Source organism: Leopardus geoffroyi, chromosome E1 (genome assembly GCF_018350155.1).
Source record: "Leopardus geoffroyi isolate Oge1 chromosome E1, O.geoffroyi_Oge1_pat1.0, whole genome shotgun sequence".
In the NCBI taxonomy this organism is placed as follows: Eukaryota; Metazoa; Chordata; class Mammalia; order Carnivora; family Felidae; genus Leopardus; species Leopardus geoffroyi.
This window is the reverse complement of record NC_059330.1, coordinates 38,840,728-38,901,247: the sequence shown is the minus strand read 5'-3', so window position 1 is coordinate 38,901,247 and position 60,520 is coordinate 38,840,728. Positions and strand designations below refer to the sequence as shown.

At 49.7% G+C, this 60,520-nt stretch overlaps 4 protein-coding genes and 1 long non-coding RNA gene across 11 annotated transcripts; 1 reads left to right on the top strand and 4 right to left on the bottom strand.

The window, feature by feature from the left end:
- Nucleotides 1-1,070: 1,070 nt before the first annotated feature.
- CSF3 (colony stimulating factor 3) lies at nt 1,071-5,334 on the bottom strand. Of its 2 annotated transcripts, XM_045488722.1 has the most exons (6): nt 4,747-5,334; nt 3,540-3,658; nt 3,263-3,417; nt 2,732-2,839; nt 2,446-2,592; nt 1,071-2,087 (listed from the first exon to the last, which is right to left on the bottom strand). In XM_045488722.1, the coding sequence occupies exons 2-6, from the start codon at nt 3,550-3,552 to the stop codon at nt 1,923-1,925; spliced, it is 588 nt and encodes a 195-aa protein (XP_045344678.1). In that variant the 5' UTR covers nt 3,553-3,658; nt 4,747-5,334; the 3' UTR covers nt 1,071-1,922. The 2 variants fall into 2 exon arrangements, with proteins under 2 accessions (XP_045344678.1, XP_045344677.1); XM_045488721.1 differs by lacking the exon at nt 4,747-5,334 and having other exon boundaries at nt 3,540-3,927.
- Nucleotides 5,335-10,575: 5,241 nt separating this feature from the next.
- PSMD3 (proteasome 26S subunit, non-ATPase 3) lies at nt 10,576-25,517 on the bottom strand. 3 transcript variants are annotated; one of them, XM_045488716.1, is made up of 12 exons: nt 25,108-25,517; nt 22,719-22,909; nt 21,039-21,176; nt 18,846-18,982; nt 17,910-18,100; nt 17,666-17,769; nt 13,407-13,521; nt 13,184-13,303; nt 12,936-13,039; nt 12,513-12,668; nt 11,240-11,290; nt 10,576-11,031 (listed from the first exon to the last, which is right to left on the bottom strand). In XM_045488716.1, exons 1-12 carry the CDS (start codon nt 25,319-25,321, stop codon nt 10,954-10,956), a joined length of 1,599 nt encoding a protein of 532 aa, XP_045344672.1. In that variant the 5' UTR covers nt 25,322-25,517; the 3' UTR covers nt 10,576-10,953. The 3 variants fall into 3 exon arrangements, with proteins under 3 accessions (XP_045344672.1, XP_045344670.1, XP_045344671.1); XM_045488714.1 differs by having other exon boundaries at nt 10,576-11,063; nt 25,108-25,465; XM_045488715.1 differs by having other exon boundaries at nt 10,576-11,060; nt 25,108-25,465.
- Nucleotides 25,518-25,640: 123 nt separating this feature from the next.
- On the top strand, nt 25,641-56,378 carry LOC123603607. 3 transcript variants are annotated; one of them, XR_006714956.1, is made up of 4 exons: nt 25,641-25,999; nt 27,814-27,950; nt 34,794-34,990; nt 55,097-56,378. It is a non-coding gene; the product is annotated as an uncharacterized LOC123603607 (long non-coding RNA). The 3 variants fall into 3 exon arrangements; XR_006714955.1 differs by lacking the exon at nt 55,097-56,378 and adding an exon at nt 48,483-48,900; XR_006714954.1 differs by lacking the exon at nt 55,097-56,378 and having other exon boundaries at nt 34,794-35,378.
- GSDMA (gasdermin A) lies at nt 28,879-40,982 on the bottom strand. 2 transcript variants are annotated; one of them, XM_045488717.1, is made up of 12 exons: nt 40,851-40,982; nt 39,144-39,362; nt 38,783-38,963; nt 35,385-35,550; nt 34,495-34,591; nt 33,922-33,969; nt 33,486-33,509; nt 32,943-32,975; nt 32,161-32,315; nt 31,619-31,733; nt 30,216-30,289; nt 28,879-29,488 (listed from the first exon to the last, which is right to left on the bottom strand). In XM_045488717.1, exons 2-12 carry the CDS (start codon nt 39,355-39,357, stop codon nt 29,246-29,248), a joined length of 1,350 nt encoding a protein of 449 aa, XP_045344673.1. In that variant the 5' UTR covers nt 39,358-39,362; nt 40,851-40,982; the 3' UTR covers nt 28,879-29,245. The 2 variants fall into 2 exon arrangements, with proteins under 2 accessions (XP_045344673.1, XP_045344674.1); XM_045488718.1 differs by having other exon boundaries at nt 32,955-32,975.
- On the bottom strand, nt 51,091-55,089 carry LRRC3C (leucine rich repeat containing 3C). Its single transcript, XM_045488719.1, has one exon. It carries the CDS (start codon nt 53,569-53,571, stop codon nt 52,750-52,752), a length of 822 nt encoding a protein of 273 aa, XP_045344675.1. The 5' UTR covers nt 53,572-55,089; the 3' UTR covers nt 51,091-52,749.
- Nucleotides 56,379-60,520: the final 4,142 nt, after the last annotated feature.

Below are 60,520 nucleotides of genomic sequence, written 5' to 3'. Positions count from 1 at the left end.
AGTGGGGAAGGGGCAGAGAGAGAGCGGGGACAGAGGATCTGAAGCGGGCTGTGCTGACAGCAGAGAGCCCAATGTAGGGCTCGAACTCACAAACTGTGTGAGATCTTGACCTGAGCTGAAGTCGGACGCTTAACCAACCAACTGAGCCCCCCAGGTGCCCCCATCCTTTCTAAGGAGCCAGATGAGGAAGGGAAGTGAAAGATGCTCGAGGAGCCAAGGGGAAGCCTTGAGATGGGGGACTGGGGACCGGTTGGCCATCTGAACTTTCCTGAGTCTGGTGGAGGCACCCTGGAACCACGTGCATCTTCAGCTGAGGACACAGGATTGCTTCCAACCTGCGGTGTGAAGCAGCTCCTCCAATCTCTGCATCTCTCTCTCTCTCTCTCTCTCTCTCTCTCTCTCACACACACACACACACATACACACACACACACACACACACCTGCCCACTCACCCTGTGAGCTCAACAGCCCCTGAGGCTGAGACCAGCAGAGAAGTGGCAGCTGACCTGAGTTGCTCCCTGTCAGATCAGAGGCAGAACTGGAGGGAGAGAAGTACAGGGCTGGGAATTTGAGTTCTGACCCAGGTTGTCACCCTGAATTCAGATCCTAATCTGTAAAAGGCACTTACTCTATCGTTGTGGGCAGCTGTGAGTGTGGATGGGCTGGAGTTTATGGAAGATGATAAACTGACCAGCTCTGTGCAGACATTAAATCCTCCCTTGCTTTGGGCCAGTGTCTATGTCTGGACTACTAAGACTCCCCAATCCCACGTTCTCTCCCGGTATGGTTGTCCATCTGCCTTCTGTCTTCCCACTAGGCTGTGGCTCCTTGAGGCCAGGGACCATACGTGCCTTGCCCACTGCTGTGTCCCTAGCACTTAGCTCAGTGCCTGCACAGAGCAGGTACAAGAGAAATCCATGCTAAAGGCGTGAATGCTGATGAGCTAGAGGACGGCCCTCTTCCTCCCTGCACCCCCTCTTTCCCTCCCTCTGGCCTCACCCCCCACTCAGCCCTCCCCCACCCAATCCCTGGCTGGGCACCAGCTGGACTCAAGAAAGAGGAAGAACGTTTACTGGAGACAAACAAAACACTTTATTATCACAGTTTGGCTACAGTGAGAAAGTGGGGGCAGAGGTGGAGGGTGAAGAGTTGAACGTTCCTCTCACTCCATCACACAGGCCCCGCACTCCCAGTCCCCCTCCAGCGAGGCCGGTAAGTGACTCTCTGCCCGGCCCTTGAGGAGTCAGAATCCTGACCTTGGTGAGGGTGGGGCAGGCATTAGGAGCCTGTCATTGTTGCTACGAGGCATCCAGAAAGATGAGAAATGTCAGCCATGCCTGGGCTCCCCATACTGGAAGTCAAAATATTCTCCAAAACATCTTGAAAACTAGATTCCCCAGCAAATTCGTGGGACCCCAGGGTCAAGCTTTCCGGCTCTGGCTGCCTCTGCGGGCTTTACTGTGTAGGGAAGGGGACGTGAGAAGCAAGGCCTAGCCCACCTGGCATGTGCCAGCCACTTTGGTGAGGCCAGAGCGAGGGAGGACCCGGTAGGGGAACACTGCTGTTTAAATATTAAACAGGGTTGTCTTGTCTCCCACTTGGGAGACTTCCTGATGCTTCCGAGGGCCTCAAGGTGGGTACCCTTGGGCTAAGGGGTTCACTGGGGTTCTTCCCCAGTGCCCACCACAGAGCCAGGCCAGGGAGCAGTCATAGAAATCAATACGTGGTATTTACCTATCCGCCTCCCAGTCCCGGGGACAGATTTTCTCCCTGCTACAAGCAGGAGAATGAAACTCAGAGGTGGCAGGAAGGACCCAAGAGTCCAGGGCTCCTTTCTGCTCTTTCTTGTCTTTAAATATTAGGTTTAAATAAGCATAAATATTAAATAAAGGTAAATACACTCGTGGGGGAGGGTTTTGCTCAGGGCTTGGTGAAGTGGCGCAGAGCACGGTATGCCACCTCCAGGAAGCTCTGCAGGTTGGAGGCAACCAGGGTGCCTCCTGCCCTGCGCTGGAAGGCCGAGGTGAAGGTTGGCATGGTGCCCTGGGTGGGCGGCACTGCAGGGGCCATCCCCACGTCTTCCATCTGTGGGGGGGAAAAGATGAGATCAGCAACCAGGCAGGCCCTGCTGCAAGCACATTATTAAATGAGGAAACACAAAAGGCTGATGGGCTGTGGAAGATCACACGGTTAATGGTGGGGCCAGGCCTTGAACCCAGGTCTGTTTCAAGGTCCGGTGATCTGTCTCCCGCGCTCATCTAGAGAGTGGGGAAGAGCCAGCAGCGAGGGGAGCCTGGGATGAAGTGGAAGCTCCTTACACATATGCCTGGGAGTGCTCCCATCCCGTTCCTAAAGAAGTGGGATACCCAAGCTTTCAGCCCAGTCTTTGGGGACCAGCTCAGTCCAGGCCCCGAACACTTGCCATTCCCAGCGAGGCTCTCACCTGCTGCCAGATGTTGATAGCAAAGTCGGTGATGTCCAGCTGCAGCATGTCCAGGGTGGGGGCTAACTCGGGGGATATCCCTGCCAGGGCCTGCAGGAGGCCCTGGTAGAGGAAGAGGCCACTGTGGAGTTGACGCAGGCAGCCCGTCTGCGGGACAGAGTAGGGCGTCAGAGGTTGCTGCCCGGGATGCTCCTTTCGGGGCCCCAGATTGGAGCCTGGAGATCCAGGGAGACTTCCAGACCATCCTTCCCTCCCCTCATCGCCCTCCTCCCGTCCAGAAACTCACCAGCTGCAGGGCCTGGCTGGAGCAGCTGCTCAGGGGAGCCTGGGGGATGCCCAGAGCGTGCCCAAGCAGCACCAGCTCCTCAGGGTGGCACAGCTTGTGGGCGGCGCACTGGGGACAGGAAGGATGCTGAGTGAGGGGGTCTTGATGGGGCTGGGCTGCTTCTGCTTCCCGAGTCCAAGTCCTCCCCGTTTCTCCAAGATCTTCCCCTCCCTCCTGGTCCTGCCAGGCTGCTCAGCCCCATTCTGCCCTCCACTGTGATCCCAGGCAGCCGCTCCGAGAGCACTGAGAGCACCGTCCCCGTGACGTTCTCTCCCCCCAGTTCCTGGCCAGCCTTCCGTGGCTCCACCTCTCCCTAATTTTCTCCCCGTTCCCCCTGGGTCTCTCCTCTCCCATGTCCCTCCCTGATGATGTCTTCCTAGTATTCCTGTCCCCTCCCTCAGGTCTTGCCCCTTCCTCCCTCCATGCAGCCCTCTGGGTCTTCTTTCCTCCACCACCCCTCTCCAGCATCTTTGTCTCCTCCTGGCCTCTCACCAGCCTCTCCTGCAGCGCTGTGCCATCAGCCTGGACCTTCCTCACTTGTTCTAAGCACTTGAGCAGGAAGCTCTGGGGCAGGGAGCTGGTAGGGCCCAAGGGGGTGGCTTCTTGCACCATCCAGAGTGCGCTGTGCCACAGCAGCAGCTGCAGGACTGAGGGCAGATAGGGGTTCAGGAGACATGCTGTCCACTCCCGCCGGGGTCCCTTTCCAGGGCCCAGGTTCCCCCAGCCCCTCTACTACTCCATCCTCCCTCCCTGGGGCTGGGACACTCACCGGTCAGCTTCATGGGGCTCTGGGCAGCAGGCTTAGCAGGAGGTCTGGGTGGGTCTGCAGGCTCTGGGCTCTGGCAGGGATCAGCTCCAGAGGGCCTTTATACATAAGCCCATGGAGGCCTGGAAGGAAATTACCTGGTGCTACGACTAAGGCTTAGTAATAACTTTATGCAAATTTGGCGTTCAGGACAATGCAGGGGGGCTGGGACAAAAAGCTGTTTGCGAAAGTTTTGTGAAATTGTGGAATCTCTGATCCTTCTATGACGTCCAGTCCCCTTCAAACTCCCTTCCTCCCCTTAGCCCCACCCAGGCCCGAATTGCCCCAGGGTGTTTGATCAGAACCTCTGAACAAAGGCCTAGCCACTGAATAAAGCCCTGGAGGATGGAGGCTGGTCAGACTGACTGGGGAAGAGGCCAGCCTCTGGGCAGCCCCTCCCTCCCTCCCTCCCCTGGATCTGCTGGAGCAGTCCCCTGGCACTCTCCCTTGGGATTCTCAAGCCACCTGCTCCCTAGGCCCCAAATTCTGGGAGGGAAGAAGCTAGTTTTACCCCCCAAACTCCCAGGAGGCTGCCTTCCTGAATCCCCTCCTGATGGGCCAGGGGCCTGAGATAGGGACATTGGGGTCTTGCCTCCCATCTCCACCCCACACTTTGATGGGCATCATCCCAGGCTCCTGTCGCAAACTGGTTAGCTGGGAACCCCCCAATCCCCCTCCATGACTCATTCCTTTAAGCCCCCGGAATCCTGGCAGAAACCAGAGGAAACCGGATGTCTGTCCCAAATGAAGCAAGACCCTTGAGGCTCTGAGTCTCTTGGTTCACCTGACCCTGCCCTTCCTCCTCCTCCCGCACTACGCCTCCTTCCAATGGTGTCCACCAGCGCTTTGGAATTGGGGGCGTCTGTGACACATGGCTTCCCAGGCCAGGTTCACTGCCAGTCAGAGTGTGTGTTGCCCTGAGCTGGAGAAAGGCTGGGAGAAAGAAGAAGCTGCCCCAGCCTCAAATCCTATAACCAGGCAAGTCTTGGAGTCTGTTCTGACCCCAGTGAACTGGCGCCAGAGAGGAAAGTGCCTTGCCCAAGGTCATGGATAGCAGAGTCAGACTCACAGTTAGTCTAGGCCTCTGCCTCAGGTTTGAGGGTTTCCCACAGGACTTGGGGCCTGACCGACCACACCTAAGGCTGTCACTTTCTGTCCCAATTTACCTCACCTCAGGCCAAGGAACAGATTTCTTTGGATGAGGAGTAGGTGTGTCTGCCTGGGTGAGGCCACCTCTGGGGCTGGGGTGCCCCCTGGTGGCCACCGCTGGCAGGGACTTCACGTGCCGATCTGTTCACATCTTGCCTCTGGTCTCCTGTCCACCTCAGGCTAGGCAGTTGGCAACCAAGCACTGACTGAGACCAGGTATATGCCCAGCTCTGTGGGAGCAGAGGGGTGGGTTTAGAACTGTGGAGGTCAGGAGACTCATTTGCAAAACGTGCCCCTTTACTGTCCCCCAAAGAATCTCCAGAGGGCTCAGCTGGCTTCAGATGTTGTGCCGCACACTCTCCATACATTATTGAGTGTATTCCTTTCAACAAGCCCAGGAGGAAGGTACTAGAACCATTTCCCCTTTTATAGAAGATGAATATGACCTTGAAGAGGTTAAGTAACCTACCCAAGTAGCAGAACCAAGGTCTGCCCTGTGCCACAGTCTTAAACTCTTAACCATGGAACCTTTTTTTTTTTTTAAAGCTTACTTATACTGAGAGAGAGTGAGAGCGAAAGTGAGAGCAAGAGAGCACGTGCAAGTGTAGGAGTAGAGCAGAGAGAGGGGGAGAGAAAGAGAATCCCAAGCAGTCTCCACACTGTCAGCCTGGAGCCTGATGTGGGTCTTGATCTCACAAACTGAGATCATGACCTGAGCTGAAGTCAAACACATAACCCACTGAGCCACCCAGTGCCTCAACCATCAAATCTCTTAATCAATGTTTGGACTTCCTCACCTGTGGCCAGGAAGTTCTAGACCCAGACTCCTGTCTTTATCGACAGTCCAAGTGTGTAGGGTGTTTGGTTGGGTGGCCAGAATGGTGAGAGGGCTCAAAGATCACAATTTGAAGAAAACAGGCTGTTTTGATTGGGGAATCAAAGGAGGGGGTTGTTGCCTGGTCTCAAAGGCTGGACGTGGGACAGGGAGTGAAAGCCACAGCCGGCTAGTTTCCAGATCAACAGAAGTGACTAGCGGTCACAAGTGTTAGAAGATGGAGCGGGCGGCTTCCAGGGGAAGTGAGTGGCCCATCCCAGGAAGTGTTCTGGCATCCATTCCACAGGGAGAAAATCCAAATGTTGGCTGGCAATCATTGGGTACCTCTTATCTGTCAGGTACCTTCCATTACACTTTTGTCCAATTCATCCTACAAACCAAGTGGAAGGATGTGGATTATTCTCATTATAGACAAGGGACAGCCTCAGACAAGTGAAGGGTCTTGCCCAAGATCACAGAACTGGTCAGGCGGTGGAGCCAGGCAGGATTTGCAGTCAGGCTTCCCTGTTGTTCCCATTACACTACCTTCCTGTTCAGATAAGCTGTACCTCTTGGAAAATGGCTCAGTCCAGACTTCAGCCTTACCCATGGGAGAATAAAGACCAGGTAGAGAGCCAGGGCTAGTTACTGGCCGTGACGCACAGGCTGAGCTGGACCAAAACGATCTTGGGGCAAAGGGCCTGGCTCTGGAGACCCTTAGCTGTCATTCAGCCTTCCAGCTTCCAAAGGCTTTCCCTGGTGTTTCTTAATGGCCAGAACTGGTCAGCAACTTCCCCTCATGCTTCCTGTTTTCATCTGGTGCTGGACTTGGAGCATCTTTCTAAGGGCTGTGGAGTGACTCATTTGTTGCAGACTCGGCCTTTGAGCCAATTTATGTACACCTCGTGTCAAGAAGGGGTTTTACGTTTTTAAACGGATGGGCAACAAAAGAATATTTCATAACATGTAAACATCATATGAAATTCAAACTCCAGTGTTCTTGAATAATTTCTTTTTTTTTTTTAATTAAAAAAAATTTTTTTTTTCAACGTTTATTTATTTTTGGGACAGAGAGAGACAGAGCATGAACGGGGGAGGGGCAGAGAGAGAGGGAGACACAGAATCGGAAACAGGCTCCAGGCTCTGAGCCATCAGCCCAGAGCCCGACGTGGGGCTCGAACCCACAGACCGCGAGATCGTGACCTGGCTGAAGTCAGACGCTCAACCGACTGCGCCACCCAGGCGCCCCTTGAATAATTTCTTTACATATTATTTATAGCTGCTCTGAAGGGCAGAAGTGAATAGTTGTGACAGACTGTATGGCTCACGAGCCTAAAAAATGTGCTATCTGGCCCTTTGAGAAAAGGTTGCAAACCATGTGCACAGTGCCTATGTGCTAGGAGACACACAGCGATGTCCTCTGCGGCACTGTTAATGCTAAACCAGTGCACACCAGTAGGGGAAGGGCTAAAGAAACCGTGGTCTATCCATACCACATAGGCTTCCTTCCCCCCAAGCCCCTCACGGAATGAAAACTCAGCGAGGAAAGGAATTTATTGCTCTTAATAAAGCTGAATTGCTTTATTTAGCTGTTTCCCAGTGCCTAGGACAGTGCTGTGCATGGTATCACCACTAGATCTCAAAACCAATGGCGAGTGAAAAGAGCAAGTTACATTCATGTGATACATCATTTAAAAGATTTAAAAACACACAAAAATGCTGCAGCAACTTCTTACTCAACACGTTTCTGGAGGCAAGGGAAACAAAAGTGAAAATGAACTACTGGGACCTCATCAAAATAAAAAGCTTCTTCACAGCAAAGGAAACAATCAGCAAAACTAAAAGGCGACCGACAGAATGGGAGAAGATATTTGCAAACGACATATCAGATAAAGGGTTAGTATCCAAAATCTACAAAGAACTTATCAAACTCAACACCAAAAAACAAATAATCCAGTGAAGAAATGGGCAAAAGACATGAATAGACACTTCTCCAAAGAAGACATCCAGATGGCCAACCGACACATGAAAAAATGCTCAACATCTCTCATCATCGGGGACATACAAATCGAAACCACAATGAGATACCAGCTCACACCTGTCAGAATGGCTAACACTAACAACTCAGGCAACAACAGGGGTTGGCGAGGATGCAGAGAAAGAGGATCTCTTTCGCATTGTTGGTGGGAATGCAAGCTGGTGCAGCCACTCTGGAAAACAGTATGGAGGTACCTCAGAAAACTAAAAATAGAACTACTCTACGACCCAGCAATTGCACTACTAGGTATTTATCCAAGGGATACAGATGTGCTGTTTCGAAGGGACACATGCACCCCAATGTTTATAGCAGCACTATCAACAATAGTCAAAGTATGGAAAGAGCCCAAATGTCCATCCATGGATGGATGGATAAAGAAGATGTGCTGTGTGTATGTATATATATATATATATATATATATATATATATACACACACATATATATATATATATACATACACATACACACACACACACAATGGAGTATTACTCAGCAATCAAAAAGAATGAAATCTTGCCACTTGCAACTACGTGGATGGAGCTGGAGGGTATTATGCTAAGTGAAATTAGTCAGAGAAAGACAAATATCCTATGACTTCACTCATATGAGGACTTTAAGATGCAAAACAGATGAACATAAGGGAAGCAAAAATAATATAAAAACAGGGAGGGGGACAAAACAGAAGAGACTCATAAATATGGAGAACTGAGGGTTACTGGAGGGGTTGTGGGAGGGGGCATGGGCTAAATGGGTAAGGGGCACTAAGGAATCTACTCCTGAAATCATTGTTGCACTATATGCTAACTAATTTGGATGTAAGTTAAAAAAAATAAAATAAAACCACAAAAAATACTGTATTTTGTAGAAGATAAAGTATAAAAACATAAAGCTGGAAGGCTACTTACGGAATTCATCAGAGCGGCTGCCTCTAGGGAAGTAAGGGAAGGGCCTGGGAAAGAAACAAGATGGGCTTCTGACTGATCTGTAATGGTTTTCCTTGGTTGAAAAAATGACATGATAACCAAATGTCACCATTTATTAAACTTGGGTGGAAAAGTCCATGGGTATTTGTTAGGTCATTCTTTCTGCTTCTCTGTAGTTTTGTAATTTAAAGCAAAACTCAAAAATCAAAAAACAAAAAAAACAAAAAAACCAAAAAAAAAACCCACCCAACCATAAAGTGGAGAACACAGTGAACTCTCCAAGCATAAAAAAGACACTAAGCTTCTCCAGGAAGAGAAAACCAAGCCAATGGGAACGAATTAAAAGAAACTTCCAGAAAGTGAGCAGAAAAATAGTCTATCATAGAGTCAAGGTGGGTGAGAACCAGGAAATCACGTCAAATGACCCCAACTCTCTGTAACAGGATGACATACTCTCCAATCTGTTACCAACCAGGAGAGGACCTGAGGCACTCTGGGCCAGGTGCTGACTCTAAAATTTGTTAGCATTGAGGGGCACCTGGCTGGCTCAGTCTTTGGGCATGTGACTCTTCCCCACATTGAGTATGGAGACTACCTTAAAAAAGAAAAACAAAAACAAAAACAAAAAAAACCTTGGGGCACCTGGCTGGCTCAGTTGAAAGATTGTGCAACTCTCGATCCTGGGGTTGTGGGTTGGAGCCCTACCTTGGGTGTAGGTTAGTCTTTTTTTTCTGAGAGAGAGTTTCATTACACTTGGGAGGTGGCAGAAGCTTCAGGGCAAGTGGGCAATGCCAGATTACTATGATCAAGGCTGGGACGGGACTAGGACCCAAAACAAGGCCAGTCGAAAACATGCCTTTAATGGAAATTAGGGATACTGCAAGATGAAAATCCTGTTGGTAATAAACACACAAACAAGACTTCATCAAACCCAGTGTGCCAGGTACTGGGCAAAGCCCCGGGAGGACACAAATGCCTCTTCATGCTCTCGAAGAACCTACAAGCTAGCTGGGAAGATAAGTCTTTCACACCACCTCCTGAGAGGATCTGATCTCGAGCGAGTGTTCCAGATGCCAGGGGGATAAATCACTGTGAGGCAGGAAGCCTGGGGGAGGTGTAGAAATCCTCGAGGTGGAGAGCCAGAGCGTGGCAGGAGAGGGAATGCAATTAAGCAGAGGCAGAAACCCACGAGGCCATGTTCAGATAACAGCGCTTGGCAGGAACAGAGAACATGTACAGCAACGTCCCAGGCGCCAACAGAGAACAGCAGTAATTCAATGACCTGAGATGGGGAGCAGCCCCGTCAGTGGCTGGGAGACGTCAAGACTGAGGCAGACACATTTCCCCACTATTTGCAGCTGGAGCCACAAGGAGGCCCCTCCGGGCTGACCCAACTCTCACTCTCAGGGAACAACCCGTCTCCCATTCGGTAAGGGCCAACTGGGCAAAACCTGCTCTCAACCTGCTGCTGCAGCCTCATCAGACCCTTCTCTCCTCTTGCAAACCTCCCGAGGGTCAGACCCCTGCCATTTCTTTGATCCTCTAGAGGTCTAGATTTTTTTTAATGTTTATTTCTGAGACAGAGAGAGAGAGAGCATGAGCGGGAGAGGGACATAGAGAGAGGGAGACACAGAATCAGAAGCAGGCTCCAGGCTCTGAGCTGTCAGCACAGAGCCTGATGCGGGGCTTGAACTCACAGACCGCGAGATCATGACCTGAGCCAAAGTCGGTACCTCAACCGACTGAGCCACCTAGGCGCCCCTAGAGGTCTAGATTTTTAACTTCAGAGCCAGGTCATGGAATCTAATCCTTTATTGGACAGATGTGGGAAAGGAGATGGAGAGGTTTAGTGACTTGCCCAATACTGGCCAGCCAGGTAGATGGGAGAGAGGCCCTCCTGATGCCAGATCAGCAGCTCTTCACCCTGCCCTTGGCCTCATTCTCATCCACAGTCACATCAGGTCCCCAGATTACACTGGGGCTGGCCCTCCCAAGACCAGGAAGGAAAAATCTGGGTCTGTCAATACTGTAGGTATGAAGAGTGCAGTCTAGTTATTAAATGATGCACAAAGAGCTTTGGAGAACTTTTTATTGTTTAAAAATCATAATTGAGGCTTCAAAAAACATACAACCCAACACATGTCCCGATTCCAGTCCCGGACTTCCGGGAGAGCACAGATTCCCTCCCATCTTGCTGCCCACACCACTAGCCAGGACCCTGCCCTGGGGAGGCTGCCTGCCCACCCTCCTGCCCACCACGTGATATGTCACTGGCTGGGGAGGGGTCCTGGGGTGAGGTGGGGGTGACTGGCTCCCTGCACCCCTCACCCCCTGCACATATGCTGTCTGTGAGACATGTATGGTAAAGGGGCCAGTTCCCTGGGCAGGGGGCCCCAAGGGGAAAAGATAAAGAGCCATTCCCGACTCACCCCACTCCTCCCCAGCCCCCCAGTTCAAGGGAAGCTGTCATCATCATCTTCGGCCATCTCCTTGGCAAACTCCAAGTCCTGCTGCTCTCGCTCGCGCCGTTCCTGGGGCAAGAGGTGGGGTGAGGGCTGGGCTGCTGGGGACCAGTGAGGCTCTCTCACACAGTGCTTCACCGAGCCCAACCCACCCCAAGGTCAGGGACTGCCAGAGCTTCAGAACTACTCCCAGCCCTTCCAGAAACTGCCCCCCACTCTTCCCTCTCTGTAGGGAAGTTTGAGCTTTCAGTCTTATCCAAAGCAGAAAGCACCTTACCTCTGCAGACTCCAAGTCCTTGTTGTACGATTTGGGAGGAAATCTCATGGCCTGAATGAAGCACAGTAGAGACAGGAGCAAGATAAAGAGAAGGCATGCACTGAACATATGTTTATTGTGCTCCTTCTGTGTACTGGGCACCACAACATGAATTAGGTTATTCATTCTCTAGTTTAGTCTAGTGAGGAGCTAGACATGGAAGGTAATTACTACTACACCATGTGGCAAACACTGGAAATGAGAATCAAGACATTCTCACTGGCCAGGGAGGGGGACTGGCAGTGAGGAGGAAAACAGAGGAAAGGAACTGACTGCTTGTGGGAATGGAGGAAAGGCATTCCAGGCAGAGGTTTCAATGTGTGAAAAGGCCTGGCCTGAGTTCAGTGGGGCCAGCCGGGAGGTGGGGGTGGGGAGGGAGGAGAGGAAGGAAAAGTGGGTAGAGAGGAAAAGACACCTGGGAAGTGAGCCTAGAGACAAGGGGAACCAGGTCACAGAGGGCCTTTCATGTCTCCCCGAGAACAACATTTACCTGATTTTAAGCAAGGTAACAACATCCCTAGTTTCTTGGGGCAAGAAGAGGCCAGGAAATTTGGCAAACAGAGGGCACCTGGGTGGCTCAGTCGGTTAAGCATCTGACTCTTGATTCCGGCTCACGTCATGATTTTGGGGAGCCCTGGGTTGGGCTCTGCACTGACAGTACAGAGCCTGCTTGGGATTCTCTCCCTCTCTCTTTGTCCCTCCCCTCCCTGCTCATGTGTGCCCTCTCTTTCAAAATAAACTTAAAAAAAAAAAAAAAAAAAAAAAAAAATTTGGCGAACAGTACCAGCACCCAACTCAGTGCCTGCCACAGGATAAGAGCTTAACGACCTTTTGAGGAACTAGATACCCACCCTACCTTTTCCACAATTCAGACTTCACTGTCTTAAGACAGTGATTTCATTTAATGTCCTCAACCCTGCAAAACAGACAGGGCAGGTAATCTCCCCATCGGTTTCATAGATGGAGAAACAGAGGTTCAGACAAGGTAAAGGACTCAGATTTGGAAGCAAATCTGGAACCCTGTACTGTGAATCCATCTGGTTCCCTCCCGGGCAACCAGACCCTTAGAAGCAGGCAAAGGTCGTATAGGCCCACATGCCAAGTCCTTCATTCACTCTGGGACCCCCTGCCCTTACATTCAGGGACTTTACAGAGATGGTCCGGGATCTAGGCCAACCTCCTCTGAGGAATTCGCAGGTGCTGCTAACCCCCCTCTACAGCCCCGGCTCCTCACCTTGACAGACATGTTGTGGATATCTAGACAGAAGGAGATGCGCTGGTGGAAGGCTAGCTGGGGCTCACGGGTGGAGTAGATATCAATCATCTCCTTGGACTGGACGTAGCCCTTCTCGTGGTTGATGCTGGCCTCAATGACACCATCCCGGATGGCCTGCCGGCCCCCAAATAAAGGAAAAGTCACCAGAAAGCCCATCTTCTAAATCTGAGAACATCCTGTCCTGTCCCTCTCCTCCTCACATTTGTACACTCACTCATGTACACACACTTTCTGGCAACTTCCTGGCCTCATCGTAAGGCCAGCACTCCCTAAAAAGACCATGCCACTACTGAACCCATTCCCTTCCTTGGCCAGTCTCCCATTCCCACCCCTTGAAATATGGCAGGAGGGTAGCAACTGCAGTCCCGGAACTGGCCCCACCTTGGCAACAATGAACTCTGCATCCTCTGGGCTATCCAGCTGCAGCTTCTGGGCGATGTCGGCCAGGGAGATTCGGGAATAGGAAAGGCTGATCATGCGCACACCTGGGAGAGGAAGGAGCACTGGGGTGGGCAGGGTGGCCACAGACCCTCTGCCCACCCATGGACACCCACAGGGTTGCCGCCATCCCTTGCAGAAGCTGATCTGGGTCCTGCTCTTCCAGCAGCCTCTCAGACTCAGATCCACACCTGTCTTAATGACGTTGTGCCGTAGTCGGATGATTAGGGTATAGGTCCCATCTGCTTGAAACTTCTCTCCAAACTGGTCCAGGACCTGGTTGAACTTGGCAAGGTTTCCGGTCCTGACAGCTGGAGCGGGGAGGAGTGGATCAGATGATGCAAACGGGCAAACCCACTGAAAAGGCCACAGCGCTAGGGGTCTGGCAAGCTCTGGGAGCGGGACCACCCTTACCTTGAGTAAGAAGGAAGTAGGGCATGAGTGAGCGCTTGAGAGATGGCTGACGGAACTGTAGCCGGTCTGGGATCTCCCCAAGCAGCAGCTCCACCACAATCAGAAGCTTGTGCACCTGGCAGTGTGTGACACAGGAACACAGTGGGCAGGGAGCCCCAGCAGGAGGGAGAAGGGAGAGAAATGGGGCTTCAGTGCAGTCAGACGCATTGGGAAACAGGGAAAATGGCACTGCGATTAGGCCCATGCAGAGCTGGGCATGGAATTGAAGATCTGCCTCCAGAGCCAGGTACTGGGAATATCTGCCTTTTTGCCCACACTGAGCCCTAAATTCCAGTTAATCTGGCTAATCCATACACACTGCTCTGCCATGGCAACAATCTGGAAGTACAGGCCAGATGGGTATGTCCTGTGGCTCCGAAATAGTGAGAAAACAGGGCTTAGTGGCCTAGGGAATGGAGTGTGGGTCAGCCAAAGATGCTGGTTAGAGAGGTGGATCGTTCCTGGAGGAGAGGAGGTGAATGTGTAGAACAAGTTATCTGGGTAGAGGCAGAAGCTCAGGAAGGGGACTGGCAGAACCTCAGTGAATGACCCGGCTATGGATACAGAAGGCTGGCTGGAAAATTTGGCCCTTCCTTCTCCATAAAACTGTGAGTACCTCTGTGCGCCTACCATGGATTCAGTACCATGGGAGGAAAACCGTAAGAGGGGTGACGCCTAGCAATTAAGGAGCTTCCTACCAAGTGGGACGAACAGGAACACAGGCAGCTAGATCGTGTGATATCAAGAGTCACAAGAGAAGTAAGGGGTTAAAATGGGTAGTGGGCTGGGGGCACCTGGGTGGCTCAGTTGGTTAAGTGTCCGGCTTTGGCTCAGGTCATGATCTTGCAGCTCGTGAGTTCGAGCCCCACCATTGGGCTCTGTGCTGACAGCACAGAGCCTGGAGCCTGCTTCGGATTCTATGTCTCCTCTCTCTCTGCCCCTCTCCTGCTTGCACTCTCTCTCTCTCTCTCTCTAAAATAAACATTAAAAAAAAATGGGTGGTGGGTGATCATGCCCACACCCACCCATACAATACCCATGATGTTGCCCAGTTCCCTGGAGTAATCCATGAGTGAGGGGAAATGCAGGAAAAAGGCTAAAGTTAATGTATGCCATAGGATTCTGATGAAGCAGAAAAAGGAAGGAGGTTGTTTCAGTCAAGGAAACAGATTAGAAAAGAGGTGGATAAGTGTGAGGACACGCCCCAAGAAAGTCTGGAAGGCGATGAAAGATGATGGGCCAGTCTAAGGACGTGCTGTTTTGAAAACAAGGCTGAGCTCAGAGTTTGGAGACAGTATGCTAGTATATACTCACTAGCTAGGAAATGCTGAGTAACGAAGTCCTTGGTATCCTACTAAAATAGGTGGCAGTGGCACCGGACCGTAATGCCCAGCCTGCCTACCTCACAAGACTGTAATGCTCTATTGTGCAGGTAAGGCAGAGCAATGCAAGCTTCCTGGGCAAGGCAGGCACGGGCCTGGAGCTCTTTTTAGTTAGGCAGTTGTGTGGAAGCTGGGTTGGTAAAGGGGAGGATGATGACCTGAAATGCTAGTGGCCTGAACAAGGGCACCAGTGATACCAGAGAGGAGACAAATACAAAAGACATGGGGACAAATCAACAGATAATTTAGTGATGTGGAAGGAAGGGTGGTGTGGTGGTGAGTCCGGGATGATCCTGAAGCTCCTATCTTGATTGGGAGAGCAGAAGGAAGGACTGGTAAGGGGTACTCAGAGGGGTTTGCTTTGGACAAGCTTTGTGTGAGGAGTATCTATACAGAGATGTGTGGTGGGAAGCTGGATTTGTAGATCTGGTGTTCATAAGAGGGGTCAGAATTAGTATCAAGCTGAAGTCTGAACCCCCAAACTCATATGTTGAAGTCCTTAACCCCTCAGGACCTCAGAATGTGACTACACAGGCACACCTCAGCGATATCACAGGTTCGGTTCCAGATCACCACAACAAAGTGAGTATCACGATAAGGCAAGTCAAAGGACTTTTTGGTTTCCCAGTGCACACAAAGTTGTTTACACTGTACCATAATCTATTAAGTATGCAATAACATATTAAAAAACAAAAAACACTATATGTACCTTAATCTGAAGATATTTTGTTAAAAAACACTATCATCTGGTCTTCCAACAAGTAGTAACCACTGATCCCGGATCAGCATAACTGATATCATAATGAAAAGTTTGAGGGGTGCTTGGGTTGCTCAGTCAGTTAAGTGTCTGACTCACGGTTTGTGAGATCAAGCCCTACATGGAGCTCTGCACTGACAGCAAGGAGCCTGCTTGGGATTCTCTTTCTGCCCCTCCCCAGCTCATGCACACACTCTCTCTTAAACTTAAAACAAACAAACAAACAAACAAACTTTGAAGTATTGTGAGGAAGACCAAAATGTGACACAGAGACATGAAGTGAGCAAATGCTGTTGGAAAAATGGCTCCGAGACACTTGCTCATTGCAGGGTTGCCACTAACCTGCAATTTATAAAAAAGCGTGTATGTGCGAAGTACAATAAAACAAGGTATGCCTGTATTTGGAGACAGAGCTTTTAAAGAGATAATTAAGGGGCATGAGGTCATATGAGTGGGTCCTAATCCAATATGACTGGTATCCTTATAAGAGATTAGGATACAGTCAGGCAGAGAAGGAAGACCATTTGAAGAGATTAGAAGATGACGGCCATCTATAAGGAAGAGAGGTCCTCAGGAGAAACTAACCATGCGGACACACTGATGTTAGACTTCTGGCTTTCAGAACTATGAGGAAATAGATCTCTGTTGCTTAAGCCACCCAGTCTGTGGTAGCTTGGTGTGACAGCTCGAACAGACTAAGATAGTTAGAAATGGATTCTGGTGAAGCATCATGGAGGTCTGTGTTGAGCCATGCAAGCAAGGAAGCTCACCCAAGGAGAGAATGCGAGTTTCACTATGGGTGAATAAGCTTTCAAAGTGTTGTAGACCCCACTTTAAACCTGAGGCCTCTTTTTACACATTTTCCTTCTCCCTGCTTTACTTCAAGCTAGCTTCTCTTTTTCCATCCCTTCCTAGCTCCTCCAAGGCCTTGGCCCATCACCTGTTTGCTTAAGTCCCTCTGGGTGGAAGTTTCCCTAACTCTGCTTCTTCCTCTCTCAAGCAACCACTCCATCTCTTTCCTGGCCAAAGATCTCTCACTCTAGCCCTTTCTGCTCCTTCCTGCTGCCTGGCTCCACCACAGAAAACTCTGAAACCTTATCCATCTTTACCAGAGTAAAGTCTGGTTTGAGAATCCTACTTTACCCCACAATGTCTCTCTCCAGGACACAACAATTTATATGCTAATTACCTGTGTTTTCAGAAACTTTAGTGTATGTCCTATGTTGTAAGTAATCAACATTCTGCACATGTACTGTGTATGTCTGAAAAGCCATTCCCTTCTGGAAAATTCTACCAATTTGCAAGCACCAGATTAAATTTAACTTTTTAAAGATGTCTTTAATTATTTGACCAAAATCAAACCTGTCTTTCTTTGAACTTCTGAACAGAAACAGACCAAATCTCAACTACACTGACTTAATCATTGTACATTTTCATCCTCTCCTCTTTCAAGCGCACTAGGAGGTAGAGGTCACGTTGATGTGGGAACAGAGGTTTGTAGTCGAGAAACCTGGGTCCAAATTCTGGCTACCAGGCTCTGTGACTTTACAAAGGTTCTCAAGCCTTTCTAGGTCAATGTTCTTTACCTATCTCACAGTGCCTAATACCAAGGTCACCACTCAAAAAAAAAAAAAAAAAAAAATACTTGGGTGACTGACAGCTGTTAGGTGGCCAAGGTTTATCTCCACCCAAACCAGTCAGCCTTATGGAGATTTTCTGGATTCCCTGGCTACAGAGAACACTGCTCCCAAATGGGCATGTGAGAAACCAGAGAAGAGCCTGGGGATTCTCAACATAATCCGGGCCCGTGCCTGGAATGACTGTAAAGAGCGCTGGGGCAATGGGAATATTCTAAACCTATCTACCAAGGAGAATGCTCTCTCTGAACATAACCACCAGAGGTGCAGCTAGTATCTGCTTAATGTGCTTTGACCAATGTTATTACGCACAAATGCACTATGCACAATGATACACCTTTTGGATAATGAAGGTTAGGGACACCTTCCCTGGCCTGTGTAGGGAAAGAGAACCAAAGCCTTATCAGATGAATAAGTAGTGTAGGGATGAGAACTGCTGCTCACCGTCTGTTTGAAGCCGACAGCTGTGTGCTGAGGGGCCTTGCGAAGGGCATTGGTCATTGTTCTCCGGGCCTCTGAGTACTCCAACTGAATAGCTTTGATTCGCCCTGGGGGTAGAGAAGGGAGTGGGTCAAGAGAATGGCATCATCCAAAGCCCCTTGCAAACCAGTGTCAAATGGGTGTCTCATGCACCAAGTGAGCCTGAGACACCTGCTGATCTGACTCAAGGGTCGGGCCCATTGCTCACCTGTGTAGTAGAGGTACCTGGCCCACTCATTGTTGTTGGCCTGCTCGGGGAACACGGACTTGGACACCAGCTTCTCAGCCTGGTCGTACAAGCTGTAGTGTAGGTAGTTCCGCAGCAGGAGGTTCAGCAGGGTGGCCTGCCCATCCGCATCATGCCGAAGGGTGGCTGTCCGGAGCCGAGCATGCAAGAAGCTTCAAGAAGGGAAGAAAAGAGATATCAAAGGGCTCAAATAAGAACTCTTTGAATTGCTTTGACCTTTCCATTCTCTCTCAATTCCAAAAAAAGTGACACAGACTGCTTTTCTGGTTATTCACTGAATACTCAACTATTGAGTGCCTGCGGCGCGAAAGCACTATTCTAGGTGCACCAAAAGGACACAACTCTGCATTCTCGTGGGGGTGACAGACAATGATCATGATGAGTAAGTGTATTACTTAGCATGATAGGAGGAGATCAGGGCTATGGAGAAATGAGGGTAAGTGTAATAGGGAACACAGGAGGTGAGGAGGATGGGGTTGCAATTTTAAATAGCTTGATCAGGGTAGGATTTGCTGAGAAAGGAACAATTAAACAAAGGCTTGAAGGAAGTAGGGAGAAGAGCATTCTCGGTAGAGAGAAGAGCGTGCCTGTCATGCCCCAGGAAGAGCAGGGAGGCCAGTGTGGGGAGTTAGGGGAGCAGAGGGTGCTGGAGTCAAGAAGGCAGTAACAAGGGCCAGAGCACATCAGGCTTTATGTGCTATCATGAGGACTTCAACTCCACCCTGAGGAAAATGGGGAGCCACCACAAGCTCTGAGCAGAGGAGTGAAATGTTTTCTAGCCTGTCCTTCCAGTCCTTCCACCCTTGACCTACCAGTCAGTACTCCCTTGATGTGGAGTAAAGGGAAGAGCCTGGGGGATAGTTCTTAACTTTAGGGTCAGACCTTGGCCACCCGTACCTGCGCACCACATCCAGCTTGTCCAGGAACTCATAGACCCGGGCATGATAGTAGTAACACTTTGCGGCCACAAGGTCCAGGGCCCGGCGGTTCTGAGTGCTGATCTTCTGCATTAGGTCATCAGAGATCTTCTGTGCCTGGGGAGGCAGCCAAAAGAGAATCTAGTGGCAGTTCCTCAAAAGCTTGGACATGGAGCAATCACATGAGCTAGCACTCCCCTTCTACGCATAAATCCAGGAGAATTGGAAACATGTTCACATAAAAGCTTGTATGCAAATGTTCATAGCAGCATTATTATTACCAAAAAGTGAAATGATCCCTCCAAGTGCCCATCACTGGATACATGGATAAACTAAATGCAGCATATCCATACAATGGAATATTATTCACCCACAAAAAGGGCTGGACGACAGATCCACACTACGACATGGACAAACCTACAATACGTTATGCTAAGTCAAAGAAACCATACATAAAAGGCCACGTATTATATAATTCCATTTATATGAGATGTCAGAATAGGAAAATCCATGAGCCAGAAAATGGAGATGAGCAGTTGCTGGAGGCTGGGGGGAATGGGGAATGACTATTAACAGCAATGGTGTTTCTTTTGGGGGTGACGAAATTATTCTGGAATTAGACAGTGATGACGGTTGTGCAACCTCGTGAACACACCAAAACCCACTGAACTGTACACTTTGTTTATAACTGTTTTTAAAGTTTATTTATTTTGAGAGAGAAAGAGCCTGAGTGAGGGAGAGGCAGAGAGGGAGAGAGAAGAGAATCCCAAGCAGGCTCTGTATTGTCAGTGCAGAGCCTGACACAGGGCTCAAACTCACAAACTGTGAGATCATGACCTGTGCTGAAATCAAGAGTCAGACGCTTAACTGACTGAGCCACCAGGAGCCCCATAATTGATTTTATATCTTCTTTTTTTAAAGTTTATTTATTTTTGAGAGAGAGAGAGAGAGAGAGAGACAGAGAGAGGGAGGAAGAGAGGTGAACTAGCAGGGAAGGGGCAGAGAGAGGAGACAGAATCTGAAGCAGGCTCCAGGCTCTGAGATGTCAGAGCAGAGCCTGACGCAGGGCTCAAACCCAAAGGCCGTGACATCATGACCTAAGCTGAAGGAGGATGATTAACCGACTGAGCCACCCAGGCACCCTTCATTTTATTTTAAGTACTCTCTGTACCCAATGTTGGACTCGAACTCATGACCTGGAGACCAAGAGTCAGATGCTCTACTGACTGAGCCAGCCAGGTACCCCTGAATTGTACACTTTAAAGGGGGTGAATTATGGGGCACCTGGGTGGCTTAGTCAGTTGAGCATCCGACTTTGGCTCAGGTCATGATCTCACAGTTCATGGGTTGGAGCCCTCCCATAGGGCTCTGTGCTGACAGCTCAGAGCCTGAGCCTGCTTCAGATTCTGTGTCTCCCTCTCTCTTTGCCCCTCCCCCACTTGCACACACACACTCTCTCTCTCTCTCTCAAAAATAAATATTAAAAAACTAAATAAAATAAAATAAAATAAAATAAAATAAAATAAAGGAGGTGAATTATATTTAGAAACAAACAAAAACCAACTCAAGGCAAGGCAGGGAAAAAACAAAACAGGAAATTGAGAGGGACCTGTCATTTCTTAAGCATGCTCTTGGGACAGTGGCTGTGATGGCAAAGAAGTTGGCCCCAGTCAGAGGGAGAAGTGGTAGAGCAGTATCCATGGAGTTGTTTAGTCCCATGAAAAGAGCTGCTACTTATTAAAATATTGTGAAAGCTTACTATATGCAGATCATTGTGCCAGTATTTTACTTAATGCCAACAATGATCTTGTAAGTTGGGCACTATTTTCCCCATTTGACACAAGGCCAGGAGAAATTAATTTGCCTAAGGTATAGCTGGGATTTGAACGTTGGTTTCTATCTCCAAATCTCTATCCTAACAGAATCCACGACACCGGCACTATGCCACAGACAAGCACAGAATGGTGGCCGCCAGCCCCTTCCCATGGTGTCTGAATGGGAGCTGAGGGGGCTTCCTGGATGTGGAGTTAGGTGTGTTCCCACGTGGGGTAAGAGTCTGGGGGGCTGTTTAAGAGCCCAGTGATTCTCTCCATTTCTTCACCAGAGACAATCTCTCCCACAAAACCCATGCACTGCTTGGGACATGTTAACCTTGCCCACTGGCCCTGGATACCTCTTTGTAGCGTTTGCTGTTCATCAGGAAGATGACCACAAGGAGCTGTAGATAGGCTTCCACCTCAGGCAGGAGGGGTGCTGATGCAGCTTTTCCTGTTCGGGGACGGAACTGTAAATCAGCTTCGGTGTCCATGGGCTAGGAGAAGACATGAATTACTGTGGAAAAGCTCAGTCAGATCAGTCAACCAAGAATTTACTAAACACCCACGAGGAATGCCTACTATGTGCAAGATTTTTCTAGGTATTGGGGATACAAAAATAAAGATGGCACACAGTCACCTTCTGAAAGAAGTCAAGGAGGCTGGCAATAGAAACAAGAAAAGGGTTACAGGAATGTAACAGACATCTTTACAGAATATAATGGGGACAGAAAGGATGATGTAAGGACCCCTCAAAAAACCTACAATCTAAGTAGAGATTAAACCACCACACCTGGAACCACTGCAAATTTGATCAGATAGGGTTTAATAAAGTAACATAATTCTAGAGATGAGATCAAGAATAATGAGATACAATTTTTTTGTGGGAACAAAGGAAATTTGGGGGAAGTGACATATACATAGTACTTATTATCAGATCTAGTCACCAAAGCTGGAATAATATGCAACAGCTCAAAAAGCAAACATGTTGGGTGAATTTAGAGATATAGGGTTAAAAAACATTCCAGGTGAGGTTGGGGAGAGGGTGCTTTCTCGTTCCCAGACAATACACTCTTCTTCATCATTCCACCTCAAGGGATTGTTTGAGTTTTCACATCTATGGAACAGCCTGTGAGCGTATAGGATTTTAGTGAGATGAAGGTGGCGGAAGGGACAACGTGGTTTGAGAAGGGTCAGGACCTGTACATAAGGGGGATTTTACAGCTGGAAAGGAAAAGGAGAGGTCTTTCGTGGCGTGGAGACCACTGCCTGCACCAAATTTCATCAGCATTCACTATGTGCCAGGGAAGGTTCTAAGACGTTCCTTTACTCAGCCTCATCCCCCGAATCTGTTCACTACATTTAACAATGAAAATGAGGCATAAGGAGGTTAGGTCACTTGCTCAAGTCCCACAAGTACCAAATGGTATAGCTGGGGTTCAAATTTGACTTCACCTCCAAAACCTGTATTCTTTTTTTAACATTTTATTTTGTTTTTTTATTTATTTTTTGAGAAAGAGCACACTCACACAAGATGGGAGGGGGCAGAGAGAGGGAGAGAGGCAATCCTAAGCAGACTCCACCTCACAAACTGTGAGATCATGACCTGAGTTGAGATCAAGAGTCAGACGCTTAACTGAGCCACGCAGGTGCTCCCAGAACCTGTGCTCTTAACCACTGTTTTATACGTCCTCCTCAGTGAGGATTCAGAGGTGGTGGTACCTTCTCCTAGGACAATGGAGACACCACCCAACTGGAGGAGAGTGCTCGTGCTCAGAAGCAGCGTTAAGTGAGTTTGGTTCAAAGCGTCCTGATTCCCAGTTTTTTCCCCTGACTCAAAAGAATGACACTATAGGGCAGAAAGATGGTTCCCTTGTTAGGGGACAAACGAGTCTTAAAATGGGCTGCTTTGTTTCACTACTCAGCTACAGCAGGTAATCAGACAGGTCTTCAGGATGGGAAACATTACATCAAGGGGTGGGGTGGGGGGATGTGGTCTGAGACCAAGCCTGCATCCTTTAAGCACCTGACTCACTCACCTCTTCCAGGAAGGGTAGCAAGAAGTCTCGAGTGGCATTATTTGAGGTGAAGAAGCCATGTACAGCCTTATACAGAACATAGTGGTTGAGGCGACGTGATGTGGAAGGGAGCATCCGCAAGGCCCTCAGCACAAATCGAGGCTCCTTGCCTGAAACTGCCTTCTCCAGCTGTTTCACATGCTCTTTAATGTCTGTGGAGGACCACAGAAGAAAACAATGTTACTTCCAATTCTTCCTATTCCCTCCCACCCTCCAGGCAAGTAGTTCTAGGGAACCTCTTATAAAAGGGCAAGATGTAGCCAACCACTTCTTTTGCCTAGTAGGGTTAAGCAATACTTACAGATGCCAAATAATGATTTTAAGACATAACCAAGAAATAAAAATTAAAGCTGGGGTAGGGGAAAGGGTAGAGGGTGACAGAAAGAGGAAGGTAAAGAGAACAACAAAAAACAAGACAAACACATGGAGATTTAACAGATCTCTATACAGGAAAAGACTTTCTAAATGTAAACAATGGTAGAGGGGCACCTGGTTCAGAAGGCTCTTGATTTTGGCTGTCATTATCCCATGGTTTGGCACTAACTTGGCACTAACAACACGGAGCCTGCTTGGGATTTTCTCTCTCCCTCTCTCTGCCCCTCCCCCACCCTCTCTTTTTCTCAAAATAACTTAAAAAAACACAATGGGAGAAGTCATACACATACACACACACACACACACGTCGCGCACACGCATGAACTCCACTCTAAAAAATCCTTCCGAATAACTGAACAAACAAACAAAATATTTGCAACAAATGTGACCAGAGAGTCATGTTCTTATTTTACAAAGAACTTGCATAAATAATTAGGACAAGTAAAAATGAACACAAATGGGGCGCCTGGGTGGCTCAGTCAGTTAAATGTCTGACTTCGGCTTGGGTCATGATCTCACGGTTTGTGGGTTGGAGACCAGCATCGGGCTCTGTGCAGACAGCTCAGAGCCTGGAGCCTGCTCTGGATTCTGTGTCTCCCTCTCTCTGCCGCTCCCCCACTCACTCTGTGTGTGTGTGTGTGTGTCTCAAAAAAAAAAAAAACATTTAAAAAAACCACAAATAGACAATACAAAAAGAAATATAGCTAACTGACATGAAAATACATTTTACTAGCTTTTGAATAATTGCAAATGGAAATGTTTTCAACTACCAAATTGGTAATTAAGAAATCATAACAGAGTTACCAGTGAAAAGGATATTTCTGTTGGTATAACATAAATCAGTACAGTTTCTCTGGACAATACCTACCCAAAACCTTAAAAACGCCTACCCTTTCAATTCAGGCATATTTAGAATCTATACTGAAGAAATAATTGTAAAGGTAGACTAAAAACCTGGTCACAAAGATGACTGTTGAAAAATTATTTATAACAGTAAAAAACTGGAAACTAAAGTGTCTAGGAATAAGGGAATACATTTCATTGGTAGTTTCTTAGTTACCTTTGTACACTTAGCATAGGGTGCCTGGGTCCCATCAATGACACAGTAATGATAACTGCTAACATTACAGAGGGTTTACTATGTGTCCATCATTAGAGAGAAAACCCAATGAACAATCTGGTTCCACTTGATCCAGAGCTGGGAAAATAGCACAAGGGTCACAGTGGGAAGCTCTCAGTCTACCCACTCCAAATGTGGACAGGATCTCTAAGAAAAATGTGAATTTGGAGGAGCAAGAGGGCTGTAAGAAACTGGAAACAAGCACTTAGGAGAAAAGAAATGGAGGAATTGGTTCATATTTTAGGTCGAAGATATTAGGAACTCAAAGATGACACCTAAAAACTTGCAAGTCTGTAAAATGTTTAAACTCTTTAGAAACAGGAGTAAGGGAGAAGTACATTGGGATTGTTGGGGAACCTTCGTTACAGAAACAAGAAAGCAAGATACTGAGTAGAAAGTCTTCTCTTAGGTGAATTTACTAGAGATAGCTAGCAAAAGAAAACTTTTGTAGTCTTAAAATTCAAGGGCCAGTATTCTGCGTCACCCTGACACCCTTTATACACAAATACAAACACTGGTTTCTGGTGGGATCAATCATATGCTGGGGGCGTTAGAATCAGTTCGGCGGATGTAAACAGAGTAGGTCAGAGAAGACCTAGAAGAGGGAGTCTACAGGCCCAGTGAGACCTACTTCTAGATGCAACTCAGGCAGAGGAAGGAGGTGTGTGTGAAGGGAGGAGTCCGGAACCTGGAGAGAAGGTTCAGTTATTGGGACTGGGGTCGGGAGTGTCAGGGGACTGGAGGTGGGCACTGGGGATATTCCTAAAGAACCGGGGATGGTGGAAGCTGCGCTGCGGATCCCGAGGAGCGCTGTCATCCGTGATCACAGCACGTCCCCGGCCCGGGCTCTCGTACCCTCCAAGGTGACGGTGTCCAGCTCTCGCTGGGAGTGCTCAGCCGCCGCCGTTTTGCTGTCAGCTTCTCCCGCTGACGCGCCACCCGCCGCCGCCTCCTCTTTCATCTCCACATCCTGGGGAGTCGGGGGCGGCGGTGGTTCTTGCTCCCCTCCGCCCGGCGGCGGCTTTGCCTTGTCCGCGCCGCGGCGGCGCCCCGAGCCCTCCTGTTTCATGGTGCCCGGGGTCGCGGCCTAGTCCGGGGACAGAGACCGGGGGTTCGCGTGAATCCTCGCACCAGAAATCAGGAACCGAGCCGGGCCTGCACACGAGCGCGGGCTCGCGACGGGCCGCACGATGACTGAGCAGCTGCAAACCCTTTCCCGGCGCTGGGCCTTCTGGGAAACGCCAGGCCCGGCGGGCCGAAAGCCGAGTCCACAAAAGGGAAAGAAATCAACAGCCGAGGTGCAGGATGGAGGCGGATCTTCGAGGAAGGAACGGGGAGGAGCCTGTATGGGTTTGCCCCGCTTTCTTTGGAGTGCTTCAGTGTGTTGATTTTCTTGTGTTCCTCTCGAGTGCATTTCCACGCACGTCCACGAGATGTCCCCTCAGGCTCCAATCTGGGTTACCGCGGACTCTTAAGAGCGCCCGAACCGACGTGGAGTAGGTAGGGCCTATCGTAGAGCAGGGCGTGATGGCGTCATGAGTTGCCGGGCGGTTTCTTGCCCCCACTCGCTCAGTCTGCCCCCAGTTTAGGATAGCAATCGAGATTCTCGAGGCTCATACTCAACCGCCGTCCAGTGCATCCAGCGCGTGGGCAGAAGCTACGAAAGAGATATGTGAGCCCCGAACTGGAGAGTAGGAGGAACTCAATGGGATTCAGACTTCTTGTCAGATTTTAGCTAATGCCGAAAGTAAGGCATAGAATCTTTGTAGCCTGGGAAGGCGGATGGCGGTGGGGTGGGGAGGAGAGTACCCTTGTGTACAATCACTCCAGTATAAAATATACGGGACCACTCTATGTGTGGCACAGGGCCAGCATGTTCGGGGCGCGAGGTTATAAAAACAGCCCTAGAATGTAGTCGGCTAGAAGCTCCGCTCTGCCGTGTACTATGAGGCGGGAGGAAAGCCGGTGGAAGCCCCTATTGGGAGAGGCTTCAGGGAGTCTGCGGGGTGCCTGTTTGCCTCCAGACACTGTAGTGAAACGGGGACCAGAATAATAGTGTACCTAAAGAGAATCTAAGAATCCCCAGGGGGATGAAGTTGAACCAGAAACCCTGTCCACTTATTTTTCAAAGGAATCCTCCAGTGATTCTGCAGGAGGAGGATACAGGTTCCAACTTCTTTTTTTTTATTTTTATTTTTTCAACGTTTATTTATTTTTGGGACAGAGAGAGACAGAGCACGAACGGGGGAGGGGCAGAGAGAGAGGGAGACACAGAATTGGAAACAGGCTCCAGGCTCTGAGCCATCAGCCCAGAGCCCAACGCGGGGCTCGAACTCACGGACCGCGAGATCGTGACCTGGCTGAAGTCGGACGCTTAACCGACTACGCCACCCAGGCGCCCCTAGGTTCCAACTTCTTAAGACAGAAAACAAACCAAAAAAAAACCCTCCCTCCCTAACTTGGAACTTGTATCTCTTCTCTTGATGGAAGTCCTGAGGTGTTTGTTTGTTTGTTTGTTTTTTACAGAGTGACAGAAGTATATTAATAGTTAATGTTTAACTTTGCACATAAATCTAGTTTGAAAAAGATATATTAGTAAATAAGTACCTATTTTTTCCCCAACTTTAAAAACTTACACGAAACCTGGGATAAATGTACTGAAATTAGATTTCCTAGGCAGCACTAGAAAACTCTGTGGTGGAAGAGTATTTGCAAAGAGGAAAGCAGCTACAAAATGAGAATTTCAGAACTAGAGGATAATCGACTAAGTTGTCTTTCAGATACGATTTGTGTGACGCTCTTTTCCATGTTTTGGTCCCTTCCAAATTGTGTTATTTTCTAGAAAATCAGCATATAAGACATTACAGATAATGTGTTATATAAAGATGTCTTATATGCTGATTTTCTAGCAAATAATACAATTAAAAATTACTCCCCAGAGCAAAAATCTGCAATAAAATGTGTAATAGCTTGTGTATAGTAGCTAGTTTAATAAAACATTATCCAAATAATCAGTTACTACTGTTGAAAATTTGTAGTAAGAAATATTAAAAACAACAAAAGACTATCTCTGTTCCAAATTTAGGCCTATTTAAATGATTTTCAATATAGCCTAACCCAATGCAGGGGTTACATTTAATAAAATCTTGCTGACCAGACTTCTAAGACTGTGATTATGTAGGTGGTCCACTAGGATCAGTTGGTTGCCTTGCTTAGCTGAATTATATTAGATTCCTACCATGTGTTTCTCGAATTGAGGAGAATCATTAGGAAAATATCCATCATCCACATGCTCACATAAAGCCTCTCTCTCCACCTCGTACCCATGTCCCACTCCCTGTAATAAAAACTGTAAGTTAGTTGTGGGAAGTCCTGAGTTTTAAACCAGGTCAGACCCTACAAAACAATCTAGCTCTGTTGTAAGGTCATAGAGAGCAGAGGAATATGTTTTGACCATATTCTTTATATTCAAATGTAGAAAGGATATTGTCTCCCCCTTGTCATACTATTGCTGCAAATAGCTCCTTGAACTAAATGGAAAAACATGTTGTCTGATTTTAGGGAGCATGCCTTGACCAATTCCTCCCTAACTGTCTCTGTGCTGCCTTGGGCTGTGGGATGGATAACAGAACTTTTGAATCATCACTGGAATAAACTCGTTAGAGCCTCTTCTTCATAACGCCGTATCTGCAACTCAGGTGGGTGAGAAGAGTAAAGGAGAAAACAGACAAGCTTTGTTGTTCATCCTTATGAAGTTACCTTTCTGGATAGTTAGGGTGTTAGATCATCTCTTTATTAAGTATACATCACAAGAGAAAAACAACCAAGTCAGCAGATAATTACTCAGGATGTCTTTGAGCAATGTAGTGAGGCATTGAAAGATGCCCCAGAATGGGGGAGGATGGCTTAACGCAAAGCTTTTGGCAGTTGATCATGAATTCTTGTTGAGTGAGGGAACCAGTCGGGGGAGGGGGGTGGCTAAGGAGGGGAGAGTCTGACTCCTGGGGCCAAAAACCTTGGAGAAATTATTCCACCTATAAAACTACTTTAAAAGAAATTGGTGAAAGGTGTTAAAACCCAGCTTCAGGCAGAGGAGGATGATATGAACCCAGTAGTTATATAAGATTGCAGTATCTATATTTGCAGGTCCATATTGTGAGCCCACATTACTTCCTCCCACAACCACCCTGAATTGAGGGCAGAAGAGAGAAAGGTGAAATAAGATAATATCACAATTTCTTTTTAAAAGTTATGGGCCAGTCTTATTCTTGGGTACGCTTTTTTTTTTTTTTTTTTTTTTGAAGACTCATCTGTATTTTCTATTTGGTACACTTGAAAGTTGTCCTACTCTTGTTTTGGGTTTGTATCATGAACAAGCCCGTCCCAGTCTCTCAACCCGAGTCCAGAGGACCCTAAAGCCTCCTCTTTGAAGACAACCTGCTTTGATGATCTTCTCACTTTAGAAGCTAGATTCCACATTCTATACCCTCATAAGTTGTTTTCTGGGCATTTCCCAGAATTATACTGCAGGCAGTATAATAGTATTCATGTATATATGATCTATATGTAGTGTGATAAGGTCTACTTTTTTTCTTTGGCAGAAGTTAAAAAAAACACCAGAAGACATTTCACCCAAAGTAAAATAATATTTTCCATTAATGCCAGTAAAACTTGAGTTTTGGAAGCATAAGCAGGAGGGATTGGGATAAGAAATGAATTCGTTTTGGTTTTGCTGAAATGGTTCATGGTTCATAGTTTTAAAAGTTTGAAAGTTTCTACTTTTAGAGGATTTAAGCACCAGCAGATGGGTTGCAGAACTGCAGGGGGAAGGGGAGAGATAGAGCTGGACAAGTGGAAATTGCTTATCTTAGGTGATCAGCTAGGTTTTCTGTCATCTTCAGCCTGGTGGCTCTGAAATACCCTTGGGTGATAAGGACACAGCATAATGAGGTAGGGAGGCATTCAGGAAGCAGGGAGCAAGTGAAGAGGCAAGTTAGGAGGCCTTGGTCAGGAGCTGCAGGAGGGAGAGGCCAGCATAAAGGGCACAGAGGCGGGGCAGGGTGTCTGGGTCCCACATGTACTGGGGGCCCGATCTCTGCACTTCAAGTCCACTCAGCCCCACTAGGGCCTCTGTGAGGGTCAGTTCCTCCTCCCCAAGGGAGGAGAGCAGGTCAGGCTGCAGGGGGAAAACACCCTCTTTATCCTGTAGGAAATTCTGTTCCATTGTGCTCTCCACCTGCAAGGAACCAAAATAGCATGAAAAGAAAGAACTGGAAATGTCTCTTCCTTTCTCCTAACACATAACCACAAAGAGGGCTACCTTTTTCTTATTATAACTCCTTTCATTACATTACAACTCCATGTGGGCCTTTTTTGTTTTTTTAACGTTTATGTATTTTTGAAAGAGAGAAAGAGTGTTAGCTGGGGAGGTGCAGAGAGAGAGGGAGACACAGAATCTGAAATGGGCTCCAGGCTCTGAGCTGTCAGCACAGAGCTCAATGAGGGGCTCTAACTCATGAACCATGAGATCATGACCTGAGCTGAAGTTGGACGCTTAACCAGCTAAGCCACTCAGGCGCCCCTCCGTGTGGGCCTTTTAAAAGCTCTGTACAGTGGCCATTGCTTTTCTTTTTAGCCCTATTGTACAGATTCAGAGACATTAAGAGATTTGCCCACATCACTTGGCTATGAATAAGCAAAACCAGAGTTTTCTGATGTCTCAAGCTGAAAAACTTAGATAATGGCACAAAATTTACTCTTCTACTTCTGGTTATAAAATAGCAAAAAAAAAAAAAAAAAAAAAAAAAAGGGAGAACACGGAGAAAAATGAGCGTGGGCATGAGCCCCTGTGATACGACAGAGGCCCTTCAGGACAGTCTGTCATTAGGCTCAGTCTGTGTCTTTCCACTGGTTCTAGCTGACTCCCTCCCAAACTCTCTCTAGCACCTGCTGTTTTTTCTCACCAGCTTTAGCTGCACGGGTAGGATCTTTTTCTCCATCGATTTTACCAGCAGCTTCTGTTGGGCTTCACTTAGCTCTGGAGGGAAAAGAAAAGCAGAGAAACAAATGTGTGGTGTGGGTACGAAGGGGACTACAGACTCGAAATGGATGCCCTTCCAGAACGTCAGTGTTAGTTAATCCACACATTTATCCACAGTTGAATGCTTGCTGCTCTATGCTAGGCACCTTTGCTGGGTGTGTCAGCAAAGTCATACCCCTGCATTCAGGGAACTTGCAGTGTAGTGGAGAAGGCAAAGCCACGTGCAGTGACAATACAGGGTATTAAGGGAGCGATGGAACGATAGCCGAGGGGTCTATTTTGGTCTTGGCATTTGAGGGCAGACTTTTTTTTTTTTTTTTTTTAATTTTTTTTTCAACGTTTATTTATTTTTGGGACAGAGAGAGACAGAGCATGAACGGGGGAGGGGCAGAGAGAGAGGGAGACACAGAATCGGAAACAGGCTCCAGGCTCTGAGCCATCAGCCCAGAGCCTGACGCGGGGCTCGAACTCACGGACCGCAAGATCGTGACCTGGCTGAAGTCGGACGCTCAACCGACTGCGCCACCCAGGCGCCCCGAGGGCAGACTTTTTAAGAGGACAAACATCTCAGCTTACTCCTGAAGGACTAGAGCATTTTTCTAAGGGGCCATGTTTCATGCAGAGGGAAGAAGAGAATTCAGGGCAAGATCAGAAGATGTTACTCTCTGAAATTAGAGCTAACAAATTTCAGAGTGCCTGGATGGCTCAGTCGGTTAAGGGTCCGACTTCAGCTCAGGTCATGATCTCACGGTTCGTGGGTTGGAGCCCCGTGTCAGTGCAGAGCCAGCTCGGGATTCTCTCTCTCCCTCTCTCTCTCCGCCCCTCCCCCACTCACGCTTTCTCTCTCTCAAAATAAATAATAAAATCAAATAAAGCTAACAAATTTTGATACAAAAGTGATGAGCTTAGCCATATGTAGAAATTTTAAATACGTGGCTGGTAAAGCTAGGGTTACTTCCCAACCTCTATTAGCAAGACTAGGCCACCTTCCCAGACTATCCAAGGTGCCCAAGTGATGCCTTAGGAAGGCAAACAATTTTTTTAAATTTTTGTTATTTTATTAAAACAATCTCTGTGCCCAACGTGGGACTTGAGCTCATGACCCCGAGATCAAGAGTCACATGCTGTACCAACTGAGTCATCCAGGCACCCCATAACCAAATTCCTTAAATGTAGGTATATACTACTTAACTGTGGTATAATTTGCCTGGCATTCATTCATTCATTCATTCATTCATTCATTCATTTGTATATTTGGGGATTCATTCAGTGATTCATTCCTATCGCCGAAAATGTATATAAATGAAGACCTTATTCTCCATTTACCTGTTAGGGCTCCAAGGAAATAGAGGATGGCACCCATAGCCTCCTTTGATAGCCAGACATCTTTTGGGAGTGCCTCCAGGGTCACTTCATGTCCTTTGTCTAGAGCCCCTTCCAGCTGTGGGGAAAAGTGGGCAACTAAGTAAGATAACACAATGAAGAGGCCAAGCATAGTGCCTGGCACATAACAGTCCCTGGACATGTGCTAACTCATGTCCTTGCTTCTTTATCAAGGTACAAAGTCATAAAAAGTACTGGACACCTTGGATTTCTTGGTCCCTGAGCCTTGGACTCTGGAAAGGAAATGTTCCAGTCCTCTTTCCAAGAAAAGGGCCTGCTGGCCTGCTGCCCACCCTCTGTCGTGCCTTGAGGGAATCTGCATCGTTTGCCCTTTTCCAGAGGAATGAGGGAGCAGTGGCCGCCTGGCAGTCTGGGGGGCACCTGGACATCCACCCACTGGAGGGAGACATCCACCTACTGTTGACTCCCCCTGCCAGTTGTGACATCCACACGTGTCTACCAGCAACCTTTCTCTGCGACCTCACCGTGAGTTCCAGGTCTTGTAGCTCCTTTTTCTTCCCGAGAAGTTTGCTGAGGGAGGTGAGCAGGGAGCTTTGCCCTACTTGGCTCAGCCTTTCCACTTCTTGGATCTCTCTTTGAACTTCTTCTTTTAGTGTCTTGAAGTCCTCATGTTCCTCCCCTATTGGGATAGTAAACATGGTAAACAAACCATCTGCCATCTGGCAGCCTGCCCATTCAGTCAGCATTCTGCCTGCGGGGCTCCTTCACTCAGCCTCCCTCAAGTCCCTGTGCTCTGCTCCCAGCCTGAACCTCGCCTCTCTTTCTTCTTGACCAAGGAACAGGATTGTGAAGTTTCTGCTAGCCTTGACTTGTGGAAGGAGTTGTGGTGATGGTCTGGGCAAGGAGGTGGACCAGGACCCGCATTAATATCTAAGGGGGGGAGTTGATTGTCCCTGGGCTCTCAAGCCCCATTCTGCAGCAGTAGACAATTGATTCCCCTTTCTTCAAAACTCCAGCTAAAAGTTGAGAAGGAAAGTCTATTTCCCCTTCTTATGAATTAGTTGACAAAGAGTGACTTTGGTGACTGAGTGAAGGCTAGCATGGATGGGTCTATATCCATGGACGTGGGTAGATCAAGGTTAGCTTGAATCTTGGCCTGACTCTCCAGGGGCCTCGCATCCTAAGAATATGTCCTGGAGAGTGGCTTCCTGGAAGTAGCTCCAATCACCAGGACCTGGGACTCAGCACTTCCCTTTCCCTCCCTTCACCCCACTGTCTTCATGCCAAAGTCATGGGAGAAACTTACAAAATTCCTTACCAGCATCAGATGCCAGGATAACTGAGGGGGAAAACAAAAAACAAGAATGTACTCCTCCGAAACAGTAGCCATACCCAGGGAATGACACATTAATGGGGGTTAGGAAATGTATCCTGTCTCCTGGGATATCCCAGCCATCTTAAGGCTCCACCTGCTCCATTTGTGGGAGGCAGGAATGGGGCAGGAGAGAAGCTAATGCAACGTGAAAAAGGGCTCCCGGATTGACTGAGTTGGCATCATGGTGACTCAGTGGCTCCCGTCCCGGGTGCTGGGTGTGGAGGGCAGAGTTGCAGATGTGCGTGGGACAGGTTATAGCTAAGAAGGCCCTTTGAGGCATCAGACCACCTGGGTATCCTGCCCAAAGACTTCCCCCTTCCACCACTTTTTCCTAAGCTATTGGAATTTCTGCCACATTTCGGGGACAGTTGTTTGCCAAGACCTGCTCTGCCATGTTCCCCGTTGTCAGAAAAAGACTGGAGTTTTAAAAATCTATGTCAAGAAAGTTGCAGCGAAATGAGAGGAAACACTTACGGGTGAGCTTCTCCTCTGGCTTTTCTGAAGACAGAAACAATGCACATATGTCAGCATAAAACCTATTTGTGCTTTTTTATCTAGAGCGGATGTCAAGGTGGCTTTATCAGTGATCATTATAAAAACACACAGAGATTATGTTAGCTCACCGCCCCCCCCCCCCAATTTGGGAACACACAATGCCTCCAAGTTTCATTTCTGCTTCCAGTGGTGCCTTCTGGTCTGTCTTTCTGGTTCTCTGTCTCTCTAGGGCAGTATTCATGTGCTTCTATCTGTCTTGCCTAAAGTTGGGGATAGATATTTTTGGGGACTTGGGAAACAAAACCAGGGGCTTCTTGGGGGAATATGGTATATGCTGTTAGAGGGTACAGGATTTTAGCAGATGATATCAGGGTTGGGCAGAAGATATGGGAAACCAGGTAGCAATTTCACTTACCTCCAGGAGGGAAGGTTTGCATGTTATCATTGTAGATATGTGGAATATCTGTAAAGGTGCAAGAGAGGGGAGAACAGGAGGACCTTTAACAGCTACCCACCTTCCCTTCTCCATTCTCAAGTCCATGGGCTCTGCTAAGGGCTAGGTAGGTCCCTGTCCCTAAATGCCTCACCTAACCCCCGATCTACCTCTATTGCTAGAAGAACGCTTTTCTTTCTCTGTAAATCCTTTCCCATGACAACACTATTTTCTGCCTTGCGTCCTAGTACTGGTGTCTATGGATGTTTCCTCCACTGGCCACAGACTTCTTGAGAGCAGAGGCTGTGCTTGTTCATCTCTGTGTCCCCTTTCCCCAGCTAACACAGTGCCTAGCACAGAGGAGATGCTCAGAACCCAGGGATTCCTTCACTTCCTCTCCCGAGAAACCTCTGCAGTTCTTTCCCCGGCAGCTGGGCCACATTACAGTACACTCCTGCACTATTCCCTGACTTGCCACAAGACGGGACCGGGATGCCTTAGTACTAATGCGGGTAATTCTTGTCTTGAGGGGAGAATATGCCAGTGTCTGCTCACCCCACTCATCTTTGCCTTTGACCATCAGCTGTCTCACTCGAAAGGCCAGGATGCAGCCCTTGGGGATGGTTACGGCCTCCTTGTGGTTTATGGATCCCTAGGATCAGACAATGAGGATTTATGAACCTGCAGAGATTCTGAGACATGGGGTGGGGGAGGGGGAAATGAGGAGATAAGAAGTTGAAAACCCTTTACTGGTGTCCCAGATTGTCTTTCCACCAGTCTGGACTTCATGGAATGAGCTTCAAAGCTCTTTTGCATCATCCCACTAACAATCTCTATCTCTCTTCCTGGTTCAGACACATGAAGGAAGTGGCCAGACCTGCTCCGTCACCTGCCTGTGCATCTCTGTCCCACCTGAGAGCTTCCACAGGCCCCGGTGCCTTCTTCCTCTTCGCCATCTGTCTTGTGCTCATCTCCTCCGAGAAGCCTTCCATGACTAATCCTACTCTCAGCTCCAACTCATCCCTTGAAAATTTATACAAACTAGATTTAGGTATGTAGACCATTACTTATTTATGTCGAATTTTCTAAGCCTGTGTTCTCTGGGCTTTAACCTGTGTGTCTCCTCCATGAGACTGAGAACTTTCTAAGAGCAAGGGTGTCTCTCCTGTACGTTGGGAGCACCATGAGGGAAATCCATGACTATGAGTTTCCCTTCCTTGATAGCTCCCTGTGGCATTTGGCACAGGGATCTGCCCACCCAGGGCACCCTTGCCAGAGAGAGGATTTGTGTCTGGCCGACAGGAGCCTGAATCTTGAAAAGCAGGAAGAACGAGGGGGTCCTTTTTAGTATCCTGGGTGGGCACCGATAAGGTAAAGTTAATGTGTTAATGCAGCCTCTAAAGAGAGGCTAAATGTAAGTGTGTGTATGCGTGTGTGAACCAAACCTGTAGTCCCAACGGGGCGAAGAATGGGAGGGAGAAGCAACCCTCCGCCTTGCCAGCTCTCTCCAGAGTGACCTCCTGCACGGTCTCCACCACCTCCATCACCACATACAGGTTCTCCCCTCGGTTTCGCATCTCCTTCAGGAACGGGTGCTCAGCTGACAGCTTCCTGTGGCAGAGGAAGCATTAAGGAATCAGCCAGAACCTCTCCAGGCATGGGCCATGAGCTTCTCTTTTCTTCGGTCATTCCCAGGAGCTAGGCATGGTGGCGTCAGGGAAAGGGTGAGGACTCTGGAGTAAGACCGAGGCTGAAGCCCAGATCTCCCGCTTACTAGCAGAGCAGTTACTTTTGAGTCTTGGGCGCCTCATCTATAAAATGAGGATAATTACCCTTCCCTGCAGAGTTGCTGAGAGGGAAACTGAGAAATCAGCAGCTTCTGGCCCGGAACAGGCCCCTCTGGTTGCTCTTTCCCCCTTTTCCCTCTGCCTTGGGGTGCCTTCCCCTCTCTCCCCCCCACCCCGTTCTTAGCCCTGTTCATCTCTCCGGGGGTCCTTTGTCCCCATCTCTCATCCTGTCTCTGCTATTAACCCTAGTTCCTTTGACCCCATTTGCTTGCCCACATAAACGTGTGCTTTGATCTTTCTACTCCCTCAAATTACCATTCCATTTCTTTCCTTCACTTCTTTGGCAAGTATCTGGAAAGCTACGCCCATACACAGTCTTTACTTCCTGTCCACTCCTCTTTTATAATTTGGCTTCTGGTTCTCCTCCTCCACTGAAATTCCAACGACCTCCTGCCCACCAAATTCAAAGACCTTCCCTAACTCTGCACAACACTGACCCCTGCTGGCCAAAACCTCCCTGTGACTCTGTCTCCGGGGCTTCCAGTCCCACTGTGCCACCCTGCTTCTGCTCCCACCCTTTGGGCTTCTGATTCCTATCCGTTCTGTCTACATGTCCTGTGTTAGTTTCTTTGGTTCCCTAAAATTTTACATTCTCTAAGATTCTGTTCTCAGTTCTTTGCTGTCTGAACTCTCTCGAACATCCTTCCCTGCCCCCAACCCCCTTCCTATAGTTTTCATCTTTATATGGCTCACCACCACACAGGGATCTTCACCTGACTTCTCTCCTGAGCTCTGGGCCCTCATTTCTAACTGCCTTAAAATTTTTCTTTTAGGGGCACCTGGGTGGCTTGTCGGTTGAGCATCTGACTCTTGGTATAGGGTCAGGTCATGATCTCATGGTTTCGTGAGCTGACATCACGGAGCCTGCTTGAGATTCTCCGTCTCCCTCTCTCTGCCCATCCCCCACTCATGCTGTATCTGTCTGTCTCAAAATAAATAAATAAACTTAAAAAATTTTTCTTTTAAACTTGAGATATAATTGACATATAACATCATATTGGTTTTAGATGTCCAACATATGCAATGCAGTGTTGTTAACTGTGGCCCCTCAGCTAATGTCTCACTGGACCCGCAAACTCAAAACGTCCAAAAGGGACTCACAATCTTTCTCTCCAAATACACTTCTAAAATCATGCTTCTTGTTTTTGTTAATGTCATCACTTGGGTCAAATCTTAGAGTTATCTTTTTAAAATTCTCATGTATTTAATTAATTAATTAATTTTGATAAAAGTTGTATACGCTTAAGGTATATGACATGGTTTTTTTAAGTTTATTTTTTTAGTAATCTGTACACCTAATGTAGGGCTTGAACCCACAACCCCAAGATCAAGAGCTGCACGCTCTTCCGACTGAGCCAGCCAGGTGCCCCACAACGTGTTTCGATGGACATATACATAGAGAGATGATTACTACAGTTGAGCTAATTAACATATCCATCTCCTTACATAGTTACCGTTTTGTGTGTGTGTGTGTGTGTGTGTGTGTGTGTGTGTGTGTGTGTGTGTGGTGAGAGCACCTGAAATCTACCCTCTTAGCAAATTTCCAGTGTACAGTATAGAGTTATGAACTGTCGTCATCCTGCTGTACATCGGATCTCCATCTTTGACGAAACCTTCTCCCTCACCCTGCAATCGGCTGTCAAGTCCAGTCTATTCTGTCACCCCAGAGGTCCCCCAGCCCCAATGGTTCCCCCCTCTTTATTCTGACTGCTCTTCCCTCATTTTATATCTCAGATCCTCATTTTGTATCTCAGATGGACAATGGAACAGTGTCTTGCCTAGTCTGCCTCCTTCCAACTCCTGTCCCTCCTCCTCTAGCTTCCTTTCATGTGGCCAGATTAATCATGACACATCAAGGTGTCATCAGGGTCCCCCTGAGGCCTACAGAATAGTTCCACCTCCTTGACCAGACACCTGGGCCCTCCATGGTCTGGGCCTCCCTACCACCTCCCACTTGCTCTACTCTTACCTTTTCTGCTCCTGCCAAACCAGCGCTTCATTCTCCCTAGAGGTTCTGAGGTTTCTCACCCATGTGCCTTTGTAATGTCCTTCTCCCAGACTTGCATGTTCAATTTCTACTCATCCTTCAAAGCCTAGATCATGGGCTGCCTCCTCTGAAGTCCTTCATTTCCCCAGCCAGAAGTCCCTCTGGCCTGCCACAAAACTCAGGCAAAGTCCTCCTATGGCACTTACTACTTCTCACCTTGGATTGATTATAGTCACTGTTGTACATCTCTCCTGCCCCCAACTGCTAGATTGCAAGGTTCTTGGACAAAGATGTCCTGGTGCACCCTGGCACCTAGTAGGGTATTTTGCACTCAGTGAGACTATATAAATATTTACTGGGTGACTTTCTAAGCACCCCAGCCCTTCCTTCCTGCCTCCCCAGTCCTCATCTCCTTCTTTCAACCACTACTTAACTAACTTAAAAGTTAGTTTCCTGTCAAGCCAAACATCTGAGATGTCCAGACTACCACATCGACATGGCATCTGCCACACCCCTTGTGTTGCTGGGGCAGCATTCCCGAGGGCACCTGGTGTGTGGATGGGACTGAGCAGATGGCTTGATTTATGGGAGCAGAACGCTGTGCCCAAGCTTCACTAGGGAGCAGTTAAGACCCTTTCCTTTTTTAGTGTATTTTATAGAGTCATAGTTTAGGAAGGAGCCCTAGAGATTTTCGTCGAACCCCATCATTTTTCAGGAAAGAAAACTGAGGTTCTGAGAGGACAAGTGATTTTTCCAAGGTCACACAGCAAGTTAACGTGACCATACGCATCCTCATGTGTGTATATGATAGTAGGGGGGTGGTACTGGAGGTAGCGGAAGGATGGGGGGAATGGTTAGGGAATGGCACTCATGGGCCAGAAGCTCTCCTGTGGTGACCACATAGGTGAAGGTCAGTGTGAAGGCCCTGCCCTTTAGCTCAGGGCCCAAAGCACCCTTTCCAGGCACCACCCACCCCATCCTGGTAGCCCTCCAGCCCTTTCACTCTCACCTCTCCTGGTGCAAGGTCTCCAGAGCCTTGGGAGCCACACTGAGTGTCTGGACCTCCAGGGTACTGCTTCTGGACAGCCCTGCAGTCCCCGTCACCTTGACTGTCTTTGGCATGTCCACTTCTCCCTCCACTCGGGCATCCAGCATATTCTTAAAGCTAAAGTTCCCAGAGTCTGTTGGATCTGCAGGAGAGAGAAGATGAAAGGGGCCAGGCTGGCAGGCGTTCCTCTTCCCTCGCCTTCTGGGAGAACTTTGGGCTACAGGACACCAAACCACATCTGGGCAGAGGGAGCTTTGGGCTCCTCCTCACAAGCCAGTGCCTGGTCCCACCCCTCTGTCCTCAACCCCGTGTCCAGACTAACCTGAAGGTGAGCTGCCAGGCTCAAGCACATCCAGGAGGGTGTAGTCAGTGCGGACGTATCGGGCACCCCAGAAGAGAGTGCTCTTTCTCTTCCTCAGCACCAGGCAGAAGGGATGGAAGCGCTTGAAGTCTATGAGGCTGTCAAGGGGTGTCAGGTCCCCTCTAGGGTTTAGCTGTCTGGCCAGAGCCCGGGTGACATTTTCAAATATGGTCATTTTCTCTGTGGGGGGTGGGGGGAGACAGGAGAGTGACAAGTTGGGAGACCAGGACATGGGAAGGCCCCTGCAGAGAGAGATGGGGCTCAGGGTGTATGTGGGGGGTGGGGCTTCAAGATGCCTGGATTCTAGGATGTCAGAGCTGAAAGGAACTAAAGGAGTCTTCTCTTTACGACGAGGAGACACAGCCCCGAGAGCTGAGACAACTTGCCCGAAGTCACAGGGCTGCTTAGAGAAGCCAGGCCTTCCCTCTCTTTGCCAAGGGCTCTTTGCTCACCCTGTATTCATTTTCTTCATGGACTCGGAGCCTGGCTAGAGCATTTCATTAGTGCTGCAAGTAAAGTTCCTCTCATACAGCTGTGCCCACCTCGTCTTCCCCAAAGAACTGTGACAGCGGGGACCTGGGATGCCAGGGAAGGAGGCGGCCACCACTGGTGCCAAGGGCCCGAGGAGGCAGATGCTGTTTACCTGCCCCGGTTGTCCTTTCTTTGGGTGGGGGGTCACTTCCCTGTACCCTGTACTTCCCTTGTGCCCACCTCCTGGTTCTTGGGTGCAAGTAGACCCACTTCCCTCCAGGTGCTACCCAATACACCCAGGCATTTGCCTTTGCTCCCTCTGCTTATAATACGCCCCCTTCCAATCCCTATTCATTAAGATTCATTTTGGGTCACCTCTTTGGTGACTCCCTTCTCACTCCTCTCCAGGCAGCTGGTGACTCTATCCTGTGTCCCCAAAGCACTTTGTACATGCCCTTCCGAAACACCTGCAATGTCATGTTGTTGTGATCTGTGCACCTGACTCTCGCCTACTTGATTGTGGCCTCCCAGAGGGCAGGAAATGGGTCTTAGTCATCCCTGTAGCATCAGCACCAAGCACAGTGCCTGGTGCAGACCTGGAGCTTGGCAAATGTGTGTGGAAACAATGAATGAAGAAATGAATGAATGTGGCCCTGGGAGGCACATACTGGGGTGAGAGGGCCCTGGAGAATGTGGGGTTTGCAAGAGCCTGAGGTTCAGAGTCTTAGGTTTCTGTCTTTGAGGTTCAAGTCCAGGTGCTTTGGCTGGGTGGCCAGCTGGCACAGCTGGATTATTCCTGTGGCTGTAAGAGGACACAGCAGCTGGCCTGGAACTGCCTCACAGCCCATGGGCACCTCACAGAGTCAGGGAAGCAGGAGGCACACGTACAGGTGCCTGGGACCAGCCTGCCAACCGCATGATCTCCAGTGTGCCTTTTTTACTCCTCATTCCTGGAAGGGCCAGGCCAGGCCAACCTCCTGGGGCCAGCCAGATGCCTTTGGGAAGGGATCAGGTGAGTGCTGTCTCCTCCTCACCAGAGAGGAGCTCACAGGACCACTCCTCACTTCTCTCTCCAAGGCCTATGAAGACACCAACCCCCCAGGGCTCTAGGGGACTTCTAGGCCCTTCTCTTCCCACCCATGTTCTTGTTCATCCCTAGAACACCCCCCACCACCCCTGCTGTCATCAGGCTCTTACCAGAGAGCAGTTCTAGGTTCTGTCCAGCAGCCGGCTCTCAGTCTGTAGGTTGAGAGAGTGACTATCCCTCACCAGGACAGGCTGCCGCTTTATGCTTCTCTGGAGGCAAGGATGTAGGCTTCCAGGGACCCCGCCTGCCCCAGTGACCCCACCCCTATCCTGCTCTACTTCCAGGAGAACAGCATCAACCTGTTCCACGTGTGCCCTGCCCCGGGCCCTGGGCCCTGGCCTCCTGAGGGCTGAGGGGGTGGGGAGCTGCCAGACAGGTGCCAGCGTGGGTGGAGGGAGCCAGACCAGATAGAGGTGGCCACTGAAGGTTGGCTTCATGGGCTGAGAGGAGAGGAAAGAAGGCACGTTTGGGAGAGGGGCAACAGAGAGGCAGTGGGAGGTATGCGTGCGCACGCGCGTGTGTGTGCGTGTGCGTGCAGGTGTGATGAAGGCGGCATCTCTGTTCTGTCATCATTGTGGTCATCAGGAAGTATGTAGGATACATGGTAAGGCCTTGTGGGCATGATAAAGGGATAAGAAACCCCGTGTGTCCACAGATCCCAGCAGAAAGAGCAGCTGAGAAGCTGTCCTGCGTCTCTCTGCTGGTCTGCCTGCACATCACTCCCTCCCTCCCTTGGTTTTCGCCGCATATACATACCTGTGGCGCTGCTAGCTGCCTGTGCTTGTGTAGGCAGAGATGCAGATAGACCAAGGGGTTTCCTGCTGCTCTGTGTTCAGCGTGTCTGCTCCTCATGGAGTATCGTACCCACACTTACACGCACACGCACAGGCAGAGGCAGAGTGGAATTAGTGGCAAGACTACAGAGCATGTCTGCCTCGGGAGTTGTTCTTAAGTCTGTGCCTAGAAGGAATTTCAAAAGGGACTTTACACACCTGGTTGGGTTTCTAGATGACAAATCAAGACATTTCCAAGCAAGACTCCTTTAGTGTTGGGACACGAGTCAACGTCTGCATGCGTATATAACCTGAATACAACTGAGTCTGTTTTCATGCTCTAACTTTGAGGCTCTCCTCAGTACCACTCATCCAATAGGAAATGCAGCCTTGAAAACCACGAAGGGAAGTTATATGTTTATTGAAAGTTTTCTTCTTTTTTAAAAAAAACTTTTTTTAAAAGTTAATATATTTTGAGGGAGAGAGAGAGAGTGTGAGTGTGAGCAAGAGGGGCAGAGAGACAGGAAGAGAGAGAATCTCAAGCAGGCTCCATATGCTCAGCGCAGAGCTTGACATGGGACTCGAACCCATGAACTGTGATGTCATGACCTGAGCTGAAATCAAGAGTTGGATGCTTAACCGATTGAGCCACCCAGGCACCCACCCTGTCTGGAGGTTTTCTTGAGGGGCTGGTGGTTAATGGGGGAGATCAGACCACACCACACTCAGCAAAACTCCCTAAAAACTGAATTACAACTCTGTCTCCAAAGTCTCATTCAAGATGACAAATGCTCCCAAATCTCTCTGTGTCATAAAACAAAACCTTCTGGGTCTCTAGTCCCTGCCCCCTATCTTCTGGCTCACCTTCCTTCCTGTACCCCAGACCTCTCTTGTGGGGCCATCTACCACTTCCTCCTTCAACAGCTCCAACCAAGGGCTTGGCTGTGTGGGAAGGCTGTCTTTAGTCATTCAGTCCCTGTCACATGGGCGCATGTGTGCAGAAATAGGTGTATGTGCTATATTCTTTCCATCTCTACCTGTTTTCCTGGTTCTTCCTGGATTTCCATCTCTTCCTTTCTGTGGCTCTTAATCACTGCATTGATGTGACTGATGCCACTGCAATCCAGCATATAGTCCTGGGCTGTGCAGTCTCTCAACGTTTATTTATTTTTATTTTTTAAAAGTTTTTTTTTTTAATTTATTTTGAGAGAGAGATAGAGAGCAAGTGGGAGAGGGGCAGGGAGGGAGGGAAACAGGATCCCAAGCAGGCTCCGTGCTGTTAGCGCAGAGCCCAGTCTGGGGCTTGAACTCACAAACCATGAGATCATGACCTAAGCCAAAGTCAAGAGTTGTAGGCTTAACTGATTGAGCCACCCAGGCACCCACCCCTCTCATCCTTTAGATGGCCCCCTCCCCATCTTCTCACTGGCCCACCATTGCCTCAGTGAGACTTGGGAGTTTCTTGTTGGTGTCTACCCTCTTTCCACTGGCTGCAGGCCAAGGTTTCCAGTCCAGGCCATCCTCCAAAGATCCGGAGGGCAGTGATTTCAAGAAGCCACATGTGTATCTGCTCTCTCTGAGGACCTCAAAAGCCCATTTGGCCAGCTTTCTCTCCTCTGACCTGGAAGTCTTGCTCCTTTCATTTCTTTTGCCCTCCTTCATTCATTCTGGACTCTACCAGACTTGCCTTTGTTCTCCTCATGCCACTCCATTCCACCTCTGTCTCATTGAACCATCCCCCAAACTGCCTAATGGCGTTCAGAAAGGGTGACTTTGAGGGTTCAAGGCAAAGAGAAGAAATAAGGGCTTGTGGGGTCAGCCAGGTTAAAGATCTTGTGCTTTGAGAATAAAAACAACCATGTCAGGCTTGTTCCTGTGCTGCTCCTCACCTCCCTCCCCCCCTCACCTCCACCCCCCACCCCCTCCATCTGGATGCTCTGTAATTTTTGTTATTTTCCCAGTCCCCCTGCCTCATAGTCTTAGGGATCAGGCCTCTTCCAGAGGCTCCTTTTCCTCAGAGTCCTGGTTTACAATCAGAGGAATCTGGGGTATAATTTAAATTGTGCTGGAAGAGATTTAATTTAGACTAATTTGTAAGAACTCTTTAGGTGAATTTAAAATGACTTACTGAAAACAGGAGGCTGGGTGGTGCTTGGTGCTGTTTTAGGCGGCAGGCTTTGCTCTCTATCTCCCTCTGGTGGTCACTCAACAGAGGTAATGGCGATAATCACCCTTACTGTGGGCACCAAGCTTGTAATTTGCATGTAGTTGCTAGGAGATGGGGATGAGGGAAGGGAGCTGGCCTAGGGGAGGAAGCCACCTGTTCTCTGGGAACCTGAATGCCTCTCTGACCCATAGAGTGCATTGCAGACATAGACATTGGGACAGGTTATTTCCTTACCCATTTTCCTTTTATTATTGTTGATTTTCTCAAGAAGAGGCCAAAGAGGACAGAGATGAGGTAGGCTGGTGGAGTTCAGAAGGGTGGAAGGTACTGATCCTGGCAAGAATGGGAAGAAGCTGGCACAGACATACTGCCAGATCTTCTCTGAGTAGAAAGAGGTGAAAGGGCTAGGGAGGAAGGCAGGCTGAAATGGAGGTGTAACCCTCTGGTAGAAGGGCAGGAAGAACATACCTCAGAGGCATTGTATTTTATATTTCCTATGGGAGGTTGGAAGTTTTCGGGTGTAGATTGCAGACTGGGAGCTATACTTCCATAAATTCTCCTTTCTGAACAAAGTAAAACCCCCATAATTCTTTCTTATCCCCTAAAATACTTTGAGGGTTTTTCCCAAATTCCCAAATCAGCTTTGGAGCCCAAGACACCTCCAAACTCCTGGCTGAGTAGACATTGTTCAGGGTCTTGTGACACTTCCTCAACCCAAAGTTGTACTGAAGAACTACAAAAGTGTGTCAAACTTCAAGGTGTCAGCCCTCGCCGTCCCCAGCCCTCCGCTGCCAACCCCTCTATGAGGTTGGTTTGGGCAAGGAGGCCACTGCCAGCACCCAGCCCAAATCCAGCGATGTCTCCTCTGTCAGCTGATCACCCCCAGCGCCCCAGCTCTTCCTGAGTCCCTCAACATGCACCTGGGGTAGGTGTTGGAGCTCCTGTTCATGTCATGGTTGACAGAAGAGAAGCTCTCCTCCTTGGCTGTGATTGCTAGGCCCCTCCTGATAAGACAGAGCCCCCAGATCCTTGTAAAAGATACTGGGTGCCAGATGGAGCCTTTGAAGGTCTGCCTCCAAGAGAACTTGGAGCTGAAGTGCCTGTCCATTTCACCAGCGCAGAGCCCCACTCTGCTTTCCCTAGCCCTGGTAGGGGAAAGCGGATGTTCAGGCCTTTCAGCACTTGAAAGACAAGAGGCATACAGGGCATAGAGTGGTGACAAGGCATTGTGGTCTCTGGTATAGAGGGGTCCATCCCTGGTATGTCAAGGCTGCAGAGTCCCACGAGGGCCTGGGTCACCTTCAGCTTTGGCCAGGAAATCCCTGAGAAGTTTGCAGTGAGGGCAGAAGAGCCCTACCACCCCCTAGAAGAAATTCTGGTCCAGAGTGTTCTCCATCTGCACAACAGAGAATAAACATCACGGGATGATTTGCATTTGGGAAACCACCAGCTTCAGAGGTGATCTGCAGTAAAATTTTAAGTTCTAGCCCCTGACCCCACCCTTGACCCCCTCTGCCCATTAGTGCTAGAGTTGAGCAGAAGCAGGCACAGATTAAGAGTCTGGAGACCTGAGTTCCATAGACAGCTCTGCTAGGAGCCTGTTGTGTGGCCCCAGAGAAGTACCTTCCTCTCTCTGGGCCAGAGAGGTCATCTGTGATGGAGGGGGTGGAGCTGCATGAACTTCCAGATCTCTTCTAGTGTTCAAACTCCCATTTTACCCTAGTTGTCATCCCTCACACCTGTCCTGCAATCCCCAGGCCCCTCACCAGCTCTGTCTGTAGGAAAGGACTTCTTTCTGCACAGACATAGCAGCGGCTGGTGCTCCTCGCTCAACGCTGAAGAGGGAAAAGGAGAGGAGGTGGTGTGAGAGACATGAGCATGTTCTCTCTCCCTCTCTTGGTGGGCAGGAGATTGTAAGGCAGCTCTGGGGGCTAACTGTGTGTGTGTGTGTGTGTGTGTGTGTGTGTGTGTGTGCGTGTGTGTGTGTTGGCTGGGGCAGCAGATTCACTCCCCTCCAGGAGAGAATGAGAGAAGGTCCCTGTAAGAATATGTATTCTCCTTTCTTTGGGGGAAAAATGAGTGGAGGCTAGGTGGGCTTACACCTTTTGCCTTTTCCTTGGGAGAAGGGAATGACAGAGGTTGGACCCTGATTGATCTGCTTGTAGCTTGGTTGCATGGGCATGCAACCTATGAAGTCACACAGGACCCCAGCTTGGTTTAATGCTTTCCTGTTGCCATCTTGAAGAATAGCTCTTTTTTTGTTTTAATTAAAGTTTATTTATTTATTTTGAGAGAGAAAGAGAGAGAGAGAGAGAGAGAGAGAGAGAGAGCGAGAGTGCACAAGTAGGGGAGGAGCAGAAAGAGAGGGAGAGAGAGAATCCCAAGCAGGCCCCATTCAATAAGCGCAAGCCTGCTGGGGGGGCTCAAACTCACGAACCCTGAGATCATGACCTGAGCCGAAATCAAGAATTGGAGGCTTAACCAACTGAGCCACCCAAGCACCTTTTGAATAATAATTCTTAATCATTTTAAGCAAGAACTCCTCTAGGTTTTATTCTTCACTGAGATCTGTAAATTACGTTGCAGGTCTGGCTTGTTACCTCTGGGTCTAAGCCAGGAGGTCTGTCAGTCACATGAGGGAGGGACCCCCAACCCCACTCCAGCCCCTCAGCAGAGCCCCTAGCAGGTAGAGGATGTACCCAGCAAGCATGGTGTTGAGTTGACTAGAAGTCTCCAGCAGTCATTCAGAGGACTGAGACCCTGGCCCTGCCCCTTGGACTCCCAGAATCTCTGGGTCACCAAGATCCAGGACCCCATCCATCAGGCAGAGAGTATGGGAAATGATCAGCTAGATACTCCTACAGCTGGAAAGACAGGGAAGTTCCTGAGGAGAGGGAGAGTTCTCCCTGCACAGAGAGCAGCCTCCCTCAGGGCAGGGCCCCAGTCTCTCCCTCAACTTAAAGGAGCCTTCCTCCAAGGGCGCTGAGATCTCCCTGGAGAGGCAGGCGGATCACCCCATCCAGCCCACAAGGGCCCCAGCTCCCTCAGCTCCGCCCAGGCTACCAAGCCACGCCCCTACCATCTTAAGCCCCGCCCCCCGCCCCCCACGATGCCCACCCGGGTCCCGGTCCTGCGCCCTATGCTCACAGTCTGGCCTCACCACTCTAGCCTCCTCCAGATCTTCCATGTCACCCCTCCCCGGCCTCCTACACTGCGCTCGCGCCGCCCAGGCCCCTTCCCAAACCCAGCGCCCCAGCCCAGCCCCCGGGTCCCCCTACTCCCGCAGCATCCACTCCTTAGCTGGGCAGCCGCTGTTCCGGGTTTCAATGCCGGCCGCTCCTCCTCCCCCTCAGCCCGCAGCGCCAGATACTCCGTGCGTTCCGGCTCAGGCCTAGGTGAGTGAGGGTGCAGGACAGTGGTGACCAGGACCCTATCCCGCTCCACCAGTCTCGACGTGACTTCACTCAGCGGGTCCCCCGCCCCCAGGCACAGAGACCACCTTCTGAGCCTTGGCGTTCCGTGCCCTCCCGCAGGTACCCCTCCCCAGGGGAAGATGATCGGGGCTGGTCTGGTGTTGGGTGCCCGGGAGCTCAGCTCCTTACGCTAGCTTCCAGTGGGCACTGAAGATCCTGCAGAGGGCAGAGGGACACACCCCGTCACCACGAGTGGCTGCGATAGAGCAGTCCCACGAAGGGTTGGGGACAGCTGAAGATGGGAACGGGACAGAGGGTGGAGCAGGGAAGGAAAGCCCAACTGAGACCGGGAAACCTGGGTGCATCACTGGACTTTGCCCAGGTAGTTTCCCAAACACTCCGGGGTGGGGAGTGCAGATGCACTGTAGCCCGCCTTACAGGATTCCAGTGAGACAATAGATGGAAACGTCCTCAGACCTTTAGAAAAGAGAAGAGGGGAGTTGTAAAAGATGAGGGTGCTGTTATTAGGGGAACTAGGTGAGAGGCAGGTATGGAAGAGAAGAGGGTAGGTTGCCCTGATGGTGGGCAGGGATGCAGGGGAGAGTGCAGGGCTGTGGGAGGGGAGGAGAGGGGCAAGTGTGAGCAAGGATGGGGGTGGGACAGGGGAAGCATCTTGGAGATTGCCAGCTTGGAACCCCACAGCAGTGGGGAGGGGGATGGAATGCCCCCTCCAGCCTTGCCCTCCTTCTCCAGGGTGGCTTCCTCCAGCTCCTCCCCAGCCTTGGCCACCTCGAACATACAGGTTCTGCGTCATGCTCCCAAAGATTCTTCAGCTCTTGTGGTGGGTGGAGTGGGGCCGGCTCTGAGTGGGCGGGGCCCTCTTCCTAGCCACCTCCGGCTCCCTCACTTGCACCCCTGGATCCACCTTGTTTCTCCCCATCCCTCCCTTGTCCCTTCCCCTTAGAAGGGTGTGTGTGTCAGTCCCAGAGGGATAGGGGCCCTGAGGTTCTAGTCCTGTTAATTTCTTCCCTGACTCCTTATATGACCTTGGGCAACTCACCACCCCTCTCTGAAGATCACTGCCAGCTCTGACAGCTGGTGCTGCTCTCGTGGGGGCATGCCCCTGGGTGCCAGCCCCTCTCACCTGGCCTGGTTCCTCAACCTGCTTCCCTACGTCACTTCACAGTGTTTTCTTGGTTCTAGAGGACATACATGCTCTTGTGCTTGTTCCCACACATCCCTTGCAAGAAACTTCCTTGATGGTCTGACTCTGAATGATAAAATTGTCCCTGACCCCAAAAGTGAATGAGAATTGAGAGCTGACCTCAGACATTCATTTGAGTATGGGACGCAAAGGTTTTTTGTTTGTTTGTTTGTTTGTTTGTTTAGCATTCTAGAAGAGGAAGATAGTGATGGCGGAGTGCAGAAATGAGTATTGTGACTGGGAGCAGATAAGCTAGATTCCAGGGACTTGGAGATGTGTGGGCGTGTGGTAGCAGTAGACCTGGAATGAGGAGAGAGAGACAAAAACTGAGAAGTACCATAATGTGCTAACTCGAAGTATTGGAGACACCAGAGCCATCTTCATCCATCCAAAGGGCTGTGGTGTCCAAGAGAGATGGGCTTGAACCTTAGTGTTTGCTTTCAATGCCCCGCTGGGCTCACATGACCCCTGTGCCTGCCACTATCACCCGGGCTGCCATCACTAGCCTGTCAGATCCCCAAATGCGGATACCATGACATCCTCATCTTTGTATCTGCAGTGCCTGGCATGTAGTAGTAACTCAATAAACGTTTGTCGAATGCATGAATGGGCTTGTCTTGGCATCTGTTTTGGGAGCTTAAGGTCTCGCTCTGCTTTGCTTCCTGCCTTCCTGATTTGGGGGAGCCGTTGCTCATAGGCAGCAAGGTTGCTGGTGACAAAGACCCAGCAAGATGAGGTAAAACTGTAGTCGGAACTCCCCTGGGTCTAATGGGGGAGGCACAGCCCTCCCCTTGGAATAAGCTGTTGGGTTGCTTCTGGTTTTGATGCGGATATGCCCTCCCCTCTGCAGGAGAGCTCAGTGTTGCACTCGAAATGTCTGCATGTGAGCCCAAGACAGGAAGGGTGGGGGCTGCACCCCACCCATTGCTCCTTAACTGCCTCCCTCGGCTCCTGGGTACTCAGTCTGCTCTCTGTTCACTTCCTTTTGTAGATAACGTGACTTTGTAGATGCTCAAGTCTCTGTGTCTGGGGTAGGTCTTGGTCTCCCCAGCTTCAGAGCTCCCCAGAGAGAAAAGACCCTATTTCTTCCATAAGCCTGGGAGTTCCCCGAGAGTTAGGTTCCTGTCTCTCCCCCTCAGACCGGGGGCTCCCTCGGGGCCGCCCCAGGCTTCTGCTCTGCAGGGCAGGAAGAAATTGGTTTTGGAAGAGCTGAGCGAGGGACTCCTCTTCTCCCACACCTACATACAGCCTGCTGGCTCCAGGATGCTGCATGTGGGTGCTAAGCTGGGTCCTGCCCCAGACCTCCTGGGTTCTTCTGGACCAGGTGTGTGGCTGGGCTCTCTTGGCACCTGGCAGCTTCGTTCCTGGCTCCCGCATGTCCCGGTAGGAGAGGTTGGTCTTGATGGAGTGCGTCTGTACCAGCCAGAAGTGTGAGAAGCAGACAGCAAAAATGAAACCGGCCAGCTGCCTACTTGGCATCTCAGAATATGGGTCCTATGATCTTTGGTCCCCGGTGGAGATAAGGATGGGGGAGAAACCAGTTATCTTACCCCTTGCTGCCTGCCTGGTGGACAAGCACAATGCAGAGGCCAGAGTGCAGAGGGAAGGGCTGAGGGCTTCAGTGATTGTTGCTCTGGGAGGGAGCATCTCTGAGTCTGTGGAGGCCCCACTCTGTCCAGCGTCCTATAATGTGCTGAGCTGAAGTTATAGCTTCTGATGCCCCCCTCCCACCAATTTCCAACTCAGGGACCCCAGCTGACGGGGGTAAAGGGGTCTCTCCCTAGGGAGAGGAGCCAATGAAGCATCTCCCCTGCCATCCCCATCTTCTGCCCCACTTGCCCTCCCTCTCCCTCTCCTGCCCTAGAACGCAAGAGGGAAAGGAATTTGAGCCAGAAGGGGCCATGGGGATAACTATCAAGATGACACTATCCAGGGCTCTAGGACCCTTCCTCACCTGGGTTCCAGGCAAAGTTTCCCTCCCTGGATCCTTTCCCATCTGTGCTCAACTCTGAGAATTGGGGTTAGGTGTCTGGGCAGGGGAACCAACTCTGCAGATCTTAAAGGTGTCGTTTCTGCTGCTTGGGATGACAGGAAGTCAAATGAGGCTCCAGAGATGGACACAGGTAATAGAGACTCGGGGCCCCACCTGTCCTCCAGGCTCCCACTCCCATAGGCCTACACAGTCTGTTTCCCAGGATCCAGTGAGATGTGTCCCAGCCTGATTCCAGGAGCGGGTGGGTGAGCAGAGTGGGACAGACAGTGGCAGGGGAGAAACTGATGGAGGGTATGATAGGATTTGGGCCAAGATTCCAAGGCCCAGGCCAGGGTGTGGCTGGGGTGGAGGTCAAACTGCAGCCGGAAACTGTCCACACTCTAGTTCTTTCCCTGAGCATCCCTGGAAGTGGGGAGGCCCATGTCTCCTGAGAAAAGGGGATAGGGGGGTGGGTCTCAGGCTTTTCCGAAATGAGTCAAGTTGAGACTTCCTGAACGATATGAGGGACCTCAGCCTTGGAGTGGTGGAGGGAGCCTCAGAGATGGCAAGAGAAGGGGCTGGGGATGCTGGAAAGGAGACAGGGAAATCAGGGTGGGTCAGAGGGACTGGGGAGGTAGTGGATTCCTCTTTGCTTCTTTAAAAAAAATTTTTTTTAAACATTTATTTATTTTTGAGACAGAGAGAGACAGAGCATGAACAGGGGAGGGTCAGAGAGAGACACACACAGAATCCAAAACAGGCTCCAGGCTCTGAGCTGTCAGCACAGAGCCTGACGCAGGGCTCGAACTCATGGACTGCGAGATCATGACCTGAGCCAAAGTTGGCCACTTAACCGGCTGAGCCACCCAGCCACCCCTGTTTGCTTCTTCTTGAGCAGCCTCTCCATCTGTCCCAGAATCTGCCCCAAGCTGGGTGGAACCGTGGTTAGGTGGTTCTTATGTTCAGCTTCTGTTGGAGTTTCCATGAGATTCCCCAAAGCAGCAGTTTCCTCCACAGAGGCTGCATGGGTGGATCATGCTGCATGAGGGCAAGGGAGGGGGTGTGTTGACCCCTTTGATCCCTTGAGAAGCCCATTTGGTGATAGGGGTATCTCATATGGCCCCCCTTCTTCAGGCAACTTGGTCTCCTCTGCCCCACGAGTTCTTTCATTAACTTTGAGCACATCTAGTTTCTCTGTACCCCCTGCTCAGATTCCCACTGAGAGAAATGAGAGATTGCCAGGAGGGTAACAGCTCCCTTTCCCTTTGCTTCCTATGCCCCGTCTAACAGACTGGAGGCTGCCAGCTGATCACTGATGCCTGAACCTTGCCCTCCTTCCCTCCTCCCTGTTTGTCCTCCCTCTAGCCTCCTCCCATTCTCCATTCTGGTTCCATTATCATTAATTCATAGGCCCTGGCATCCCTAGCAGATAGACTCTGGTGTCAGGAACTGGGAGGTAGGAGGGGAGAGAGGAGTTGGCATCCAACCCAGCGGGAGCACACGCCGCCAAAGTGGTGGCAGAGGCTGTGGTAAAGGGCTCAACACTTTCCCACTCCTCACTGTCAAGCCACGTGCATTCAATGAAATGAACAATAAGGAAGAGATCAGGAGCCTTAATAAAAGTGACTTTATTGAGCTGTCCAGTGATATTCTGGAGGTGGGAGACCTCCTCGTCCCTATCCCCCTCCGACTCCCGGTGACCCATCTTCAGCTCAGACATAGAGGAGACCACTCTTCCCCCAAGGGAAAGGGTTCAGAAAGCCCATCAGTGTATAAAAGAGAGAGAAGAGAGATGGAGAGTCTCTGGAAAAGGAAGCAGAGGACTCTAAGCCAGGAGGCCCCCAAGAGAAGGCACAGGGAGAGGAGCCTGGGGTCAAGAGAGAGGCAGGAAGTAAGGGGGAGCTTCTCCGTAGATGGAGAGAAGAGAGCAGGAGCCCACACAGTCCTTCTCAATCTGTCTGCACCCCAGTTTCTGACTTCCCCTCCAGCTTGGCCCACCATCCCCTTGCCCCTCTTTGCATCTCTATTCCAGCCGCCAGGTAGGTCTTTTTGGTGCCCATACCTTCTAAGTTGTTTGCATCTTCTTTGACTTTGTTTACTGCTTTTTCGCTAGGGTCCTCCCTCTTCTGCCCAAAGCCCTTTTCATTCTTGAAATGTCAGTTCAGACATCCACACAGCCAGGCAGAGGCTTCCTCCTCCATGTTCTGCCCGCACCCACCTCTGTTCTGTTGCCCCCCCACCCCCCACCCACTGTGGACTCGGGAGCTTTGGGTCTCTGAGTCTAGCACAACCAGGCACAGTAGTCACCAAAGATGGTGTTGATTGAGAGAGAGAGAGATCAGGTGTTCAGGGGAGACAGAGGAGGAAGTGGGGAGGAATTTGGGGGATGTGGGGCTGTAGAGGAAGCAGAGGGTTAGAGGAAAAGAGAGGGCACGGCGGTAGGAGTGTGGGGCATGGGGCTGGAGGAGTGGCCCTGGTCCTCAGACCACTGTGCTGAGGGTGGAGGAGTCCTCAGAGCGCACGGGCAGCACGGGGGCCGGCTTGAGGGGACGTCGAGTCTCATCCCGGTTCTGCCACACGTAGTGCGCCAGATAAGCCACCACGAGCACCAGCCAGCCCCCCATGGTGACCAGCAGGGCTACATCAGTGCTCCGCTGGGCCCCACCCCGCCCCGTCCCACACAGCTCTTCCTCCCCTGCCAGCGGCAGGAACTCTTGCCCCACGAGGTCTGGTCGGGCTCCGGGGCCACACACGATGCCTGTTCCAGTGTCCGGCGCCAGCCTCACCTGCCTGAGCACCTCCTGGAGGGCACAGTCACAGCGCCATGGGTTGGCGGATAGATTCACTTGGATCTTCAGGCCCACGAAGGCCTCCACAGGCACCGAGGCCAGCTGGTTGGCAGAGAGGTCAAGGTGGCGCAGACTGCCTGCCAGGCCCTGGAAAGCAGCCCCTGAGAGGTGGACAAGGGCATTATGGGACAGATCCAGCTCCTCCAGGACAGGCAGGTGCTGGAAGGCTCCAGCTGGCACTGATGCCAGCCGGTTGGCATCCAGGTAGAGCTTGCGGGTGTCGTTGGGGATGCCGGTGGGCACAGCACTCAGGCCTGCCTGGCTGCAGCGGAATGTCCTCTCACCAGCTTCTTCTGCCACGTAGCAGCCCTGAGGAGGCACCCAGGGGCTGGGCACCGTGCCACCTGTGCCTAGCACCAGCAGGAGAGAGAGGAGGTGACTGGCTGGTGGGAGCATGGCCAAATATTGGCATAGTCCTGGAGTGCAGTAGGATCTGGGGAAGAAAAGCCCCATAAAGGAAGAATGAGTCAAAAGAATTCCATTCCCCACTGCCAGCTCTCTCTTCCGGAGGTCCCCTGTGGGGTCTCTGTGGGCGGGGGCCTTCCTTTGGGGGTTCTGTCAGGCCTGGGTGACTTTAGCTTCTTCTTTGGGGTTTAGGGTTCCTTTTTCAGGCCCTTTGGGTAAAAGATTCCCCTGGGCCTGAGATTTTTCTAGCGTCTCTGTGATTCTGGAGGGCTAATCTATGAAGTTCCATGGTCCAAGGCCCTGTTGGTCACTCTGGGTCTGGGAGCTCCTAAGGCTTTGCTTCTGCCCATGTACTGATCTCCCTTATTGGAATAAAGTCTTTTTCTACCAACCTACCTGGGTGGCTGCCAGGTGGGCTCCGTAGGCAGCTGAGGGCCAGATTGGCACTAGGGTGAAGGAGACAAGGAAGACAGATCAGCGAGCGGATGTCAGGGCATTCAGCTAGGCTAGGTGACTACGCCTGCTTTCTGTGCCTGTCTCCCCCTTTTCCTGGAGCACCTGCCCCCTGCCTGCCCCAGCTTTGTCCTCTCCACTCTACTCTTCCTCCCCCCCACCCTCCTCCTCTCAACCTCTCACCCCTGTTGGTGGGAGAGTCTTCTCCTGTGTTCCCTCTCCCCGGAAGTAGTCTCCCTGCTGCCCGGCTCTAGAGACCCGCTTCCTTCTCTAGAAGCCCTGTTTGCTCGTAGCTGCTGGAAGTTGGGGGCTGGGCCCCAAGAGTGTTGAGTTTCCTGGCATGTGACTCCGGGCCCCAGGTGTCAGATACCTGAGCCATGGCCTGGCCAGGCGATGCCAAGACAGGGCAGATCCTGGACCCTGATGAACTCTGTCATGGGGAGACCAGGCCCCAATTCCTTTCTCTGCTTCAGGCTCCCCTCCCAAGGCCTTGACATTGTCGTCTTCTTTCCCTCCTCTCCCAGCTGAGACTTCCTCCAGGCTGAGACTCCGCCTCTCACAACCTCTGCTGCTTGCCCACAGCCTGGCCCAGCAGAAGGATCCCTGCTTGGCAGGCCTGGGGGGCAGAATTGGGATGGGCCCCATCTCACACCCATTGCCTCCAGCAGCCATCTCCCCCAATTCGGTCCCTCCCTCACTCTCCTTTTCTGTCTTACTGTGTCCTATGCCACCTTCTTCCACAGTGAACAAACTTCCCTCAGTCTTTTCCTTGGAAATCTTGTCTGTCTCCAGAGGACCTCATCTCCTGGCTCCTCTCAGAGTGTCCAACGCTCTTGCCTGATTGGCAGGCCTCCCTGTTTTAGTTTGTTCTCTGCATGGTTGGTAGATGGCCCCTCTAGAGTTAGAAGGGGTTCTTCAAGGCATCTGAAGTCATATGGTCACTACAAGTTTTCCTGATGATTTTCTGTGTTGGGTTGGAGCTGACTCCAGTTGTCTCTGTTTGCTAGAGCCCTGGGCCCCCAAGTTGGTCCTGTTAAGTCTCCCTCATGTCTGGGAGGGCTCATTCCCCAGGGTCTCTTGATCCTAACCACCATTTGCAGCCCATGCCATCCCATTACAGCACCTTCTCGCAATGCAGTAAAAGAGGACAGGAGAGCAGCGTGTCACAGAGACTTGCACAAAGGAGACTAAGGTCATATGCTGTGGAGACCCTTCTGAGAAGGAAAACCTCGCTGGATTTTGTAAGAGACTATATGAATGACCAGAGCTGGACACACAATTTCAGGGCCCAGTGCAACATGAAAACATAGGGCCCCTTGTTCAAAAACTGAGAACTTCAAGATGGCAACAGCAGATTGTAAAACCAAGTGCAGGGCCCTTCTGAGTGTGGGGCATGGGGCCCCGTGGGACTGTACAGGCCACATGTCCGTGAAGCTGGCCCTGGAGGTGACCTTTGAAGAAGCAGTTTCAGAAGCGTGATGGGGGCCAGAATCCGATATTGGATGATATCATCTCTGGAGATAATTCACCACTGACTCATTCTTGTGACGTCAACAGGGGCATTTCTCAGACTCACACTTGTCCAAGAAATCAGATAAGACACATTTTCTACACTTGGGCAGGAGAAGCAAGAATTTTGTCTGTGGATTGCTTGTTAGTTGCTTGTTAGGCACTCTGCCACTGAATGCTTGGGTGTCCGTTTTGGGATTGTGGCTGAATGTGGAACAGCAGACATTTGGAATCCTACCTCACACTGTTCTTCTCTCACACTGGCCAGGAGTTTAGCTAAATAAGGCACAAGAGTTGAGCATGGCTGTTGATAGAGCGATCTTCTCAGACTAGGAAAGCTTCCAAGGAAGAGCAGGCCTGGCGTGCCCAGCACAGCAGCTGCGGGAGAAGCGGGCAGTGTGTAGATAGGAGAGTCCAACTGGAGCATTCATGTGGTTAGTCGAGGGTGGCTAAGTGCAGTGCTCAGCGGAGAAGGAACTGAGAGGGAGGGGGAAGCACCCAAGACGATGCACATTGTAGGCCGGGGGTTGACAAAGTTGGGGCAGAAATTCTTCTCTGCCACACATTCATCCGTTCAGTGAGGATTTCCTGTGTGCCTCATGTTCCAAGAACTGTGCTCATGGAAGGGGACACAGACCCTGCTCTAAAGGTGCTGGGACTTCAGCAGTGGTTAACCCAGCCTGCACATCAGAACCACTTGGAGGTCTCTTACAAATTAGTTGTGCTTGGGCTTCGCCAGGACCAATTAAATTCAGATTTCTGTGGCTAGGGTCTAGGCACTCAAAAACTCCCGGGGCATTTCTGGGGTGCCTAGGTGGTTCCGTTGGTTAAGCATCTAACTCTTTTTAAAAATTTTTTAATGTTTATTTATTTTTGAAAGAGAGAGAGAGAGGTAGAGAGAGAGGGAGACATAGAATCTGAAGCAGGCTCCAGGCTTTGAGCTGTCAGCACAGGGCCTGACGCAGGGCTCGAACTGACAGACCAGGAGATCATGACCTGAGCTGAAGTCAGACGTTTAACCGACTGAGCCACCCAGGTGCCCCAAAGCGTCTCACTCTTGATTTCAGCTCAGGTCATGATCTCACCATTCCTGGGATCAAGCCCCATGCTGGGCACTGCGCTGACAGCACAGAGAATCCAAGAGCCTGCTTGGGATTCTCGCTCTCTCTCTCTCTGCCCCTATCCCCCTCTCGAAACAAATAAATAAACTTAAAAAAAAAAAAAAAAAGCTCCCCAGGCATTTCTAATGTGCAGCCTGAGCTGAGAACTGCCAGTCTGGAAGTAAACATGGGCTTGTTGATACATGCCTCCAAATGTATTAATGTGATGTGTGTCATAACTGACGTGTGTACGAGGAGCTTTAAAGCCCAGAGAGAGAATAAATAACACTGAAAGAATCTGCTGTCTGTCAACTTGGTATTGTAGGGGAGGTGACATTTCCCCTCTTCCCTCTTAGAGCTTTTCAGCTGGGCCTGAGAGTTGAACTCTAACACAGATCAAGAGGAGAAAAACACACATTTATGTAAGCATTATGAGACACAGGAGCCCTTGACAGGAAATGAAGACCCAAAGAGGTGGCAAATTGCAAATACTTCTCTACTAGGTTGAATAAAGAGAGGGAATTGTGGAAAAGTAACTAAAATATATGGGGAGGCTAGAGAAAGATAAAAATTATTTTTTTAACAAGTTCTGTTTGTACAGAATTGTCTCAGCTTTGACTCCCTATTGAATGTTCCTTTTCTCCCTATACAGGAGGGCATCTTTCACTTGGGAGTTTTGTCTCCTGTTTTCAGGGGAAAAGGTGGGTAGATTAGAATGCCCTTCTTGCCATCTGTTGTTTTTTTATGTGAATTGAGCTCAAAATAATCCTAATGTCAAAGTGGCATATTTGGGGGTGGCGTCATTCTGCCACCCTTCAACATCCATGCGTTATTTCCTTCCTTGATAACGCCTGCTGATTTGGGAGTAGTTCCTCCTGATAGAGCCTGATTGGTCCTCTCGGTCTATCAGAAATCCCTTTGCCCATTTCCCCAGCCTCCTTTGTGGCCAGGGGTGGGGGTGGTGCAGTTTTGATCAATAGCATCTAGGGGGAAGTCTGCTGAAGGGGTTTCTGGGACAGTCTTTGATTTGTTTATAAAAGAGGACGGACTAAATTCTCCCTTTCTCCCTGCGGTTTTCTCCCTGCTTTGAACAGGGAGGATCAACCACAGCTATCCTGTGACCCTGAGGCAACAAAGCAGAAAGGAAAGGTCAAGAGCATCACTGAGAAATAGGCCTGAATATCACTGAGCCACTCAACCAACACTAGCAACCGCCAGCTACTTTCACTCCGTGAGAAAAATAAACCCCTGCTTCAGTGCTTTTCAACTTCGCTTCACATCAGACTATGGGAGGTTTTGAAACCTACTGGTGCCTGTGCCCACCACAGAGATTCTGATTTAATTGGTCTGGCATGTGTCCAGTGGACAGGGACTTTTAAAAGCTCCTTAGATAACTCTACTGGCAACTGAGGGTTAGAATCATTCCTTTGCTTGGGTTTTCCATGCTTTCAGCTGGGAGCATTTTTACCTGATACACTAACTTTTCCAGGCTATCAGGGAAGACTTTACCAAGAAGTGACATCTGTGCTGGGTCTTCAAGGCTGAGTTCATCAGGTGGAGAAGCGGAGTATGTACAAGAGCAAGGGAGCATGAGAAGCTTTGGCTTCTCCTAGATGATAGAATGGAGGAGTAGGAGCAAAGGCCATGGTTAAAGTGGAAAGTGGAAAGGGACCAGATCCTTTTCGTCTTGTATACCATGTAAGAATTGAGACTTGATTTAGCGACTGGTAGATTAAGGGTTTTAAAATTAGCTTTGAGGGGCTCCTGGGTGGCTCAGTTGGTTAAGCGTCCAACTCTTGATTTCAACTCAGGTCATGAAATCAAAACTTTAAAAATAAATAAATAAATAAACTTTAAAAACAAATAAATAAATAAAATTAACTTTGACAATTGGATCGCTTTCTGGTTGTGTGGAGGATGTATTGGTGGAAGAAAGACTAATTACTGCGACAGTCCACGTGGGACATGGTAAAGGCCTGAGTGGAAGCCATGACACAGGACTAAAGAATGTTCCATTCTTTGCCATGTCTTCTGGGGTGTGTGGGAAAACTCTCGGGCCAGGCCCAAGACCATTTGCTCCATTGGGTGCATCCCTCCCCAATCCCCTTGTGCCTTTGGTGCTCTGGATCTCATGTTCTCTGAGATCTCTTCCAGACTGAAGTTCAGTGTATCTATGATGGTGGGGCAGGGAAGAGGTTGAGGCATGGCAGGGCCTGGCTCCCAAGTTCAGGGCCAAGGAGAGTAGGCCTCCAGGGCCCCATCTTGGGTGGGCTGTGTCAGGGCTCCTCCTTCCAAGGGCAGTAATTCCATTCCCCTAAGATGTGACCTTGGAGGAAAGAAAGTAGGCCTCCTGGTCCCTGTCTCCCTGATATGGGAACTGCCCACATACAGCCTGGATAGAGGAAGATAATTGAAAGGAAAGGAGGGCTATATAGCTACTTTACCTATCATGTCAGCAAGGGACCCCTCTAATGCCAGTTTACTGGGTAGTTTGGCAGGAGGGGCAACAAACTTTCCTTTGCTGGAAAGTTCCTTGTGGAAAATGGCAAAGGGGGGTGTGCAGTTTATGCTCCCATCCATCTGTCATATATTCAGTGCACACCTGCTGGGCCTCTTAGTCATCAGGGGATGCAGAGAGAAGTAAAATGCCCCCTAGACAATGGGGGAAGACAGACATGTGCACAAAAACAGCCCCCTGATAGCCTAGGGGTGAGCTGTAGCTGAGGTGTTTACAGAGGTCAGAGGCATCTGGAAGTCAAAGCAGGATACTCTGCCTGGATAGTTGGGGAAGGCTTCACAGAGAAGGTGACAGGTGAGGGAGGCCTTGAGGTGACAGGTGAGGAAAGGAATCTACCAAATAGAAAAAGATAGGAGGAAAAAGTGTTATAGACTGAGATAAGAGCAAGAAAGAGCAAGGTATTTCTGACAATGGTCAGGAGCTCAGAGTGGCTGTATCTGGGATGTGTGGATCGTTATATCCTTCAGCTAACATTCACTGAGAACCCACTGTGTGGAGGAAACGCATATGAGTAAAACACAGAACAAGCAGTCCACCAGGGGAAGCGGGTGTATAGCAGATAACTTAAATATAGCGCCCTCGGTGCCAATAGAAGGCTTTACAAGGCACCTATGGGAACATGAGGGACATGCTGGACATGGGGTGTGGCCAGGAGTGGATTAGGGGAGAAATATCCCTTCCTTAGCTGTGTGACCTCTGGTAGAATATTTATTTATTTATTTATTTATTTATTTATTTATTTATTTATAACATTTATTTATTTTTGAGAGAGAGAGCCAGACAGAGCACGAGTGAGGGAGGGGCAGAGAGAGAGGGAGACCCAGAATCCGAAGCAGGCTCCAGGCTCTGAGCTGTCAGCCCAGCTTAACCGACTAAGCCACCCAGGCGCCCCTGGAATATTTAAACTCTCTGTACTACAATTTTCCCATTTGTAAAGTGAGGAAAATAAAAATATCTATTTCACAGGGCCGTTTTAAAGATTAAGAGACGGTTAAGCGTCTGAGTCTTGATTTCGGCTTGGGTGGTGATCCCGGGGATATGGGATCAGGCTCTGCACTCAGTGAATGGCCTGTTTGAGATTCTCTCTCTTCCTCTGCCCCTGTCCTCCACTCATACTCTCTCTTTCTCTTTTTCTTTAAAGTTAAAAATATATATATTAACACATGTGTTTATGTATTTATAGATGTGAAGCCCTTTGCCCAATACCTGGAACACAGCCAACACTGAATAACGTTAGCTGTTACTGATGGAGGAGTGGGCGTTAGGGGAGGAAGGTGATCTGGGGCAGCTGTCACAGTGGATTTCTAGAGAGGTGGGGCCTGATCCCTCTGGACGGGCACTAGGGGACTTCTTATAGTCATGTTGATCTGTAATATTTGCAGTTTTCTAGCCTACTTTTTTTCCCCCCAGGGGAGAA

Bases quoted from the DNA above. Each gene is read 5' to 3' on its own strand.
- CSF3 (XM_045488722.1), bottom strand. The intron at 2,840-3,262 runs GTGAGAGGCCAG...TCCTGTCCCCAG, and splicing joins CAGCGCTGCAGGAGAGGCTG to TGCGCCGCCCACAAGCTGTG. The intron at 2,088-2,445 runs GTGAGAGCCTCG...TCCCCCCCACAG, and splicing joins CTATCAACATCTGGCAGCAG to ATGGAAGACGTGGGGATGGC.
- PSMD3 (XM_045488714.1), bottom strand. From the start codon at position 25,321: ATGAAACAGGAGGGCTCGGGGCGCCGCCGCGGCGCGGACAAGGCAAAG. The intron at 13,522-17,665 runs GTGAGCAGCAGT...ACACACTGCCAG, and splicing joins CTGTCGGCTTCAAACAGACG to GTGCACAAGCTTCTGATTGT. The intron at 11,291-12,512 runs GTGAGGAGCCGG...TGCTTCATTCAG, and splicing joins TCCACAACATGTCTGTCAAG to GCCATGAGATTTCCTCCCAA.
- LRRC3C (XM_045488719.1), bottom strand. From the start codon at position 53,571: ATGGGGCTTTTCTTCCCCAGATCCTACTGCACTCCAGGACTATGCCAA.
- GSDMA (XM_045488717.1), bottom strand. From the start codon at position 39,357: ATGACCATATTTGAAAATGTCACCCGGGCTCTGGCCAGACAGCTAAAC. The intron at 35,551-38,782 runs GTGAGAGTGAAA...CCTCTGCCACAG, and splicing joins GAGACCTTGCACCAGGAGAG to GAAGCTGTCAGCTGAGCACC. The intron at 34,592-35,384 runs GTTTGGTTCACA...GTCTGATCCTAG, and splicing joins TCGCCCCGTTGGGACTACAG to GGATCCATAAACCACAAGGA.